Source organism: Stomoxys calcitrans, chromosome 4 (assembly GCF_963082655.1).
Source record: "Stomoxys calcitrans chromosome 4, idStoCalc2.1, whole genome shotgun sequence".
Taxonomy (NCBI): domain Eukaryota; kingdom Metazoa; phylum Arthropoda; class Insecta; order Diptera; family Muscidae; genus Stomoxys; species Stomoxys calcitrans.
Window position 1 is genome coordinate 134,621,775 of NC_081555.1, and position 72,089 is coordinate 134,693,863.

A 72,089-nucleotide genomic window follows, 5' to 3' on the forward strand; every position below is an offset into this window, starting at 1 on the left:
GCTTCCGAGAGACCAGAGCACTGCGAAAGCGCTGAAAAAAAAAAAAGAAAGTTCGGCCAAGCCCAATCATGGGAACTCATCCCTATGGATTCTCCAACATTTTCCACAAATGTACATAGTTGAAGACATATGGGTATTTTTAGCACCAAATTGGGAGCTATATCAGGTTAAGGACCAATTGGAACCATATTTACCACGGTTGTTGGAAGTCATAACAAAACATTCCATGCAAATCGTGAATCAGCCAAATCAGTTCAAGATGTCAAATTGGGGAGATAGGTTTATATGGGAGCTATATCTAAAAGACACCGCAGCGCAGAGGTTAGCATGTCCCTCTTTGACACTAAACGCCGGGGTTCTTTTCCCAGCGAGAAATTCAGAAAAACTGTTTAGCAAAGGTTATCCCCTCCTAATGCTGGCGACATTTGGGAGGTATTCTACCATTTGTTGTGGTAGCCATATAAAAACTTCTCCCCAAAAGAGGTGTCGCACTGCGGCACGCCGTATGGACTCGGCTATAAAAAGGAGGCTCCTTACCATAGAGTTTAAACTTGAATTGGACAGCACTCATTAATATGTAAGTAGTTTGCCCCTGTTCATTAATAGAATTTTCATATGCAAAGTTGCATATCCAAATATGAACCGGCATGGCCCATTTGCAATCCCAATATTTGTACAAAATTTCAAGCGCTCGTGACAGACCCTTAGACGAACGAGCGACATGCGTTCTTTTGGGGTCCCGGATTCCCAGATAAATAGTGGGTTGCCCAAAAAGTAATTGCGGATTTTTCATATAGTCGGCGTTGAAAAATTTTTTCACAGCTTATAACTCTGTAATTGCATTCTTTCTTCTCTCAGTTATCAGCTGTTACTTTTAGCTTGCTTTAGAAAAAAAGTGTAAAAAAAGTATATTAGATTAAAGTTCATTCTAAGTTTTATTAAAAATGCATTTACTTTTTTTTAAAAAATCCGCAATTACTTTTTGGGCAACCCAATATTTCTAGGTATTACAAACGGAGTTACTAGATTAGTATACCTACCATACTATGGTGGTGGGTGGTGGTTTAGAGCTGCATTTTGCTGGGCTATGTACCGACTGTGTGCCGGGAGGTTATGTTGGTTTTTCTTCCGAAAGCGGGAAAACCAAGCCATTTTCTACCCTAGAAACTCCAGCTGCTTCATGATTGACGTCGGCTTTACATTATTAAAAGCTCCTGCAATGTCAAGAAATGCTATTGTATATTCCTTGACATCGAGAGAACCCCCATTGTACCCGACTCGTAAAGGGTTGTTTCAGAGAACTTGCCCTTACTATATGAATGCTGTTGCCGAGACAGGCGATCTACAGGGATCTTTGCCCTAAGATATGTTACTATAACCTCTCAAGAGCCTTTAGGATGAAGGATGAAAGACTTTAACTTACTTTAATTGGCTATGACAGAATATTTCTTCCACTAGCCGAACATAGAATAGCGTTCCAAGCGCCTCGATCTTCTGCGCTCATTCTAAAATCTCTGACACCAAGCTTCGAGGTGTCTCCCACAACTTGATCTTTCCATCGGGCTTTTGGTCTTCCCGGTTTGCGTGTACCACCGTGTTTGCCTTCAAAAGACTTCTTTGCTGGAGCTTCTTCATCCATTCTGACAACATGACCTAGCCAGCCGTTGTATTTTGATGCATTTAACTATGCTATCGTCGTCATACAGCTCGTGGTTCATATGTCGCCTATATTCTCCATTAACGCTAACTGGTCCATATATTTAACGAAAAATTTTTTTCTCAAATACTCCAAGCACTGTCTCATCTGGTTTCACAAGTACCCATGCTTCAGAACCATATAACAGCACGGGATGAAAGACTAATGGGGTGAAAATCTTTCGCTGTCGTATTATACGGTTTTCCTGCTTTTGAAATGAAAGTGACCTGTGTGTCCCTCCATTCCACAGGTATATACGACATGCTGCTACAAGCAGAATATATCTCCATAAACTAAGGAGCCAGTCTGTCGGACACAGCTTGTAATTCAATCGGTAATTCATCATCAGGGCCTGGCGACTTATATTTTCTTAGTTCAGCCTTCTGGATGTCCCAATTGTGTGGTGCTTTTGTGGCTTTCGCTCTGTTGAAGAGTTTTCTGCAGCCCTTTAGACCAACCAGTTCTGGGGTCCACTATGACGGTCGCTGTTTACCCCTTGGCTTCGCACAACGACATGGTGACACAAGCGGGTCAATAAGGGCCTTCTTGATCCGCATAACCATAATGTCTATATTGTCTGCAGTTTCCACTTCCTTTTCCGGTCTGGAAGGGATTTTCGTGCAGAATGTGTGCCGAAATTTATCCCAATCCGCTTTTCTTTTGTTAAATCTAGGGTCCACTTCTGTAGTATTTTTCCCAAGGCTAAAACTAAATCACCTACTGCTTGTTCCTGGTAATAAAGGTCGGTTTATTCACTTTATTACAAATCGTTAGATTGCAACTTATAATATATTCAATGGGCAGCTCACTCCTTTCGTTGACATCCGAACTTCCCAATATCTGGTGATGTGCATTAGCATCGCTTCCAATGAGTCACTTTTTCCCTGCAGAAGTGGCTTCAACCAGCAACTTAAGGCTTGGAGACGGCATAGCTCCTCTAACTTAGGCTGTTCTTCTATTCTCCGGGGGGAATGGTGTTACCGCGTGGCGCTTTGCTAATTGCGGCGCGACTGATTATCTACTAGGGGAGTTCTTCCTTGTTGATGGCTTGGTGCCATCTCGCCCTTCCCAGGAGCCTCTGTATTGACGGATGGGTCTAAATTGGATGAGAGCACCGGCGCAAGAGTCCTTATTGAATTCCTTTTGAACTTTTGGGCGCAGCGACTTTCAGGCGGCAGTCTTCGCGATATTCAAGACAAATGATAACATGTTGAGGCGCGAGCGGCGGCCCGATCAGACCGACATGATAGATTTGGGTGGTTTTTGGGGTTGGGGCGGTCCCCCCGACCCTTGATTTCTAATTGTTATATGAATTTCGTGCTCTACTCTCTACATTTCATTTGATACCGATATTGACGAAATCCGTAAATATATCTGTTTGGGTGGGCGTCCGCCACGGTTATTTGATAAAGTTTTATGCTAATTTTGTGTTTTTTGGGTTACCAAAAGGTGGCATAGAACATTTCACTTAAATCGATGCACTTATCTCCGAGACAAAGCGTTTTTGAAGATTGTGGTTAGGGGGTGGGTCCGCTTCCCCCGCGGATATCACAAAAAGAGAACCCTTTTTTCGTAGGGGGGCTGATCTCTACAATCTGTGAAAATTTCATGAAAATCGATCCAGCCGTTTTTAAATCCATTCGGAACAAACAAAGCACAACACTTTAATTTTTATACCCTCCACCATAGGATGGGGGGTATACTAATTTCGTCATTCTGATTGTAACTACTCGAAATATTCGTCTTAGACCCCATAAAGTATATATATTCTTGATCGTCGTGAAATTTTATGTCGATCTAGCCATGTCCGTCCGTCTGTCCGTCCGTCCGTCTGTCTGTCGAAAGCACGCTAACTTCCGAAGGAGTAAAGCTAGCCGCTTGAAATTTTGCACAAATACTTCTTATTAGTGTAGGTCGGTTGGTATTGTAAATGGGCCATATCGGTCCATGTTTTGATATAGCTGCCATATAAACCGATCTTGGGTCTTGACTTCTTGAGCCTCTAGAGTGTGCAATTATTATCCGATTGGAATGAAATTTTGCACGACGTGTTTTATTATGATATCCAACAACTATGTTAAGTATGGTTCAAATCGGTCCATAAACTTATATAGCTGTCATATAAACCGATCTGGGGTCTTGACTTCTTGAGCCTCTAGAGTGCGCAATTCTTATCCGATTGGAATGAAATTTTGCACGACGTGTTTCGTTATTATATCTAACAACTGTGCCAAGTATGGTTGAAATCGGTCCATAACCTGATATAGCTGTCATATAAACAGATCTGGGGATTGATTTCTTGAGCTTCTAGAGGTCGCAATTATTATCCGATTGGAATGAAATTTTGCACGACGTGTTTCGTTATTATATCTAACAACTGTGCCAAGTATGGTTGAAATCGGTCCATAACCTGATATAGCTGTCATATAAACAGATCTAGGGATTGACTTCTTGAGCTTCTAGAGGTCGCAATTATTATCCGATTTGCCTGAAATTTTGTACGACGGATTCTCTCATGACTATTAACATACGTGTTTATTATGGTCTGAATCGGTCTATAGCCCGATACAGCTCCCATATAAATCGATCTCTCTATTTTACTTCTTGAGCCCACTTGAACGCAATTCTTATTCGAATTGGCTGACATTTTACACAGGTCTCCAACATAAATATAATTTAATTGTGGTCCAAACCGGACCATATCTTAATATCGCTCTAATAGCAGAGCAAATCTTTTCTTATATCCTTTTTTTTGCCTAAGAAGAGATGCCGGGAAAAGAACTCTACAAATGCGATGTATGGTGGAGGGTATATAAGATTTGGCCCGGCCGAACTTAGCACGCTTTTACTTGTTATGTACTAGAAAGATATTAAAGTTTCACGTCTAGGGGGAAATTTTTTTGTCAAAATTTCCTTTCTTTGTAAAATTTGTCAATATTTTTTTTCTGTGGGAAATTTTGTCAAAATTCCTTTCTATGAAAAATTTGGTTAATATTGCATTTCTATGGAAAGTTTTATCGAAATTATTTTTTTTTATGATGAATAATTTTTATTGAAATGTTAATAGAATGTTAAATTTTGGCTCATATATGTTCAATTATATGGCAACTTACCTGCTGTAGGGTACTTTTTACAGAAAAAAAAAACCAATGCCCCAACACTTATAAAGACAACAAGGCCAAAAAAGGAACATCCCATTCTTTGTGACTATGCAAAGGGCTCTTCTGATTACAAAATGAATCATCCCCCCCTTTTTTTTTTGTCATGCACTAAGCACAATGGCTCCTTTGGTGGGAGAAAATAAATGCCGGCAAACGGATTAATTTTTCATGAACAAAGAAAATTACTTTCATTAACTAATTAGTTTGGACGGCTGTTTGGTTTTTCTCTTCTGTTCACTCTCTTGTTGTTTTCGAATTTTTCATGGGATCTTTAGTCCATTTTGAATTTGACAATTAACCCTTAAACGAACAGCAGACAACGTTAGCAGAATGTCTAATGGGGGAAAAGGGACGAGAGCGAGAACACAACACAGACATGAAGTGATTAATAATTACAAATCCTTGGGTGCTGTAATTTTTCTCAGAATTGGAAAGCCAAATATGAAAGTCCACCAAATGTAAATTCCGCAATTTGAAATTTTGGGGGAATTTAAGAAAATGTTTATAAACATATATAAAGCTAAAAGTTTTTTTTTTTTTTGGATCATTACACATTTTTATAAAGGCTTAACGCACCATTACAGGATATGGGGAATATTCATTTAGTCATTCCGTTTGCAACACATCGAAAGATCCATTTCCGACCCTACAAAGTATATATATATCCTGGGTCGTTGTGAATTTCTAAGACGATTTAATGTTCGGTTTGCCAGAACCGCCTTCTTTATGGGTCGGTGTCGTTGAGGTTTAGACGGTGCATGGATCTTGATCCGATCCGATCTTGCTCTGGCCTTACGTCACTACGGGAGTATAGTCACACTGAAGATGTTGCAAGGTGCTGTGCGAACATAGACATCAGTGGGTCACAAGCGTCGTCATCGTCGCCTCCGACTTCCTCGACTATGTAACCCCCCCAACCTCTCTCGTGTAGCAATATACGCAACAGCAGCATCCCAGGAGGCCACCGTGGCCCAGATGTTAGCATGTCCGCCTCTGACGTCGAACGGTTAGGTTCAAATCCCGCGCGTGCACATCAACAACTTTTTCAGCGGTGGTTATCCCCTTACTAATGCTGCCTACATTCGTAAGGTGTCCTGCCTTGTTAAAACTTCTCTCAGTCAATGGTGTCGCTATGCGGCACGCCGTTCGGACTCGACATAAAAAAAGGGGGCCTTTATCATTGAGCTTAAATTTTAATCGGGCTGCACTCAATGACATGAGAGAAGTATCCTCTATTCCTTAATGGAATGTTAATGGGAAATTTAGTATTTAGTTTAGCATCCCAGGCCCAATATTGACAGGCCAGTGCGGAGAAGTGCATATTTTTTGCAATTGAATTGCAATAGTCTGGGAGGCAAGATCGACGAGATAGTAGATTTTATGAGACGGAAGAACATCTTGGTTGCGGCGATACAGGAGACAAAGTTGACCAACACCTGCTTGTACAGTTGTCACGGATACAATGTGCTACGTAAGAATCTCTTAAGGAATGGAGGTGGGGGATTGGCTTATGGACCCATCTCGCCTGTGCCTAGCGCTAGTGACCCCAACATGAAGTGCATGGGGATAGCTGTCAGGTCTGGTACTGCCGAGATGGAACTAAACAACGTGTACATACCGCCGGTTGGTGGTTGCGACCCAGTTAATGGCCAAGCTTACAAGCCCGACAAAAATGGGCTACAGTCTAGCCACAATGATCTGATTCTAGGAGACTTTGATGCGCATCACGTTTCATGCTATTCTCCCCTAGGTAACGACCAGCAGGGCATAGCTTTGGCAGAGCAGATTGAAAGCTCCTGGCAAGTCATCATTTCCACCATCAGACCAACTCCCTATAATTCTCACCATCGACCAACCACCCGACTTCATAGCCTCTGAGCGCTGAACGTTTATCAATTAAAGGAAGGCCGATTGGGTCGGCTTTAGAGAGTACATCAATCGCCGCTTCAGTCAATTGACACACCATATAATCCCATGGCAGCCGGTTGTACGTACTGGAATGACCCGATTGTGTCCTACATCGGCAAGGGCTGCCGGCTCAGTGTACAACACACACTGCTACAACAACAACAACTGACACTCCCTCGAATGTGCAAGTTGTCCAGAGGAAATTCCGAGACATCATTGACGCAGTAGCCGGTCGAATACCCCAAGTGCAGTCCATTTTTCCGGCGCACGCAGTGGTACTCGCAGACGAGCGTAATAGGATTCGTTGTACGGAACCCTCTAACCCCAGAATCAGCTGGCTGAATCTGGAAATTAACAGGGTAGTCAACGACCACCAGCGAAATTTGTGGCTGGAACACTTGGAGCAATGTTATTTAGCTACCGGATAAGGCAAGCTGTGGTCTATTGCTAAGTCACTCTCGTTCCCCGATAGATGCGATGACATGACCTCAGTCACATCTGCCGACATAACTGTGACCAATCCGAAGAGATGTTCAACCGTTGTTCAACCGTTAATTTATTGTGCATCCCGAAAGTGAAAGGGCTAGGAGGAGAGCCACTCGACATATCCATGGTCTTCGTGCCAATGGACAGCCATTACAATTTCGCGTGGATTAAGTGACTAATGTCATCAGTGGCGCCAAATCATCCAAGGCGTAGGGCCCCAACGGAATCTCTACATTGATACTGAAGAATCTAAATCTACCTGGAGTTGAGTACCTTACAAATGTCCTCAACCGGTCTTTGAACACACCTATAGTTCCCGATGTCTGGCAGAAGGGCAGAATGATCCCGCTACTGAAGCCTGGAAATTACCCGAGTAAGGGGGAGTTGTACAAACCGATCTCCCTTCTCTTAACAGTAGCCACGAAGCTTGAGGGACTACTCCTCTCGATCCTCGTTGCAGAATTTCCGTTCGCCAGGCATCAGCATGGATTTCAAAGACTGCACAGCACAACTACAGCTTTGCAAGCCATCACCGCACACATTTGCCGTGGCTTCAATCAAACCAGGCCATGTTCAACCGTTGGTCCTCGTGGCACTAAACCTATCAAAGGCATTCGACACGGTCAGCCATGCCAAACTATTTGAAGACATCGCCAATATGTCCCTCCAGCCAGGTCTGGGTCGCGAATTATCTATGTGGTCGCCAGTCATTTGTGCAATTTGGGGATAAAAAGTCGAAGCAGAGTAGTGTGAAACAGGGAGTTCTCCAAGGCGGGGTGATATCTCCGGGACCTTTAAACCTCTACCTATCCTCCGTTCCTCCGCCTCCAGACGGCATAGAGATCGAATCATATGCGGACGATTGTACGATCATGGCATTGGGTCCCCAACCCATTGATGACAACTGCGATAGGTTAAACGTCTACCTTGACTAACTTGCCGCTTTTTTCGCTGCAAGGTACCTGCCACCAAATCTTCAGTCACATTGTTCACTACATAAACGCATGAGTGTCGCAGGGAACTGAAAGTGATGATCGACGGAGTGACAATTTCGACCATCAAGTGTCCCAAAATACTTGACATCACTTTTGACAGCTCTTACACATTCTCCCCGTATTCCACAGCAATTTGCGATAAAGTCAAAAGTAGAAATAAGGCCCTCAAGTCACTTGCCGGCAGCACTTGGGGTGCTCACAAAAAAAACCTTGTTGACCATGTACAAAGCAATTGGCCGGTCTGTGGTAAGTTATGCAGCGCCAGTGTGGTTTCGTCAGCTATGTGACACGCAGTGGAATAATATTCAGAATACTGCTCTTTCAGAATGCTGCTCTTTCAACTGCGACGGTTGTCATGTGGACCATGACAGTTGTCATGTGGACCACCACCATCAGGAGACAAAGATCCTACCAGTGCGCAGACATAACTACATGCTGTCTAAACAATACCTTTGGGCTGTTACGCAGAGATCATCCAATTCATCATCTTGTGGATAGGTATCCACCGCCCAGAAGCCTTATGGTATATCTACATGATCTAGAACGTGAGGTTTAGCGCTACAACAGAGAACCTCTAGATCAAGCGGCTTTTCAAGCGGGGTTGGACAACATTCATACAGACACGGTAGCAGATGCGGTAAATAGCTAATAGTAGTCCTTGGACAATGATCGCCTCCCATTGCACCTGAAGAAATTTACCTCTGCCGGCAAACCAGAGTAGTTCTGATACAATTACCTTGCGGCAGTTGCAGCCACCTCAATTCCTACAGGGCAAGGATTGATGTCGACGTGCAGGATGTATGTTCCGATTGTGACCAGGCACCGCACGACACACATCACCTGTGTAACTGCCCAGCCAGACCCACTCGACTCAGATCCAGATCTCTCTGGACGCACCCCATCCTATTCCTAGATATTAAACAGAATAAAGCTGACGAAAGATAGAACACAACAGACTGTTACAACAACAACAACGATTTTATCCGTTGTGTCCGTCCATCATCTGTCACAGATGGTGCATAATGACACCGTGGTGAAAATAGGGTACTAAATTTTTCGATATTTGAAGAGGGGGGCGGACCCTCCCCCTTACACTAATTTTCAGAAACGCTAGATCTGGAGAAGGGTGGTGCGATTTAAGGGAAATTTTGTGTGCTCTCATATATTACCCTAAAAATAAAAGTTTGGTGTCCAAATTTTGGATGGGGTACCTAGGGGGGCTGCCCCACCCTAAAACCTACCAAGCATATAATTAGACCAATCACGACAATATGGGACTCAAATGAATGGTATTTACGAAAGGAAAACATATCTGATATCCAATTGTCGGGCTAAGTGCTAGGGGGACCACCCCAAGCCCCAAAACACCTCTAAATCGGACTTATTTACCGACCATGGCAATATGGGATTCAAATGAAAGGTAAAGGGTGATTTTTTTGAGGTTAGGATTTTCATGCATTAGTATTTGACAGATCACGTGGGATTTCAGACATGGTGTCAAAGAGAAAGATGCTCAGTATGCTTTGACATTTCATCATGAATAGACTTACTAACGAGCAACGCTTGCAAATCATTGAATTTTATTACCAAAATCAGTGTTCGGTTCGAAATGTGTTCATTCACCGTAACGTTGCGTCCAACAGCATCTTTGAAAAAATACGGTCCAATGATTCCACCAGCGTACAAACCACACCAAACAGTGCATTTCTCGGGATGCATGGGCAGTTCTTGAACGGCTTCTGGTTGCTCTTCACTCCAAATGCGGCAATTTTGCTTATTTACGTAGCCATTCAACCAGAAATGAGCCTCATCGCTGAACAAAATTTGTCGATAAAAAAGCGGATTTTCTGCCAACTTTTCTAGGGCCCATTCACTGAAAATGATTTGCAAGCGTTGCTCGTTAGTAAGTCTATTCATGATGAAATGTCAAAGCATACTGAGCATCTTTCTCTTTGACACCATGTCTGAAATCCCACGTGATCTGTCAAATACTAATGCATGAAAATCCTAACCTCAAAAAAATCACCCTTTATTTGCGAGTAGAATACGAATCGGATATCCAAATGAGGGACCACGTTTTTGGGGGTCCACCCCTTTCCCAAAACACCCCCCAAACTGGACTTATTTACTGACTATGGGAATATGGGGCTTAAATAAAAGGTATTTGAATGTAGAATGCGAATCTGATATCCAAATATGAGACCAAGTGATTGGGGGGCCGCCTCTCACTAAAAACCATAGCAATATGGGGGCTCAAATGAAAGGTCTTTGGGAGTACAGCACGGACTTGATATCAATATTGGGGAAAAGTGACTGTGGGGCCACCCCACCCCCATAACACCACCCAAAGTAAGTATTTTCTGACTATGGCAATATGAGGCTCAAATAAGAGGGTTTTTAAAATGGAACACGAATCCGATATATATTTTCAAGGCCAACTCACTGGGTGGCCATATGATTTTTAAATAAATGATATTTAGATATATGAGAATAGAGCACGTTGCACGTTTTCCCGGCTTAGTGTTTGGGGGACCACCCCAATCCCCAAAACACCCCTAAATTGGGCATATTTACCGACCATGTCAATGTGGAGCTTAAATGAAAGGCATTGGGGGATAGAGCAAGAATTGATACCCATTTTCGGGACCAATTTTCTGGGGGTCTACCCCTTTCTCAAAATACCCCACAAACAGCAATTTTTTACTGACTTATATTGTTAAACTGTTTGTCAAGTATGCATAGTATTTCACAATAGTATCTAATTGTCGAAAATAAATATTCCAAATATTTCATATTTACATATAGATGCCATGTAGACCGATCTGCCGATTTAAGGTCTTAAGGCCATAAAAGCCGCTTTTACTGTCCGATTTTGCTGAAATTTTAAAAAGTGAGCCTGCGTTCATTCGACCAGAATATGGTCCAGATCGGACTATATTTAGATATGGCTGCCTTATATACCCTTCCTCCAATTTAGGGTCTTTGAGTTGTTTAAAGCCTATAAATCCATGACCGAACTTAACTCGTTCTTATTTTTTTTTTTTTTTTTTCAGTTCATCAACTTGGAGCAATTTGAAAACAGGTATGTTCAATATCTCTTATGCTTATTACAAGAATAAATTATTTAATAATAAACTATTTCTTTAAATACTATGCGCAAATGAGTGAACAATTTTTATTGTACGAGTGTAACAAATTTCTAATTCTTGTGTGAATTTCTTGTGTGAACTTCTTGGTCGGCTAGAGGGTGCAATTCTTATCCGATTTGGCTGAAATTTTGCATGAGGTGTTTTGTTTTCGGCCCATTACCTGATATAGCTGCCATATAAACCGATCTTGGATCTTGACTTCTTGAGCCACTAGAGGGCGCAATTCTTATCCAATTTGGCTGAAATTTTGCATGAGGTGTTTTGTTATGATTTCCTACGACTGTTCATAGTATGGTTGAAATAGGTTAATAACCTGATATAGCTGTCATCTAAGCCTATCTGGGGTCTTGACTTCTTGAACCTCTAGACGGGGCAATTCTTATCCAATTTGGCTGAAATTTTGCATGAGGTGTTTTGTTTTGACTTCCAACAACTTTGTCAAATATGGTCTGAATCGGTCCACCATCTGATATAGCTGCCATATAATCCAATCTTGGATCTTGACTTTTTGAGCCACTAGAGGGCGCAATTCTTATTCAATTTGGCTGGAATTTTGCGTGAGGTGTTTTGTTATGATTTCCAACAACTTTGTCATATATGGTCTGAATCGGTCCATAATCGGATATAGCTGCCATTCAAACCGATCTTGGGTCTTGACTTCTTGAGGCACTAGAGGGCGCAATTCTTATCCAATTTGGCTGAAATTTAGCATGAAGTGTTTCGTTTTGACTTCCAACAACTTTTTCAAATATGATCTGAATCGGTCCATAATCTGATATAGCTGCCATATAAACCGATCTTGGATCTTGACTTCTTGAGCCACTAGAGGGCGCAATTCTTATCCGATTTGGCTGAAATTAAGCACGACATGTTTTGTTATGACTTTCAATAAATGTGCCAAGAATGGTTCAAATCGGTTTATAACCTGATATAGCTGCCATATAAACCGATATGGGGTCTTGACTTCTCGAGCCTCTAGAGGGCGCAATTCCTATCCGATTTGGCTGGAATTTGGCATAAGGTATTTTGTAACGACTTCCAATAACAGTGCTAAGTATGGTTCAAATCGGTCCATAACCTGATATAGCTGTCATATAAACCGATCTTGGATCTTGACTTCGTGAGCCTATAGAGGGCGCAATTACTATCCGATTTGGCTGAAAGTTTGTACGACGGCTTCTCCCATGACCTTCAACTTACGTGTCGAATATGGTCTTAATCGGTCTATAGCCTGATACAGCTCCCATATAAACCGATCCCTCTTTTTTACTTCTTGAAGCCCTAAGGGGGCGCAATTCTTATTCGAACTTTACACAATGACTTCTACTATGGTCTCAAACATTCAATTCAATTATGGTCCGAATCGGAACATAATTTGATATATCTCCAATAGCATAGCAATTCTTTTCGTTTATCCTTTGTCTGCCTTAAAGGAGATACCGGGAAAAGAACTCGACAAATCCGATCCAAGGTGGAGGGTACATATGATTCGGCCCGGTCGAACTTAGCACGCTTGTTATATTTTGTCAAAATTGAGTTGCTCTGGGAAATTTTTGTTTCTGGACAAATTTTGGTTTAAATTTTCTTTAATTGGAAAATTTTGTAAAAATGTTTTCTATTCGTATGTTTATCACCACTTCCAAATCTTTTGACCTGCAATTTGCCTCAAAGGCTAAAATGTCCATAGATATTTAGATTGTTTACTGTTTAACAGCGAATGTGACCCATGCATGCTGGAATGATGTGGTCGGTCCTAAATTATGCCCGGTAATTATTTTATGGGAATTATTTCATTTGAAGTCATATTTACTCACCATTTTGTATGTTATGCTCTTTTCAAGCCTCAACGGTTATTTGGTTGAGTCCTTTTTCCTTTGGCCATTGCCTCCGTTTTGCTCTGTGTTTGTTCATTGTTAAAAATTGACTTTGATTAGATTCCGTACAAACATTTTTACCCACAATCTGATAACATTTTTTTTTTCGTTTTCCGCTCTATATTTTGGCAAAAGGAGCGTTTTAAATTTCCTACATTGGTTTTTCTTTCGGGTTTTTTCTGGTTGTTTGTGCTTCATTTGTTATTTCGGGTCACAAATTCATTAAATTTTCTCGGCATGAAAAATGTGTTACGAACGTTGTTCTTTTTTTTTTTTTTTGGGAGGGTTTTTTTCATTTCATCAGATTTGAGGCATTCTGTTTTGTTGGTTGATTTCGGAGCTTGTCTTTCGTTTTCCATTCCTTTTTTCTCAGTCGGCATACTTTTTGAAAGAATTTTTACCTCATCGCTTGGAAAAAGGGTAAATGTTGTTAATTAGCAACATGCGTTCCAGATAAGAGCAGAGACAAAGGCTCCTCCAAAGGCAAGAATGGTAGCTAAGGCCACCAAAACAGAATTGCAAAGCATAAATGTACCAAAAGAAATGTTTTATGTGGTAAAAAATGAATTTAGCATAAAAGGAAACTGTAGCAGGTTTTCGTTGCTACATGGCGAGGAAATAGCTTGAAAGAGAAAACATTTGTAAAGAATATTCCATTGCCTGCTTGCGCTATTGTGGCATATTTTTCTTCATATCTAAAATGCTTTTAAATGTATACAATTTGATGGTGAGGGGAATATTTCTGTTTTGTTTGTGGTTGCCGAAATCAGTTTCATGTTGCTTTGTAAGCAATTTTCCAAAAATTTTCTTATTACAATTTGTGTTTGGACTTGTACTTTGAAAATATTGGCACTCAAACAATGAAGGATCTTGATAGGCTTTATCACTTACCAAATATTGTAGAAAGAGAGAGGGAAGCAGTGAGATTGGAATTTTGAGATAACTAGGAGGGGATAACCACCACTGAAACATTTTCTGATGTTCCTGTCATGATTCAAACCCAGGCGTTCAGCGTCCTCAGTTCTAGTTATTGCTGCAATGACCCTCTTTGATCTCCTCCTCCTGTCTCCTTGGGAGAAGAGAATGTAACATTCACTAAAAGCCCAAAATACCTGGTATATTGCTGAACAGGAAATTGGCCTTCAAATTAAGCAGGAAGGCAAATCTTGCCCTATACTGCAGTTGTGAGACCCATAATGCTATATGGTGTTGTGGTTTGGTGGATGGCGCTTCAAAAGTCCATCTACTGTTCAATACTCAGCCACTTTCAAAGATGTCTTCTTTGTGCCGAACACAGTCGAACTAAGGATGACACCATATAATGCACTGAATTTATTGCTACACCCACTATCTCTGGACATTGGGGCTGGACAAATTGCTGCCATCACTGCTTCGAGGGTAAGGGAGTTTTTTTTTTGGTCATGCAGCGGGTACGGACGCTGTGTTATCCTTGATACAATGCCCGTTGTTCCCAGGAGAGTAAATCACCCATTGCCTGAGCCGTTTTTGTAGAAAGAACTGTCCCCACTATTGCTGACAGAACCGATTAGAACTGTAATATTCCTGGTAATAGAAGTAACATAGACTTCTAATCGAATGATTAGAAACTAGACGACCAGGTGGGATTTTGGAAGTACTCTGAACAAGTGGGACTGGTCATCTCGAGAAGATTACCAATGACCAATGAAGTGTATATCGGGCGGAGATCCTTGCAAATAAAGGCACGATGCAATGGCTCAGACAGCCAGGCAGCCAACAAACCTCTATTGAATATCTGAATACAAAAACCCCTCTCGATTGCCTCAGATTTCTCAACCACATGACTGAATAGTTTAAAATTCACCTCTTATGGGTACTGCGTCACAAAGGGAATCCCAGGGAATTCTAAAACAGACAAACTTGTGGGACTAGGAACTCCCTAACACATTCCAGGGGAACTTGAACATGTGGATATGCCTCTAGAGCAGTGTTGGGAACATGTGCTAGTGTGCGTAAAATTTCCAAGCCCATGGGCTTATGTTCTTGTTCGCGTAAATCATTGCTCCAGAGACATGTAAGCTAAGCCTTTCGGACCAGGCCTGAAGGGATTGCCTCAGATTTCTCAACAATATGGCGGAAAAGTTTAAAATTCACCTCTTATGGCTACTGCGTCACAAATATATCCCAGGGAATTTTAAAACAGACAAGCTTGTGGGACTAGGAACTCCCTAACACATTCGTGGAACTCGAATATGTGGATATGCCTCTAGAGGAGGGTTGGGAACATGTGCTAGTGTGCGTAAAGTTTCCAAGCCCATGGGCTTATGTTCTTGTTCGCGTACATCATTGCTCTAGAGACATGTAAGCTAAGCCTTTCGGACCAGGCCTGAAGGGCAACGAATGAGAGATGATCACAAAACGGAGATTATGAACACTCCAATATTATGTGGTTTAATCTACCGCTTTGCTGTCGCTGGCAAGAACAGAAAGGTCACTGTCTGATCGCAAAACATGTTGGCAGACTAAAGATAGCAAGAAACGACGTGGAAGAAGAGACTAGAACATCTGCGGTATGTGTGGGTGTGCTGCACTAGCAGACAGAAGGTTTGGATGGTTTCAACTCCCAAAACGCCTTGTACAACCGAGCAGATAAAGAAAATAGAGAAAGTTGGGAACCACAACTTTGAGACGGTCAGTAACTTTATCTACCTCGGCACCGCCGTTAACCGAAACGAATAACACCAGTTTTGAGATAAAGCGAAGAATAATACTGGCAAACAGATGCTACTTTGGGCTAAGTAAACAGTGTAGAAACAAGACCACCTTTCGACATACAAAGATGTATACTACCCGTGGTGTTATATGGTTCTGAGGCATGGGTTCTTGAAAGTGATGAGGCAGTACTTGGAGTATTCGAGCGAAAGATTCTTCGTATAATATATGGAGCAATTTGCGTTAATGGAGAATATAGGCGTTGTATGAACCACGAGCTCTATGAGCTATATGACGACGATCGCATAGTTAAACGCATCAAAATACAACGGCTGCGTTGGCTAGGTCATGTTGTTAGAATGGATGAAGAAGCTCCACCTCAAAATACAACGGCCGCATCAAAATACAACGGCTGCGTTGGCTAGGTCACGTTGTCAGAATGGATGAAGAAGCTCCAGCAAGGAAGTCTTTTGAAGGCAAACACGGTGGTACACGCAAACCGGGAAGACCAAAAGACCGATGGAAAGACCAAGTGGTGGGAGACACCTCGAGATTTGGTGTTCGAGATTTTAGAATGACCGCAGAAGATCGAGGCTCTTGGAACGCTATTCTACGTTCGGCTAGTGGAAGAAATATTCTGTCATATCCAATTAAAGTAAGGAAGTATATAGATATGGATCATAGTCGGTTCGTATATCCGTGGGACTAATGAAACTAGCTGTTCTAAATTTCAGCAAAATCGAACAATAAATGCGGCTGCTATATGTTTAAGCCCTTAAATAAATGAATATACCCCTTATCCTATGGTGATGGGTATAACAAGTGCAATTAAGCTGAAAATTTGCATAGCTTGGCCCATTTAGTTGGCTTCGATTAGGTTCAAAAGAGGGTGCAGATGTTAATTCACCCCGTAGCACTATGCACACACATCTTAGCCAATAATCAGCTTGTGGTGCGTTCCAAAAATTAAAAAAACCAACCTCGAAAAAGAAACTCTGAGTCAGGATATCCGAGCTACTTACATGTGGTTATGTGTCCCCTCTTAAGTGCTGGTGTCTGTTAGCCGCGAAAACCGGGCAATGACATAGGAAATGCTAAAACCCCTAACATTTTCCTCACATGGCCCTCAACACATGTTATTACTTGCCGTACCTTTATGTTAGCATATTTGAGCTCGTCAGTGTTATCAGTATTAACCTCGTTTTTCATGATCCCGATTTTCCGATAGGATTTTCGTCTATCTACCGAACGTTTGGTTGTTCCACAATGTTACGTGCGTGTTCGTAGTCCTATGTTTCCCTTTAGAATACCGAAAGCTACACTGACCTCCTTCTTACTTCCTTTCAGTAATAGCCGCGCCTTCTCGAGATCCAGATCTATCCATAGGATTTTCGTCGTCCTGCCGACCGTAGCGGTGTTCCATTGTGTAAACTGGTCGTTCGTAGCCCACGCCATCAACTCGGACTGCGTCGACCCGCCAGCGTTCTGGTTAATCAAGTTTATTGATGGCGGTTCTCTGTGACAAATCGTCTGCTTTTTCATTTCCAGTCACTCCGCTATGGCCCTGCTTCCAAACTATGCGGATCGTTAGGCGTTAATCCCTTTCTTACACTGCAGGACTGTTCGTGACTCTATGGTCCTGGTTGTTATTGCACTGGTGGCCAGTTCACTGTCCGTAAAGATGTTCACACTCGATGTCCTCGCATCAGCACCGCACTACTTCACGCCTCCCGTGATCGCCCGGATCTGTGCCTGCAGGATCGTTTTATGGTCAGGCAGTCTAAAACAGATCTCAGTCCCTGGTTTCTCAATGTAGACCCCCAGGTCCACTAGCTTTGATTCATCCGTGCAACATGATCTTCCAGATAGCAATACTAGGGTTCCTTCAGTCCAAGACTGTGCCGCTATCAGAAGTGCCTCGCACTCGACCTCAATTGTCGTCTCAGGTATCCGATCGGAAACATTTTCCCTTCCTTCCAGGTTTTCAATCGTCACCTCGATTATAGAGCGATGGTATAATCGGCCTTAAGTCTCATAGCCGCAATGTTTGCCTCACTCTTAATCTGTATCTCTATGGGTCGGATATCTAGAATAGTCTCCAGTGTCCTAGTTGGCGCTGTCCTCATTGCTCTGCCAATGCCAAGACAACATGTTTTCTGAACCTGTTGTAAGGTTCTAATGTTGCACTGTTTCTCCAAAGCAGTCCACCAAACGACTGAGGCGTATGTTAGTATTGGTCTAATCACGCTCCTGTAGAGCCAGTTGTCTATCCTCAGATTCAGGGCCCATTTCGAGCCTATGGCACGCCTACATAGTGCCCAACATCTGTGAGCCTTCTCGGTACGCTCCTGAATATGACACTTCCAATTCAGTATCCTGTCCAAGATCACCTAAGTATTGGCTTGCCCAAAAAGTAATTGCGGATTTTTTAAAAGAAAGTAAATGCATTTTTAATAAAACTTGGAATGAACTTTAATGAAATATACTTTTTTTACACTTTTTTTCTAAAGCAAGCTAAAAGTAACAGCTGATAACTGACAGAAGAAAGAATGCAATTACAGAGTCACAAGCTGTGAACAAATTTGTCAACGCCGACTATATGAAAAATCCGCAATTACTTTTTGGGCAACCCAATATTTGACATTGTCAGATATCGAAATCTTTCTATTGCGGAAACGTGATGCGTTAAATTGGCCCACAAGCAGATTTCGGTCTTTTCTGGGTTAACATTGAGATACGAATGGTTCCAAACTAGACTACCAGACAGCCAACAAATCTCTGCGTAACATATTTTTGAATTCAAGAACCGCCCTCGACTGTCACAGATTTCTCAACGAGATGGCCAGATCCGACTTTAGTTGAATATAGCTGCCATATAACCCGATCTCTTGATTGTAAAAAAGTGCTAAGTTCGGCCGGGCCGAATCTTGGGAAAGCACTGCCACGGTTACGTAGACTGATCAGGAATCGGGGATAGGTGCTATATCAGGTTATACACCGATTTAGACAATACCTACCTTGTATTGTGAAGTCTTTTATGATGACAGTCTTAGTTTGTGCATACATTTCAAACACTTTCTCATTGAACACGCAAAAAATTTCAGTTGTTTTTTATATCCTTCACCACTACTATGCATATGGGTCCTTTATGCATATTCAATAAAAAAAACCGATGAAGGTCATAAAAATTTTTGAAATCTACAATATATTATGATCAAATATGAACTACGATTTTTTCGCAACAACAGCGGATACATTACTTTCAAATTGTAGTGTTGCGATTCAAATACTACTTTTGTGTGAAACTTAATTTAAATATTGCTTTCCAAGTGCCCATTGAATTAAAACCAAATTCAATTCAATGAATTATTCAACAACATGGCCACTGAATAAATTGATTTTGTTAATTGTAAGCCCGTATTCATAGACAAGGATGCAACCCCTCCAACGGAAAGGTTATTCGGCTTCTGGGATTCTCGCAACATAATAAGAATCATTTTTTGCTCCGGCACAGTAAGTTCGTACCACTTGCATTCGTAAACATTGTCACACATATCCTCGTTCTGAAAGAGCACACAAAAAATATATGTTTCAAAAAAATCATTCCTTATAAATAATACTCAACTGATAGTTCCACCAAATTGCCCAGTGAACAATAACAAAACAAAATTACAAACGATGACAACAAATATAGTGGAGCCACCGGCCATCCACCAAGAAACATGCAAACCATATTGGAAATAATGCCCATGACCGAGGAGGCCACTTGAATAAAAATCATCCAAAAGAAATTGCTGGTATTTTTCTCTGTAAAGCTGCAATAAACAATAAAAAAATAAAAACCAACAAGAAAAGGTAAAAGTTGGGTCGATCTTTGGATACACACCACCTCGAATACATATATTGGTTTGCCCAAAAAGTAATTGCGGATTTTTTAAAAGAAGGTAAATGCATTTTTAATAAAACTTAGAATGAACTTTAGTCAAATATACTTTTTTACACTTTTGTTCTAAAGCAAGCTAAAAGTCACAGCTGATAACCGACAGAAGAAAGAATGCAATTACAGAGTCACAAGCTGTGAAAAAATTTGTCAACGCCGACTGTTTGAAAAATCCGCAATTACTTTTTGGGCAACCCAATATTTCGATATAGCTTCTATGGAATGCATTTTGCACCGGATTTTGACGAAAGGAGGTTTACATATATACCCGATATCCAAAGTTCAGCCCGGCCGAACTTAACGCCTTTTTACTGGTTCAAAATCAATAGTGTTCGGACCTTGGACCAAAAAAGTGACTTGTTCAAGTTTTAGACAATCGGACAACAAATGATACCTATACCTTGGTTACAAGAATACATACACAGACAATCGCATTAGGAAGTGATGCTAAGCCGATCGGTGTACATATCAATGGGTCTATCTTATTTCTGTCTTAGCGTTGCAAACAATTGCACAAAGTTATAATGTCCTATACCATAGTGATGGAGTCATTCCTTTTCCAACGTTTGACTTCTTGAGCCCTTAGGAGCTTAAATTTTCAACTGATTTGGCTCAAATTTTGCCCAAAAAACCTATCTTACAATATCAGTGCCAAGTTTCATCCAAATCGGTGATATAGCCCCCCCCCCCCACTATGTACAGATATCCCGATATGACTTCTTGAGACCAAAATAATTCAAATACAAACTCAGTTAATAAGGGTACATTTTTAACGAAATCCATGGTGGTGGGTACCCAAGATTCAGCCCGGCCGAACTTGGCACCCTTTTGTTTGTTTTAACAAAATTATTGAAAAGAAATATTCATAGATATATCGTTTCACAAACTCTCGCTGTTGTTCGATACTTACATAATATATCTTTGATGCCATTGAATGATATCCTTTACTAAAGGCTCTGTCCTGCTCCTATCTTTTGGATGTTTTCGCAAGACCTCATCCAGATCAATAAGTTTACATTTGATTATATCCTTCATTAGGGGTGTGTGGGCAACCAGCATAAAGCAGGCGGTATCGGCAGCGAAATTTCCAAAACCAGAAAATGTGGTACAAGCAGCATTGAACGTTTGAATGATAATGAAACCGACCGTTGTATCGACATCCACCCCCGGTATAAACACATTGAGAATAAACAGCCTTTCGTTCGTGATCATTTGGATAATCATGGGCGAAATGAGTATTGCAATGGTCAGAATTCCATAGATTTTTAAAATGGTAAAAATTATACGTTTCAACAATTTCAAAGACGTATTTAGAACATCAACATAGTGCTGTTCTTCAGTCTCAAAAGTACGATACATAAATTCAATTTCGGAACATGTAAAACGAGTTAAGTCTTGATAAACGATGGCATTTATTAGTTTGGAAAAGCCCTGATGATAAAAAAGAAAAAGTATATAAAAAATGGGTTAACAAATAGGATAACAAATTCCCTATATACATATATATGGCATATCGCAACAAATTGGAAAAAAAGTTGTATTTTCTTTGAGTTTTATACCAACCAACTAATATAAGAAAATGTGAAAATTTAATTTCTATTGGAATTTCATTTCAATAGGAAATGTTGTCGAAATTTCATTTCTACAGGAAACCAGCTGAACGGTGCCTGTTCCGCAGCGCCTTCTTTTACTTTAGGTGTAGCAAAATTATCCTTTGAATATTTATTTTCTACAATTAAAGAGCTTTTAGTGAAATACCATGCTACATGCCGTGTAGCAATATATTGGGTTGCACAAAAAATAATTGCGGATTTTTTAAAAGAAAGTAAATGCATTTTTAATAAAACTTAAAATGAACTTTAATCAAATATACTTTTTTTACACTTTTTTTCTAAAGCAAGCTAAAAGTAACAGCTGATAACTGACAGAAGAAAGAATGCAATTACAGAGTCAAAAGCTGTGAAAAAATTTTTCAACGCCGACTATATGAAAAATCCGCAATTACTTTTTGGGCAACCCAAAAAGTGCTTTTATCTGAACCCCATATGATCTTTTTTGGACTACGAACTCGCTCGGAGGGTTTCATGTCATTTAAGTTGGGGTGTTAGATGTACTCCACCCTAAAGTCTTTATATATGTCCGATATTCTCATGAGGTTCGAAGAGCATTGTGCTCTTTCCTCAAATACCATTTACTTAAACTCCATATTGCCTTTGGTTTCAGAGGAGTTTATGGGATAAAATGTCCCCCAAACACATGGCCCTAAAATAGGTTATCAAATTTGTTTTCTTATTTCAAAAACCGTCAATATCGTGATAATAAGACCCAAATTGTTATGGTGAGCAAATACGTGATAATTCGGGGCTGTTATCGGGGTGGGACATCCCCTGGACAGTTGGTCGCGAACATCAGTTGAACTCTATATTTCCATGGTCGGACAAATATCCGGTTTCGGTGGTGTTTTGAGAATGAAGCGGCCACTCAGTGACTTGGCTCTTCGCGTTCTTCTCTACTATTCCTCTTATTTGAGCCCCATATTGCAATGGTCAGCAAATAGGTCCTATTTGGGTGATACTTTGAGGGTGTAGTGACCTCATAGACACTTTTCTCGAATATTGATAGCATATTCGTGTTTCCAAATACCTTTCATTTAAGCCTCATATTGCTATGGCCGTAAAGTTTTTGGGGAGGGGCGGCCCCCAACACTTGGTCTCACATTTGAATATCAAACTCGTATTATACACTTAAATATCTCTTATTTGAGCCCCATATTGCTGAAATAAAAAAAAATAAATCCTTTTTGGGGCGGACCCAAAGTGAGTATTTTAGGGAAGGATGTGGACCCCCAGCAACTGTTGGTGCCACATTTGGATATCAGATTTGTATTCTACTCGCAAATACCTTTTAATTGAGTTCCATACTGCCATGGTCGATAAATATGTCCGATTTGTAATCTACTCCCAAATACCTTTCATTTGAGTCCCATATTGTCGTGATTAGTCTGTAGTAAATTTGGTGGGTTTTGGGGGGTGGGGCGGCCCCCTATGGAATTTGGATACCGGATTTTTGGTTTTAGGTTACCAAAAGAGAGCACTCACAATTTCGCATAAATCGCACCACCCATCTCCGAGATCTGGCGTTTCTGAAAATTTGGGTAAGCGGGAGGGCCGCCCCCTTCAAATATCAAAAAATGTAGTCCCCTATTTTCACCATGGGATCATTATGCACCATCTGTGCAAAATTTCAAGCAATTCGGTTCAGCCGTTTTTATTCCCTCCACCATAGGATGGGGGTATACTAATTTCGTCATTCTGTTTGTAACATCTCGAAATATGCCTCTAAGACCCCATAAAGTGTATATATTCTTGATCGTCATGACATTTTAAGTCGATCTAGCCATGTCCGTCCGTCTGTCTGTCTGTCTGTGAAGCAGTAAAGCTAGATGCTTGAAATTTTGCATAAATACTTTTTATTAGTGTAGGTTTGATGGGATTGTAATTGGGCCAAATGGGTTCATGTTTTGATATAGCTGCTCTATAAACCGATCTTGGGTCTTGACTTCTTGAGCCTCTGCAAATGCAAATTTTGCCCATGAACATTTCACTAAGGAACAGCGGCAAACTTCTCACATATCAATGAGTGCAGTGCGAATCAAGTTTAGGCCCAATGTTAAGGGGCCTTCTTTTAATGGACGAGTCCGAACGGCGTGCCTCAGGGCGACACCTCTTTGGAGTGATGTTTTACATGGCATAGTACCTCATAAATGTTGCCAGCATTAGGAGGGGAAAATCACCGCTGAAAATTTTCTTCTGATGGTCTCGCTAGGATTCGAACCAAGGCGTTTAGCGTCATAGGCGGACACGCTAACCTCTGCGCTACGGTGGCCCAATGTTAAGGGACCTTCTTTTAATGGACGAGTCTGAACGGTGTGCCTCAGGGCGACACCTCTTTGGAGAGATGTTTTACATGACATAGTACCTCACAAATGTTGCCAGCATTAGGAGGGGAAAATCACCGCTGAAAATTTCTTCTGATGGTCTCGCTAGGATTCGAACCAAGGCGTTTAGCGTCATAGGCGGACACGCTAACCTCTGCGCTACGGTGGCCCAATGTTAAGGGGCCTTCTTTTAATGGACGAGTCCGAACGGCATGCCTTAGTGCGACACCTCTTTGAAGAGACGTTTTACATGGCATAGTACCAGACAAATGTTGCCATCATTAGGAGGGGAAAATCACCGCTGAAAATTTTCTTCTGATGGTCTCGCTAGGATTCGAACCAAGGCGTTTAGCGTCATAGGCGGACATGCTAACCTCTGCGCTACGGTGGCCCAATGTTAAGGGGCCTCCTCTTAATAGACGAGTCCGAACGGTGTGCCTCAGTGCGACACCTCTTTGGAGAGAGGTTTTACATGGCATAGTACCTCACAAATGTTGCCAGCATTAGGAGGGGAAAATCACCGCTGAAAATTTTCTTCTGATGGTCTCGCTAGGATTCGAACCAAGGCGTTTAGCGTCATAGGCGGATATGTTAACCTCTGCGCTACGGTGGTCTGCTTGAGCTTCTGTAAGGCGCAATTTTCGTCCAATTTAACTGAAATTTTGCAGGTGGTGTTTTGATATCAGTTCGGTTCTTAACGTGATATAGCTGCCATATAAACCGATCTGGGATCTTGACTTCTTGAGCCACTGGAGGGCGCAGTTCTTTTACGATTTGGCTGTTTTGGTTTCGCTTTCAACAACTGTGCTAAGTATGGTTTAAATCGTTTCATTACCTTATACCGCTGCCACCGATCTCCCGATTAGACTTCTTGAGCCTCTAGAGGGCGCAATTCTTATCCGTGGGTGGGTGAAATTTTGCATGCAGTATTTTGTTATGACTTTCAACATCTGTGCTGAGTATGGCGCATATAAAGCGATCTGGGTTCTTTACTTCTTGAGCCTCTAGGAATAAATTTTGTACAACGGCTTCTCCCCTGACCTTCAACATACGCGTACAATATGGTCTGAATCAATCTTTAGCTTGATACAGCTCCCATATAAACCGAGCTCCCCTACAAGGCGCCATTCTTATCGAATGGACTGAAATATTACACAATGACTTCTACAATGCATTCAGCATTCAATTCATTTGTGGATTGTTGGTAAAAAAAAACTTCGTTTATAAAGAAAATTTTAATTTCTAGCAACATTTTTGTCAATATTTTATATTTTTTCAAAATGTTCACTTGTCCACATAGTTGCGAAATAACCTTAAAATTTAGATCAACGTACCTGTATAGCAGTGCCCACAACACAAAGATTCTGCAACACAATGTGGTAATTGTCCTTTGCCACACTTACATATATGGTGTAGAAGTTAAAAAGCATGAAGCAGTTGACCAGGATCGTTATCAAACAAGTCAGTGCATTTATGCGATAATCCTCTGCAAAAATATTGGCTCCACACGTTTTGGCAAACAGTTTAATGACATCCAAAAATTTCTTAAAACGCTGCGAAGGTGATTTTATGATCGTAGGTCTAGCCATGGCTACTTGTACCTCAGAAGTGAATTGCGTTTAATGCCAAATGTTTGCCTTGGTGATGATACATGCCTGGTATTTGGTAGTTTGTCTATTCCCATATTTAGTTGTGATTGCTTTTAATTGCTCAATAGCAATTTGCTATAATTGAACAATAATGGCAAGGCCTAAACGGGAAGTAATAGCTTGAATTTTCAAAAAAAAAAAAAAAAAAACGCACACATTGCCTTCGTCTTAAAAAAGCGAAGTAGAGTTTTGTTCGAAATGAGTATGCCCCTCACTATGTGATTTCCACACTAATCATATATCTTTTAATCAGGAGATTTGACCAATTGGGGCCATATGAAAATGTGACTTCTCAGTAGCTTAAATAGACGAAATGAGATGCATCTCAGGAGATGCCGATAAATAAATAAACACCAATGGAAACTAACTTGGCCTGCATTACTTGAGATTTTCTGCAGCATTTGATCTTCAAAGCAAGCCTGTGTATCCAAGTCATAGTTATTTCAAGTGCTTTTGGTTTATTCAGGGTTTTGTTCTATAGGCTTGCACTGGCATACTGTCCACATAAATTCCGAGTTTTGAGGGTCTCCGTTTGAGGCAAACGTAAGCCAATCTTAATGATATACCGCTACAACGTGCTGCATCGTAGTAGACAGACCCCCAAACCAGGTTCCTGACTTAATTTTGCAGTCATCCGGGCAAAACATAAGGCGTTAGATCCATAAACAGTAGAACGGTCTATATGGCATCTATATATTGGGTTGCCCAAAAAGTAATTGCGGATTTTTTTAAAAGAAAGTAAATGCATTTTTAATAAAACTTAGAATGAACTTTAATCAAATATACTTTTTTTACACTTTTTATACCCTCCACCATAAGATGGGGGGTATACTAATTTCGTCATTCTGATTGTAACTACTCGAAATATTCGTCTGAGACCCCATAAAGTATATATATTCTTGATCGTCGTGAAATTTTATGTCGATCTAGCCATGTCCGTCCGTCCGTCCGTCCGTCTGTCTGTCGAAAGCACGCTAACTTCCGAAGGAGTAAAGCTACCCGCTTGAAATTTTGCACAAATACTTCTTATTAGTGTAGGTCGGTTGGTATTGTAAATGGGCCATATCGGACCATGTTTTGATATAGCTGCCATATAAACCGATCTTGGGTCTTGACTTCTTGAGCCTCTAGAGTGCGCAATTCTTATCCGATTGGGATGAAATTTTGCACGACGTGTTTTGTTATGATATCCAACAACTGTGCCAAATATCGTCCAAATCGGTTTATAACCTCATATGGCTGCCATATAAACCGATCTTGGGTCTTGACTTCTTGCGCCTCTAGAGTGCGCAATTCTTATCCGATTGGAATGAATTTTTGTACGAAGTATTTTGTTATGATATCCAACAACTGTGCCAAGTATGGTCCAAATCGGTCCATAACCTGATATAGCTGCCATATAAACCGATCTGGGGTCTTGACTTCTTGAGCCTCTGGAGTGCGGAATTCTTATCCGATTGGTATGAAATTTTGCACGACGTGTTTTGTTACGATATCCAACTGTGCCAAGTATGGTTCAAATCGGTCCATAACCTTATATAGCTGTCATATAAACCGATCTTGGGTCTTGACTTCTTGAGCCTCTAGCGTGCGCAATTCTTATCCAATTTAAATGAATTTTGGAACGTAGTATTTTGTTATGATATCCAACAACTGTGCCAAATATGGTTCAAATCGGTTCATAACCTGATATAGCTGTCATATAAACAGATCTGGGGACTTGACTTCTTGAGCTTCTAGAGGGCGCAATTTCTCTCCGATTTGGCTGAAATTTCGCAAGACGTTTTTTATTGTTACTTTCAACAACTATGTCAAATAAAGTACAAGTCGGTTCATAACCTGATATAGCTGCCATATAAACCGATCTGGGATCTTGACTTCTTGAGCCTCTAGAGGTCGCAATTATTATCCGATTTGCCTGAAATTTTGTACGACGTATTCTCTCATGACCATTAACATACCTGTTTATTATGGTCTGAATCGGTCTTTAGCCCGATACAGCTCCCATATAAATCGATCTCTCTATTTTACTTCTTGAGCGCACAAAGGGCGCAATTCTTATCCGAATTGGCTGACATTTTACACAGGTCTCGAACATATAATTTAATTGTGGTCCAAACTGGACCATATCTTGATATCGCTCTAATAGCAGAGCAAGTCTTTTCTAATATCCTTTTTTTTGCGTAAAAAGAGATGCCGGGAAAAGAACTCGACTAATGCGATCCATGGTGGAGGGTATATAAGATTCAGCCCGGCCGAACTTAGCACGCTTTTACTTGTTTTTTTTTTTAAAGCAAGCTAAAAGTAACATCTGTTAACTGACAGAAGAAAGAATCTTATTACAGAGTCACAAGCTGTGAAAAAATTTGTCAACGCCGACTATCCGCAATTACTCTTTGGGCAACCCAATATAAATAAATTCCGATATTAACCATATTCGGCTCGAATATCGGGAGGCCTAGTACAACTCAGTATTCCAAATTTCAGCGAAATCGGGTAATTAAGGTGACTTTCATGGGCTTAAGACTCTAAATCAGCAGATTGGTCTATATGGCTGCTATATCTTAATATAGCTCGATATTGGTCATATTCTGGTCGAATATAGGGAAACCAAGTGCAACTCTGTTGCTGTTTCACATTTAAGCGAACGCGGGCGTTAAATGGGGCTTCAATGGACTTAAGATCCTAAATCGGCAGATAAGTCCATATGTCAGCTAAATAAAGTCCAACATGTACCATATTTGGTTCGGATATCGGGATGTTATACAGGGCACCTTGATATCCGAACCCCGATATGTTGCAAATTCAGCAAAATTTACATGTAAATGCTTTTGGCTAAAAACCTCAATCGACACATTTGCTGTTATATCGAAATATTAGGTTGGCCAAAAAGTAATTGCGGATTTTTCATATAGTCGGCGTTGACAAATTTTTTCCCTGCTTGTGACTCTGTAATTGCATTCTTTCTTCAGTTATCAGCTGTTAATTTTAGTTTGCTTTAGAAAAAAAGTGTAAAAAAGTATATTTGATTAAGGTTTATTCTAAGTTTTATTAAAAATGCATTTACTTTCTTTTAAAAAATCCGCAATTACTTTTTGGGCAACCCAATAATTGGAGGCCACTGTGGCGCAAGGGATAGCATGTCTGCCAATGCATCGGTCTATATGGCATCTATATATTGGGTTGCCCAAAAAGTAATTGCGGATTTTTTTAAAAGAAAGTAAATGCATTTTTAATAAAACTTAGAATGAACTTTAATCAAATATACTTTTTTTACACTTTTTATACCCTCCACCATAAGATGGGGGGTATACTAATTTCGTCATTCTGATTGTAACTACTCGAAATATTCGTCTGAGACCCCATAAAGTATATATATTCTTGATCGTCGTGAAATTTTATGTCGATCTAGCCATGTCCGTCCGTCCGTCTGTCTGTCGAAAGCACGCTAACTTCCGAAGGAGTAAAGCTACCCGCTTGAAATTTTGCACAAATACTTCTTATTAGTGTAGGTCGGTTGGTATTGTAAATGGGCCATATCGGACCATGTTTTGATATAGCTGCCATATAAACCGGCGCAAGGGATAGCATGTCTGCCAATGATGCCAAACGCCAGAAAAATTTTCTGCGGTGGTTATCCCCTTACTAATGCTGGCCAAATTTCTCTACCACGCCGTTCGGACTCGGCATAAAAATGGGAGGCCCCTTATCAATGAGCTTAAACTTTAATCGGACTGCACTCATTGATATGAGAGAAGTATCCCCTGTTTCTAAGTGGAATATTCATGGGAACCCTAGGAGTATAGCGAAATAAAGACCAGCTGCGTATGGAAAAAATTTGGAAATTTTAAAGATTCGGAAGTCTTTCCCAATATGAGGGCAAAAAGTGTACCCTACCACCAAAGACCTTTTATTGTCCCGGCACGGGATAGCCATGAGCACCACACAGCCTGAAAAGGTCCGATCTGTGTGGTGTTCATTGCTGTCAAGAGAAGCTTAGCAAAGAGCTACCGCACGCGTCCACAGGTTGGGGATAGTGGAATGCTCCATAAGGAGTAGCTGCAATAGCAGTCGCGGACAATAGGCGGTATCGAGCGGAGAGTCTCAGTGAAAGGCCTGGCGGCACCGGCTCTTGCATAAATACTGAGTGCCTATGATGGTCGATATGGCAAGGCGGGTTATTGGCGCCTTTAAATAACCAATGGCCAAGCTGTTCCTGCGGCGATCGGTCCTGTGGACCGGAACGAGCTTGTTTACCTGCAGACGATTGACGATGATCGCTATCTCCATATGAAAATGTGGCTACAACAACATCAACAACCTTTTATTGCTGTCCTATTCAATCCTGATCGGCCTTCATATATTATTTTTAATTGCTTTTTGTTTTGGATAGTATGGGGGAGGGGTATTGCCCTCAGACACTACCTTCCATTTGTGTACAATATGTTCTCATTCGTCCTAAATCAAAGTTTGGTGTTGTTTATATTGGGAGTAAAGGGGCGGTCTCCCCGACGCTGAGACCCTAAATGCCATTTATTTTAGTCCTTTATTGTCGCGATCTACATGTGCTGCTCAACGGCAGGACGTAACCCGGATACTTGAATCAGAATCTTACTCTACGTTTTAGTACCTTTCATTTGATATCCCATTTTGTAGTAATTGGAAAAAATGTTCAGCTGTGAAATACATTTAATTTCACTCTAGTTTGAAATACCTTTCATTTGATACTCATATTGCCCAAGGTGGTGAAAGTGTCCTCATGGACGGTTTTTGGAGGGTTTTTTGGAGGTGGAGGATCGCCCCGAACACTAAGGGTGAAATTTGTTTACAACTTACGTACTCTACTTTTAAATACCTTTCGTTTGATACCCATTTTGTTCCAATCGGTAAACATGTCCGTTCGAGTGGGTTTTGGGATGGGGCATCCCCCCCAGGCTATTTTACCCCAGAATATTAAACCAATTTCGTGTTTTTGGGGTACCATAAGATGACTCCTCTCCGAGATCTCGGTTTTTTGAAAATTGCGGTAAGGGAGGAGGTAGGAAAGTCCAGGATGCTGGAAGGGATAGAACTGACATTCCAAGCACTTCTACGGAAGCTGGGAAGAGAATCAGATATCCCGAAGAGCATAACACTGCTAAAATGCTAAAGCAGAAAAAGAGCTCCCCGCTTTCAAGTACTCTGGGAAAGCCAAGCCAGCCATCCCGCAATCAATGCATGTCCAGACAGTGTCCTTTGGAGGTAGACAAAGTCGGAACAGGAGCGAAGGGAGCGCGCATGGCCCCTAAGTCTTCATGGAGGACTGTGATTTCCAAAAGAAGGCCACAACCATCACGAAAGGGGAAGATGGTCGGTGAGAATGGTAGCCATCAATGTCGGCAGTGCATCCGTTTGATTCCACCAGATCATTGGTCCCAAGTGGAGGATCTGGTTAACTAGCGGATTTTCGAACATGTGTGGAATTCTGTAGGGGGTCCACCCATATAACTGATGAGTTGCGAGTATAGAGGGGACATATTTACGTTTTACGTCGTCGGAATGTACTGATACCATCAATTAGCTCGTCAGAGGCATCCACGCTCCCTGGGAGGGCGCAAAGCTCGAACTGGTGAAAAAGATGGACATCCCCCAGCTCACAATGGCGACGGTCTTCATCAAGGGATCGTGCAGTAAATTTTCGACATAACCCATGTTGGGTTGTTGGGCAAGCAAAAGGTTTGGTCGCAGAGATGTAGGTGGTCTTCCACAGGGAGGAGAAGAAGGAAGGAACTCTCCTTGTTGTTGGCATCGATTAAATATCCGTGGCGAGTTTCACTAAGACTAAAGGCATGGAGCATTACGGGAGCAAAGCTGTCTCTTTCAAGATTAGAAAGATTACGATAGGCCGAAATCCCTTTATTGAGACATCAAGTCGTGCAGTGGTAGGCGACTCAATACCGCCCAACGAACAGGGGGTTGAGACGAGACAATCACCGCCTCTCTCAATATTTGAAAGACTAGAATAAGCTAAGATAGTAATACTAAAATATCAGACAGCGCAGTGGCGAGATACCCAACACAGGGTATATACAACAGATACCTAAAGAAGAGGGACCCATCGACGGACCCATGACCGATTTCAAGATGCTGTAGATCCTAGTCTTCAGCAAAGATCCTAATATTGAAACATTAGGCAGAGCAGCGACAGGAGTCTCAATGCAGCCCAACAAACAGGGAGCCGGCCATGGTACCATCACCTACTCTGAGGATGGCAAAATCCCCATCGTTTAGTTGCCGGGTCATAACGGAGTAATGGGGAATGAAAGTGCAGACGATTTGGCGGTGAAAGCCAGAGGACTGCCGTCAATAAACTTTGTTAACCCGAAGCCTTTCGGGTCGACGCAGTCCAAGTTAAGGGCGTGGACAATAAATGCGCATATAAGGCTGTGGAACAGCGAAACGGTCGCTAGGATGGCGAAAATTCTATGGGGGGGTTCCAGATCGTGAGAAGACTAGGCTAATTCTGAAAGGAAGTAAAAATGAGGTCAGTATATCTATTGGTGTCATAACGGGACACATAGGACTATGAGCTCACTTATGTAAAATCGGTGCGGCAAGTGATAGCATGTGCAGGGCTTGCGGAGAAGATGATTAGACTTTGGAGCATTTTCTTTCTCATTGCCCGGCTTTCGCGTCTAACAGATACCGGCATTTAGTTGAGGACACTATACCAGACTTGAAAGAACTTAGGGGAGTGGTATGAAAAACAATAAGGGATTTTTTAGGTAGCACGGAATTCCTAATTTAGATTTTCTTTTTCGAGGTTACTTTTTAGTTTTTAGAGCGCACAACAAGCCGATTAATGGCTTAGGTGTATGTCCATAGTGGCATGGGGGCGGATTAATATCCGCACCCTCTTTTCAACCTAACCTAACCTAAGGGGGTTGGGTTAAGTTTCTATATATTCCGAGGACAGACAACTTTTCGAAACAATAGTGAAAAGCAAATTATCAACTTTGAACACTCTCTGTTGCAGCTCTCGCGCTCTATTTCCTTGTTCGGGTTGGCTTGCTTTTCAAATAATTAATATCCCCCAATAGATGGCGCTGAATTTGTTTGTTGTTGATGCTCGCTGTTGATTCCCATCACATCGTAATCATTTTGTCTATTTATGAATGCAAACGATTTTCCACTTTTGTCGGAGTATCTAATGCCACTGTTTCCCGGCTTACTCATAGCATAAATATCAGAAACAATGTTCATTACTGGATATTCCTTCAATCATAGTTGCGACAACTGTGAATAATTATCCATTTAAGACTTCAGTACAAAAACGTATGGCCTAGACCACTAAATTCTATTTTTCTTTTTATACCCTCCTGCCCGTAAGAACCTATTACAGATGCTGACTGAGGAGGGATTTGAACCCATCTGCTATGCAGGCGAAGTTATAATACTTCTTAGGGGTAAGGATCCGAACCAGCTATGCAAAAGGGCCGAAAGGGTTTTGTATATGGCATATGACTGGAATAGATCCAGTCTTCGTTTTCGCCAAGAGAAGACAGAAATATGAGATATCAAAAGATTATATAGCTTACTGGCCGAAGCTAGCTCCGCTGCGCCTTCTTTAACTCTCTAATATCTTTTTAGGGTGGAGGCACTTAGCCCTGAATGCGGATATCGAATTCGTGCCATTGTAGCCTATGACGCTGAATACGTTCGAATCCCGGCGAGAACATCGGGCAAAGCGGTGTTTATTCCCACTTAATGTTGGCGACATTTGCGAGATACAATGCCATGCATGGTCATTTAAAAAATTTTCTTCAAAGAAGTATCGCTCTGCGGGACTCCGTTCGGGCTTGGCTACAAAAAAAAGTTCCCTTATCATTGAGTTTAAACTTGAATCGGAAAGCACTCATTGATTTGTGAGAATTTGCCCCTTCTCGGTTCCTGGTGGTTATGTTCTTTCTAAGGGATGGCACCTCAAACATTCCGACTCAAATATGGATATCAAATTCGTGCTGCATTTCCAAATTTCTTTAGTTTGAGCCCCATATTACCATGGCCGGTAAATATGAACCGTCTGAAGGGTGTTTTGGGGCTGGTTGCGCCACTGGCACTTTGCACTGAAAATAGATTTCAAATTTGTTCTTTATTCCCAACGGAAATGAAGTCCCGTTTAGGGGGTGCTTTAGGCCGTACCCCAAAACACTTGGCTTCAAAATTGGATACTCAAATACCTTTCATTTGAGACCCATATTGTCATAATGGGTCAAATAAAGAATTTGACGTATCTTTAGGAGGAAAAGCGCCATCTAGTCTTAAACTCAAAATTTAATGTTATATTCGTATTCTACTCTTTAACGCCTTCCATTTAGCCATGGTCGGCTAATATGCCCAATTGGGGGTATTTGAGGGTGGGCGACCTCCCATTACTTGGACCTATGGTTTTATGCCATATTTGTAATCTACTGCCTGATACTTTTGATTTGAGTCCCATATTAACATGAACTTCGCCGCTTGGTACTTGGATCAAAAATGTAATACCATATTCGTTTTCTGGTCTCCAACACCTTTCATTTCATACCCTTACTGTGCCCATCGGACCACCTTCGGATATGGGTGGCGTTTTTGAGGTAAGGGGGAGGATCAGCCTCCACCCGATATCTAAAAATTATATAGCCTATATTTTCTTCCAGACCATCCTACACAATATGCGAAAATTTCCAGAAAATCGGTTCTGCCGTTTTTCAGTTTATACGGAACAAACATACCTTGTCCCATATATCAGCCATTGGATAATGCGCCTATTTTGGGCGTTTTTGTGGGGGTGGGGTGACCCCCTATACTTCGACATGAATTTGTATGCCAGATTCGTAATTTACTCATGCATACTTTTTAGTTTTGATACCCGTTTGTTATGATATCCAACAACTGTGCCAAGTATGGTTTAAATCGATCCATAACCTGATATAGCTGCCATATAAACCGATCTTGGGTCTTGACTTCTTGAGCCTCTAGAGTGTGCAATTCTTATCCGATTGGAATGAAATTTTGCACGACGTGTTTCGTTATTATATCCAACAACTGTGCCAAGTATGGTTCAAATCGGTCTATAACCTGATATTGCTGCCATATAAACCGATCTGGGGTCTTGACTTCTTGAGCCTCTATAGTGCGCAATTCTTATCCGATTGGAATGAAATTTTGCACGACGTGTTTTGTTACGATATCTAACAACTGTGCCAAGTATGGTTCAAATCGGTCCATAACCTTATATAGCTGTCATATAAACCGATCTTGGGTCTAGACTTCTTGAGCCTCTAGAGGGCGCAATTCCTATCCGATTTGAATGAATTTTGGGACGTAGTATTTTGTTATGATATCCAACAACTGTGCCAAATACGGTTCAAATCGGTTCATAACCTGATATAGCTGTCATATAAACAGATCTGGGGACTTGACTTCTTGAGCTTCTAGAGGGCGCAATTCCTATCCGATTTGGCAGAAATTTCGCAAGACATTTTTTTATTGTTACTTTCAACAACTATGTCAATTAAAGTACAAGTCGGTTCATAACCTGATATAGCTGCCATACAAACCGATCTGGGATCTTGACTTCTTGAGCCTCTAGAGGGCACAATTCTTATCCGATTTGCCTGAAATTTTGTACGACGGATTCTTTCATGACCATCAACATACGTGTTTATTATGATCTGAATCGATCCATAGCCCGATACAGCTCCCATATAAATCGATCTCTCTATTTTACTTTTTGAGCTTACAAAGAGCGCAATTCTTATTCGAATCGGCTGACATTTTACACAGGTCTCCAACATATAATTTAATTGTGGTCCAAACCGGACCATATCTTGATATCGCTCTAATAGCAGAGCAAATCTTTTCTTATATCCTGTTTTGCCTAAGAAGAGATGCCGGGAAGAGAACTCGACAAATGCGATCCATGGTGGAGGGTATATAAGATTCGGCCCAGCCGAACTTAGCACGCTTTTACTTTTTTTTATATATATATAGATGTACATTCCAAAGTGTCCGCTGCAAGGTCAAATTCCCCAAATGGTCATGCATTGCCATTGTGTATGTCACAGACTGTATGACGAAGTTAGTATATTGCCCATTCTATAGTGGACAGTATAACAGCTTTTGCAATAGGAAATTAAACATAAGGTTTCCTGTATTTCCTTTATTGAGCATCGTTTTTAGTTTAAGAGCAATAGCAACAACGTTGAAAAAATTATTGATGAGTTATGTTGTTTCGTGTGATATTGGCATATGCATATGACATGCTAATTGGAACCAAGGTCTTGTAGTCATATTCATAACCTTTTGCACCTGCCTTTAATTGTTCTTCCAACGTTGCCCATGTTAAATCACTAACGACATGATGATTAAGTTTGTGCGCAGTTATAAATTGGAAAAGAGTAGAAAGAAGTACAAATGCTCAAATTTAGAATAATATTGGGTTGCCCAAAAAGTAATTGCGGATTTTTTAAAAGAAAGTAAATGCATTTTTAATTTTTTACACTTTTTTTCTAAAGCAAGCTAAAAGTAGCAGCTGATAACTGACATAAGAAATAACGTAATTACAGAGTCACAAGCTGTGAAAAAATTTGTCAACGCCGACTATATGAAAAATCCGCAATTATTTTTTGGGCAACCGAATAACTTAAAGACACTATGTTAAAACATTTAACACACACTCCTACTGTGGTAGAGGGTTTCATAACTTTACACATGCATCTAGGGTGACTTGGAGATGTTGGACACCAAGCATCGGTTCTGACTGGTTTTAACTTGACAATATCCAGGCTTATCTTGGTCTTCCTTTGTCTCAAATGTGGACCCAAACCTCCCCGCGATATCACCTGGGAAGGTATCTTAAAAGGTAATGACTGCACAGTTTTTGGAAGTCGTTACAGAACACCGCATGCAAAATTGCAGTCAAATCGGTCAAAATGTACGGCTTTTAAGGGTTCAAGAAGTCAAATCGGTTTATATGGAAACTATGTAAGGTTATAGAGCGATTTAGACCGTACTTGGCACAAATGTTGAAAGTCATAACAAAACACTACGTGCAAAATTTCATGCAAATCGGACAAAAAATTGCGACTTTTAAGGGCTCAAGAAGTAAAATCGGGAGTTCGGTTTATATGGGTGCTATATCAGGTTCTCAACAGATTAGGAAGGTACTTCGCACATTTGTTTTAAATCATAACAGAATGCTATGTGCGAAATTTCAGCCACATCGGACAATTGCGGCTTCCAGGGGCTCAAATAGTCAAATCGGTACATCGGTTTATATGAAAGCTATATCTAAATCTGAACCGATTTGGCCCATTTGGCCCTACATCACTATTAAGTATCTGAGCAAAATTTCAGGTGGCTAGCTTTACGCGTTCGACCACTACCGTGAATATAAAGGGTGATTTTTTTGAGGTTAGGATTTTCATGCATTAGTATTTGACAGATCACGTGGGATTTCAGACATGGTGTCAAAGAGAAAGATGCTCAGTATGCTTTGACATTTCATCATGAATAGACTTACTAACGAGCAACGCTTGCAAATCATTGAATTTTATTTCCAAAATCAGTGTTCGGTTCGAAATGTGTTCATTCACCGTAACGTTGCGTCCAACAGCATCTTTGAAAAAATACGGTCCAATGATTCCACCAGCGTACAAACCACACCAAACAGTGCATTTTTCGGGATGCATGGGCAGTTCTTGAACGGCTTCTGGTTGCTCTTCACTCCAAATGCGGCAATTTTGCTTATTTACGTAGCCATTCAACCAGAAATGAGCCTCATCGCTGAACAAAATTTGTCAAAATTTGAACACATTTCGAACCGAACACTGATTTTGGTAATAAAATTCAATGATTTGCAAGCGTTGCTCGTTAGTAAGTCTATTCATGATGAAATGTCAAAGCATACTGAGCATCTTTCTCTTTGACACCATGTCTGAAATCCCACGTGATCTGTCAAATACTAATGCATGAAAATCCTAACCTCAAAAAAATCACCCTTTATATACTTTATGGGGTCTTAGACGAATATTTCTAAGTGCTACAAACGGAATGACTAGATTAGTATGCCCCCACCCTATGGTGGTGGGTATAACAAGATAGGTTGGGGCGTCGGATTAGCAGTCCATCACGCTGAAAACATAAAGAAATTTCTTTGAAAACCCGAAGACGACCCCCGCAAAAGTTTTATGGATCACGACTTGCTTATCTAAACGTAGAATGTCCCAACTCTTTTTAGAGAGGGTGCAGTATACGCACTGGCGGATGTAATCGAGAAGTACAGAGCAGACATTATCTCCAAACAGGATGTACGTTGGCTCGAGAAAGGCGTGACAACAACACTTATATCATAGCTGCCACGAATCGAGGCATAATTTTGTGGTAAGTCGGTGACTGAGTGGCTAACCACTTATTCAGGATTGGATAGCCACAATTCGCATGAAGGCCAAACTCTTTAACATTTGCCTTATTTGCATCCAGGCCCCGAAGGAAGACAAGGGCCAACATATCAAGGTTTTTTTCTATGAGCGCCTAGAAAGAAAAAAAAAGGAAAAAATCGAAGACGATTAAAAACGGATTCTCCCTATGTTGACAACCGCCGCAAACGTTTTAAGGATCACGATTTGCGTAACTGCACCTGGAATGTCCGCACTATTTATAGAGAGGCTGCATTGTACGCCACCGTAGCGCAGAGGTTAGCATGTCCGCCTATGACGATGAACGCCTGGGTTCGAATACTGGCGAGACCATCAGAAAAAATTTTCAGCGGTGGTTTTTCCCCTCCTAATGCTGGCAACATTTGTGAGGTACTATGCCATGTAAAACTTCTCTCCAAAGAGGTGTCGCACTGCGGCACGCCGTTCGGACTCGGCTATAAAAAGGAGGCCCCTTATCATTGAGCTTAAACTTGAATCGGACTGCACTCATTGATATGTGAGAAGTTTGCCCCTGTTCCTTAGCGGAATGTTCATGGGCAAAATTTGCGCTTGTTTTTGCAGTGTATGCACGGGCGAATTTATTGGAGAAGTATAGTGCAGGTATTACTTCCATACAGGGAGTCCGATGGCTCGGAAAGGGCTCCACAACAACACCGAGTGGTGGTGGATTTGAGGATAGTCGGAGACTGAAACACCATGTCTCCAGGTTTATTCCGGTGGATAAGAAGCTAGCCACAATTCGCATAAAGGCCAAATTCTTCAACATCAGCTTTACTTGCTCCCATACCCCGATGGAAGATAAGGACGAACAGATCAAGGCTATCTTCTAGAAGCGCGTAGAAAGAGAATATAAACGCTCTGCCGCCCATGATATGAAGATCAAAATATTTAGCTTACCGGAAAAACATCTTTCAATGGATTAGGGCCAATTTACTTCGCTGCGGTAGTTAGCACCACATTCCAACTTCGAAGGATTCGCCCAGCCGCATAACTGGAAACCGATGAAAACACGAGAAACCAAATATTTAGATCATGTTGTGATGAATGGAAGACTTGCAACCAGCGTGTTGGATGTACGATCGGTTCGAGAAGCGAACATGAATTCCCATGATAACCTACTTTTAGAAAAGGTTTGCATCCGTCTTGTGTGGCGAAAAATATATAATCTGACACTGCACGGAAGCTGCACGTTGGAAAGCCGCGAATACAACAGCTGGCAAGGGCACACTCCTCTCAGCAGTCCCAGAAGCTTGAAGTAAGCATTTCCTGTCCCGATAGTATAGCAGCGCAATGACAGACCATTGCCCACTCCATAGAAAGCGCCGCAACATTCGTACTTGCGTACCTAAAGCATCTCCTAAGGAACCCAAGGTACGACCAGCAGTGTCAAAAAGCCATTGAAGCAATGAATGCTGCATACAGGCCAACTTTAAAGTCAGTAGCAACGCGCATGGCGAAGGAGAATTTTTGGGAGAAAAAGAAAGTGGTGGAAACGACTGTTCCGCAAGAATAAGAAGGAATCATGTGAGTGTGAACGAATTGAGATAATCAGGAACCAGAATGAAGTCCGAAAATTCTACCAAAGATTTAAGCATCAAACCTATGGCATTGGTTTGGGCATATTCTTCTGCAGAGACAATGAGGGAAATCTGATGACAGATACAGATTGAATGCTGCGTATATAGCCAAATTGCAAATTTTGCCCATAAACATGAACATTCCACTTTATGGAGTTTGTTTTTAAGCAGCCACCTGCCATGTTGGCTTAATCCTGCAGAGTTCTTAACCACGGGTGGATTCGATGTGTCGACCAACGCCCCCAAACATAGCCGAAGCTAGCATGAGTACCACGTTGTTTGGACGTTTTGTCCCCCTTGGTTAGGAGCAGAGCACTATCCAAAGTCTTGCCGTTCAATGGGTCACGGCAACCGGTCGAGTACATGCAACTCCACACAGAGCATCGAAACGCCCTTCCTGTATTTTTTCCGATAATCCACAGCCACCACGTTGTTCCGAACTGTGGGCTCACCATTAGTCAGGCTGGAACTGAAGTTCCAGCGACTCTTTACTCCCATGGTATAAGATTGAGGGTTCTGGCCAGACCACGTAGCTGTCCTCCTATACTTGCTGTTGAACTCCAAACAGTTCCGGACTGGCCGCCTATGGGATGACCTTGCAAGCTTAATCGCATTTCTACCCATATAAATAAAGCAAAAATGCAGTACAACCAAAAATTCTGCGCCACCCAAGTAATTAGGAGTTCTACCATATATAACCAACACGACATACGTTCCATTATTCACAAGGAATAGCGAAACAATGTCGTGTGAAATCTTTAAAAGCGAACTTATAAACATTCAATCCAACGCTCAAGAGAAAAAACTCCTCAGAAGTTCACTCATAGAGTAAACTACCCAACAGCTCCGAAGATCCATGGTACAACAATTATCAGCGGCCCACCCTCATCAGTGTAGTCAACTGTACACTCCTCATACAATCAAATCTTCTTCGCAACAAGACTTCAACAATGGTACAGCAGTCATCCGCGACCCGCCCTCACTGGTGTAGTCAACAGTATACTTCTCATTCATTCCTCCGTCTTCCACTCCACTCCACTTCACTCCATAAAACTTCATTCCACTCCACTTTAAGTCCTCTTCTCGTACATCAACTACCCTGTTTTCACCAATTTTACCATTTTATCACCACATGTCGTACCCAGATTATAATTTGCAAATAAACATTCCTATACAATAAGAATAGTATCCGGGAAGGCTTTAATATTCCACTTCGGACTGCGGTGAAGAGATATTATATACTTTTCACACCACGGGGGACCCGTGGGGAATAAACACTCCCTAAAGAACGGGGCACAGGGGCAAGTGCAGTCCGATTCATGATTAAGCTCAATGATAAGTGGCCTCTTTTTTATAGCCGAGTCCGAACGGTATGCCTTAGTGCGACACCTCTTTCGAGAGAAGTTTTTACATGGCATAATACCTCACAGCACAAGATAGCATTAGGAGGGCGTTCAGCATCAAAGCCGGACATGCTTACCTTGCGCTACGGTGTCCTCCGAGTATGGAAGGAACAATTTTCCCATTATATACTTTTCACACCACGGGGGACCCGTGGGGAATAAACACTCCCTAAAGAACGGGGCACAGAGTCAAGTGCATTCCAATTCTTGATTAAGCTCAATGATAAGTGACCTCTTTTTTATAGCTGAGTCCGAACGGTATGACTCAGTGCGACACCTCTATTGAGACCAGTTTTTACATGGCATAATGTCTCACAAATGTAGATAGCATTAGGAGGGCGTTCAGCATCAAAGCCGGACATGCTTACCTTGCGCTACGGTGTCCTCCGAGTATGGAAGGAACTCTTTTCCCAGCTGATGTGGTATCCAGTGGTAGTGGCCGTGAGTATACTAGAGAAACAATCCCTAATGATGGTATAGAATATGTACCATATCATCAGAGCGGGACAATCTCATCAGAGGTCCAAGTAGTAGTGACCCGACTGAAGAGCAACAAGGCAGCAGGAGCTTATGGGTTTCCCCTTGAATTATTTAAAATCGGTGGCGACAAGTTGATAACGCGTATGCAATAGCTTGTCTTCACAATCTGCCTAAAAGAATGCATACCCGATGACTTCAAACTCAACATACTGTGTCCCATAAAGAAGATAGGGAGCAAGACAACCAACTACAGAGGAATAAGTCTCCTCCCCACCGCATAGAAGATACTATCGAGTGTACTGTGTGAAAGATTAAAGTCTAAAGTTAACGAAATAATTGGGTCCTTCTAGTGCTGCTTTGGACCTAGTAAATCCACCATAGACCAGATATTTACAATGCGCCAAATCTTGGAAAAGACCCGAGAATGAGTAATCAACACCTACCATCTTTTCGTTTACTAAAAAGCCATTCTGAGTTTGGTATCCCCGCAAAACTTATTTTACTTTGCAGATGACGCCTGTTGGTACAATCTCAAATTTTGCACGAAAACTTTCGGTTAGTGTAGGTCAGTTGGGACTCTAAATGGGCTGTATCGGTCCATGTATTGATATAGCTCCCATATAAACCGATGCAAGATCTTGATTCCTTGAGCTTCTAGAGAGCGCAATTTGTCTGAAATATTGTTTTATTTTAACTACCAACAACTGTACCAACTATGGCCCAAATCGATTCAAAACCTGATACAGCTCCCATATAAACCGATCTTGTTCTTGAGCCGAGAGGGCGCAGTAATTCTACAATTTGGCTGACATTTTGCATGAAGAGTTTCGGTTTGACCATCAATAACTGTGTCAAGTTCAAATCGATTCATTACCTCATACAGCTCCCATATAATCTGATCTCAAACCTTGACTTCTTGAGCCTCTAGAGGGCTCAATTATTATCCTAGTTGGCTAAAATTTTGCATGAAGTGTTTTGTTGTAACTTTTATCAACTCTTCCATGTATGGTTCAAATTGGTTTATAACCTGATACAGCTCCCATATAAACCGATTCCGGATCTTGACTTCTTGAACCGCTAGAGAGCGTAATTATTAACTGATTTATCTGAAAATTTGCATGAGATGTTCTGTTTTAAGTTCCATCAGCTGTGCCAAGTATAGTCCAAATCAGTTCCATATAAACCTATTTCGGATCTTGTATTCTTGAGCCGCTAGAGGGCGTAATTATTATCCGACTTATCTGAGATTTTGCATGAGGTGTTTTGTTTTAACTTTCAAGTATGGTTCAAATCGGTTGAAATCCTGATATAGCTTCCGCATAAACCCGTCTCGGATCTTGACTTCTTGGGCCGCCAGGGGGCGCCATTATTATCCTATATAGCTGAAATTTAGCATGAAGTGTTTTGTTGTGCCTTTTACCAACTTTTCCATTTCTGGTTCAAATCGGTTCATTACCTGATAATAGCTCCCATATAAACCGATTTCGGATCTTGACTTCTTGAGCCACTAGAGGGCGTAATTATTATCCGACTTATCTGAGATTTTGTATGAGGTGTTTTGTTTTTACTTTGAAGTATGGTTAAAATCGGTTCAAATCCTGATATAGCTTCCGTATAGACCCATATCGGATCTTGACTTCTTGGGCCGCCAGAGGGCGCTATTATTATCCTATATAGCTGAAATTTAGCATGAATTAAATTGGTTCATAACCTGATACAGCTCCCATATATACCGATCTCAGCTATTGACTTCTTGAGCCGCTAGAGGGCGTAATTATTATCCTAGTTAGCTGAAATTTGGTATGAAGTGTTTTTTGTTGTGCCTTTTACCAACTGTTCCATGTATGATTCAAATCGGTTCATTATTTGATATAGCTCCCATATAAACCGATCTCGGCTATTGACTTCTTGAGCCGCTAGAGGGCGCAATTATTACCCAATATGACTGCAATTTTGCATGAAGTGTTTTTTGGTAACTTCATAACCTGATACCAATCTCCCAATTATACTTATTCTTGAGCCGCTAGAGGGCGCAATTATTATCCAATATGACTGAAATTTTACATGAAGTGTTTTTTTGTAACTTCATAACCTGATACCAATCTCCCAATTATACTTGTTGACCCTATAGAGGGCGCCATTGTTATCCAATTTAGCTGAAATTTGAGTCCAAACCATGTGCACAAGAATGGGGGGTTTCCTAGCTAGACGGAGCGGGGGTGATTGAGATCACTTGGGGATTTGTGGTGCTAGCGATGAAATGATGAGAGGCGATGTGACGTCACTGTAGGAATTCCCTGTGTGGCTGTGGATGTTAAGTGGACTGTAAGTGCGGGAGTTTTTTAACTTATTATTCCTCGTACACAGAGGAATAATGAGTTAAATAGGAAAATGAAGTATCCAAAACGAAAAGAAAAAAAATAAGAAGACGGTAAGTGTCGGGTTATGAGAGGTACAACGTTGGGTTTTATTGGGAAAAACAGAGAGGGGAAAAGAGATGTGGATGCTCACCTGGCTGCGGTTGTGGAAGAAGTGAAATTGTATACATTTGAAAAAAGGCAAGTGAGCTGCAGTACTAAAAGGCTTATAGCTAACAATTCACAATAGTCTTACACTCTATTCCAGATTAGTACGGATGGCAAAAAAGGGGGATATCTTATACGCTATACAATTCATAATAATAATTCACAATTCAATTAAAATTCATGGCACTTATTCTACCTTATATTCTTAAATTTAAAGGGACAAATTCAAATTTGTCCATGGCGCCGGCCTTGCGTTCACGCAAAGTTTGAGGGAGTTGCACACAAGACGGTTGCCAGCGACTTGATCGCTTCAGACAAAATCAAATAATTAGGTTGGAGAGTTGGTGGTTGGTTTGTTGGTTGGTGTTGTGGTTTCTTGGTGGGTTTTCGCTGGGGTTTGCGCTTTGGCTTTCGGTTGATTCTTTGTTGAGTGTTGCGTTGGTTTGCCTGTTTGTTGTTTCGGTGGTTCTGGGGCCCGTTGTGTCTTTTGGGGTGTGGCTGTTGTTGGCGGGCGGCAGCTGTATTTTGACGTCGGCCTAGTCGTGATTTGGCTGGTTGGTCTCGTTGGGCCTGAGCGGATGTGGATTGGCCATTGTTGGTTTTTTTTGGCTCTTGTCGCCGAGGCTGTGCCATGGGCGTTCTGGTGGCTGCCTTGGAGCTTTTCGGCTTTGGTGCTAGTTTCCGTGGGTGCAGCATGGTGTGGTGCTGGAACCCACATTTCCTACACGTCTCCGTCGACTGGCAATCTTCCACGGTGTGGCTTTTGGCAAGGCAATTTCGACAATACTTGTGTTGTCTAACTGCCGTCCTTCTATCTTCGCCAGTCATCAAAATAAAAGATGGGCAGTACCTGAGGGCGTGGCGGTTTTGGCACACCATGCACTTGTAGACGTCTTGGACACGCATTGTAGATCTGAAAGTTAACAGAGGTTAATAATTTGGCAATGCAAGCAACAAGTGACACAGATCATATGAGAACGAGATACAATGAGATGAGTGATAAAAGGGGTTAGTATGCCCCTATGCAAAATGATGTATCGATATAGTATTAGGCTAGGATTTTCATTGGGGTTGATTGAGCAAAGGTAAGTGGCATAATTTAACAATTGGTCGAGTAATGACTCCTGATGCAATTCTTACATCCGCAATTCTAGTCCTCTTATCGGAACCGCTGTGAGTCTTAGTCACTCTTCCTAGTCGCCAGTCGCTAGGTGGTAGTAGATCGTCCATTACGACTACTAGATCACCAACTTCTATATCTGGAGATGTGGTCTTCCACTTGTATCGTTTCTGCAGTGCTTTCAGATATTCCTCTTTCCATCTAATAGCAAACTGGTGATGGATTGCCTTCAATTTCAGCCACCTGTTTACCAAGGAGATATCTTCAGCTAAGGGCTCTGGAAATGACATTATCGGAGCGCCTTTTAAAAAGTGTCCTGGAGTTAACGCCGTGAGGTCATTTGGATCCTCAGAGACGGCAGAGATAGGGCGAGAGTTTAGAACTCCTTCAATCCGAGCAAGTAATGTCGCAAATTGTTCGAATGTAAATAAATGAGCGCCAGCCACTCTCCTGAAATGGTGTTTGAAACATTTTACGGCTGATTCCCAAAGCCCACCCATATGTGGAGCATGAGGGGGTATAAACTGCCACTCAAAGCCCTGTGTGGAGTACCTCTCAGCAATGTCGCTTGCCGCAGTCTGAATAAAACTCCTAAATTCCCTCAGCATCTTTCGACTAGCACCTACGAAATTTCTGCCATTGTCAGATACTACCTTCCGAGGTAGGCCTCGCCTCCCAACGAATCGACAAAATGCGGCCTCAAATGCCGCCGTGGAAAGCTCGGAACATGGCTCCAAATGTACGGCCTTGGTGGCGAAGCACACGAAGATGCTCACATAGCCTTTTAAGAGAGGGGATCGGCGCAGGGATGAACTCCTAATTTCAAAGGGTCCTGCAAAATCTATACCGGTCACGTGAAATGGTGGTGTTATAGTGCATCTGTCCGGAGGGAGCGGAGCCATTATTTGGACGCAAGGTTTCTTCCTAAAAATGATGCAAGTTTTGCACTTATGAATGACGTTCTTCACTCTCGGCTTGAGACGTGAGATGTAAAATTCTGTCTGAATCATGCGACACATTAGGATGCACTCACCGTGGGCGAGAAATTCATGCAAATGGAGCAAATAGAGGTGGCAAAGCCGAGAGTTCCCAGGAAGTATGATGGGAAACCTTTCGTTGTAGGGTAAAGAACTAGCTGCGAGTCGACCATTAACACGTAGGACCTTGTCCCGATCTAGGAAGGGGTTCAAACATTGCAGTGAGGTTTTGTTGGACAATTCTTCAGACCTACTAACTTGCTTGTATTCATCTGGGTACCATTTCATCTGGGCTAACATTATTAGGCGGAATTTCGTGTGTATAACCTCATCCTGGGTAAGAATTGGAGAGGAGTTTCTCGTGGTACCTCTAGATTTAGCAAGGCAATTATAATAGAATCTGAACACGTAGGAGACCACCCTCAATGCTCGGGGGTACGAAGAGAATCTGAGCAAGATGTCTGAATCCTCTACTGTCTCGTGCATAACCTGGATATCTAGGCGCTTTCCTATCTCCGGGGAGACCAAAGGGTTCCTGTTGGGCCATTCTGACGGTGGGTTCGTCAGCCAATTTGGGCCATGAAACCACAATGAGTTACAGGTGAGGTCCTGCGGCCTACAACCTCTTGTGCCGAGGTCGGCTGGATTGTCATGAGTAGGGACGTGTCGCCATGTCCCCCCTGGAAGAAAGTCATGAATCTTGGACGTTCGATTTGCCACGTATGTTTCCCATGTCCATGGTGGTTTTGTTAACCAGCCAAGGACAATGGATGAGTCCGTCCAAAGAGTTATGCCACTAATGTCTAGATCGACAGTGCATAGTACAAAATTGACAAGCTTTGCGAGAAGGTAGGCTCCGTTGAGCTCTAGACGTGGCAGGCATACAGGCTTCAGTGGGGCTACTTTACTCTTTGCGACGAGCAAATTTGAGAAGACAACCGATTTGGAAGTTTGACACCGAATGTACACACATGCGCACATTGCTGCCTGAGACGCGTCAGAGAACCCGTGAATCTCTACTGTATCAGAGGGATGATACTGTAGCCATCTGGGTATGGAAATTTCTCCTATGTGATTCAAGTCAGTCACTAGAGCATTCCACTTCAGCATGGTCTCTGGGCCGAGTTCGTCATCCCAATCCAGTCCTTCCAGCCAAAGTTGCTGCATCAGTATCTTTGATCTTATCACTACAGGGGTCACCCATCCCGCAGGATCAAATAATTGCGCGACGGCAGAGAGGACTCTGCGTTTGCTCATGGGCTGGTCTGTTGATATAGAGCCGAGGGTATAACTGAACGAATCAGTTAGTGCGTTCCACTTGATACCCAGTGTCCTAGTAGTGCTTGACTCATCGAAGCGTAGGAAATCAGAGTCATACAGACTCTCCTGTGGGAGATGTGCAAGCAAATGTGGGTCGTTCGCAGTCAACTTGACGAGAGGAAAGCCCGCCTGCTTAAGGACTGATATCAAGTCCTCTTGCGCTCGAATGGTGTCCTCTATAGAGAAGCCGCCGGACAAAATGTCATCGACATATGTCTCTTTCCTTAATGCTTTCGCGACATTGGGAAATTCGTTCTCAGAGTCAGATGCAAGTTGCAAGAGTGTGCGAATAGCCAAAAACGGTGCGCAATTCAGACCAAAGGTAACCGTTTTTAGCTCAAAATCCTTTACCGGTCCCTTTGGATCCGGCCTGAAAAGAATGCGCTGATATGCTCTGTCGATCGGATGTAGCCATATTATCTTTTGAATGTCGCCACAGAACACATATCGGTATCTGCGCCAATTGAGGATCACAGATGTCAAATCGGTTTGCAGTGTAGGTCCAGTGTGGAGCACATCATTAAGCGAATAACCAGATTTGCTCTTACGAGATGCGTTGAACACAACTCTCACCTTTGTGGACTTGTGTTCTGGACGGACGACTGCGTGGTGTGGGAGATAAAAGGAATTGTATCGTCCATCGCAGTGGATTTCCTGAGACGAGGTCTCCTGAGCATGATCAAGAGAAATGTACTCGTTTAAAACCGAGTTGTACTCGGTTTTTAGCTCGGGATCATTAGAGAGCTTTGTCTCCATCCGATTATACTGAGCTAGAGCCAGAAAGCGAGACGAGCCAAGAGAAAGGGAGTCGGAGAATTCTGCTTTGAAAGGCAGTCTCACGACGTATTTACCGTCCGGGGATCTGGAGGTAGTTTTAGAGTAAAACTCTTCGCAAAACTGATCCTCTTCACAAAGAGGGGGAGCCATGGGTACCTCTTCTTGCTCCCAGAATTTCCTCAGAAGTTTGCTGATCCTTACATCTTCGGATTCAACCACGTTCATGGAGAATGAGGAAATTCTTTCAGCTTGCATTGGACCGCTCAATACCCAGCCAAAAACTGTATTGTATGCTGAGGTATCGCCACATATATTTTTTCTGATTCCTTCAATGTTTATGAATCGTTCCGAATCATTGCCTAGAATCAGGTCAATTTGAGCGGATTTGTTGAAATTTGGATCGGCCAGATCTAGCTCCTCCAACTCTGAGGGATTTGAGATTTCGAACGAGACGGAAGGAAGCCATTTTGTCATTTTAGGCAATACTATTGCTGAGACTGAAAAGCGGACATCGTATTTCTCCGCAACAATGACTAGTTGGCATTCTTTATTCGATGTTTGAGTCTGTTCGCCAATTCCAGAAATCTCAAAGTGCGCTTTAGAGGTGGGAATTTGCAAGCGCCTCTGAATTCTTTGTGTTATAAAGGTTCGTTGAGAACCGGGATCAATAAGAGCTCTTTGCGTAAACAACTCCCCTTGATGTTCAACACGAACTAGAGCTGTTCGTAACAAAATCATGTCGTTGTTGGCCGAAAAATTTGCCTGAACATGCGAGGATCGCCTTGCGGCTGAAGTTGAGGGAGTCTCATTGTGAGATGTGCTTTTGAATTCATGCCAGAGGACTTAATTTGACCCTTGTCATCCTCGTGACCAGAATGGGTTACATGATCTTCAGTTTTCTCTTCTGGCTTACTTCTTAGATGAAGCAGAGTGTGGTGTGGCTTATGACAAATAATACAAGTGTTTACACTCTTGCAATTTGTCTTGAGATGAGATGAGGAGAGACAATTTATGCACAATTTGTGCTTGTATGCAAAATCTATGCGTTGTTGTGCAGTGTATTTCCGAAACTGTCCACAACTCCTTATTGTGTGGTCGGAACTGCAAAGGGGGCAAGAAGAGCTTAGCATTTCTTGCGAGTGATAAGTTTGGATCTTACCACTGCTTTGAGACGGGAGCGAACTTCTGGTCTTTGTGGCCTTTATGCTCGAGAGCCGTTCCACAATTTCGTACCTGTTGATGAGAAATTCATCGAGCTGGTTCCAGGTAGGAAGATCGCGATGAGATCTGAGGGATTGTTCCCACAGAGCCAGCGTTTCATCTGGCAATTTGGTCGAAACCAAATATAACAATATGGGGTCCCAGCTTTCTACATTGACGTCCAGAGTCTTGAGAGTGCACAGACAATCATTCACGGTGGCTTGAATTTTGTGAATTGCCTCACTGTTCTCCACAGAAGCTGACGGAATGTTGAAGAGAATCTTCAATTGGTTGTCCACTAAGACTCGCTTGTTCTCATAGCGAGCCTTTAGAGCACTCCAAGCGAGCTCAAAGTTCTCATCGCAAAGCGTGTATCTTTTGACTATGGCGCCGGCCGCACCCCTAGTCTTGTTCCGCAGATGATACAATTTCTGAGCTCTTGTTAATTTCGGATGGTTGACGTAGACCGCCGTGAACATGTCACGGAAAGACGGCCATTCTTCGTAACCTCCTTTAAAAATTTCCGTATCACACGGAGGGACCTTGATGTAACTGTCAGCTACATCTTGAGACGAGTGGTTAACCGAAGGCTGGGGAAGGTAAGCCGGAATAAGGCTGTGCCTCGCGTTTTGGCGAGCATTTCCGCCTGATATTCTTAGAATATCTAGGATTTGGGACCTTGCCGTGTAATAGGCTTCAGAGCTGGCGTTGAAATTAATTCTAGCGTTCTCCCTAAAGTCCTTGGTGTTGACATTTCTTGGAGCTAGCATGAGACCTTCATAGGTAGCTTGAAGTCGTTGCCACCGATTCTCGAGGTCTTCCAATTTCACCTCCAAAACAGAATCAGTCTGATCCTGAATGTCGCTCTGTTCAAATTGAGTACAAAAGTTGATCAAGTGGTCGCAGTCAAATAGAAACTTGTCATGATTCAAAGACCTCTTAATTGCGGAAGCGGGATCTGATAAAGGATTGGATCCTGAAGACTGGGAAGCCATGTCTGCGGTCGCGTTCTCTAAGCTCATTTTGTACTGAATCCGTAAAATAAAGTGAACAATGAGAAATAGAGTAGGTAAGCGAAGTGGAAAGAGCTTTCAACTCCTGTCTGAGAAAGTAATGCAGAAGAATTATTTGGTAGAATGTCGTAAGAAAATCTGTTTGCCTTTGGAAACCCAGGGAGATCGAGACAATTTTGATTTGCGATTGAATTGAGTGCAAGCGTAAAGCTCCGATGAATAACCAAATTGTTCCGCCGGTAAGAGGTGATAAGATTCTGAATAATTAAAGAAGCGGTTCCCGCATTAAATGCCAAATATAGATTAAAAATCAGAATCTTAGCGGGCGTCTAAAGAGTAGTCTTAGACTTAAAGCGAGAGTACCAAAGGCAAGATCTTAGAGTTAACCCAAATAATTCATACTACTAAAGGTGAGGGACTGAAATTCTTGAGATGGGCATAATAGTAAGGACAAGTGGTGTCCGCAAATTCAAGTCAGAGGAATTGTACCAAATTCATGAAATGTAGTTCAATAGAGAGATAAACCTCTACTCGAATCGCACTCTAATTAAAAAGGAACAACCTCTACTGTAGAGGAGGAGCGCATAAAGAGAATTTCTTGAACTTTACTGTGAGCAATTAGGGTATTTAGTAATTCACAAGATAGTCAAATGACATTTGTTGAAATTTTTTGGAGTTGATTTCTTGACCATATGTGAAAATGAATGTTGTAAAACCGCAAAAAACACATACGTCTTTGTTACTCCAGAAATTTCTTCAAATATCTCTGATTAATTCATAAAAATCTTCAACTTGTTAAACAAGTTCACATAAAGGCGAACCGATGACACACAACTAAGTATGTTAGACAATGCAGACGGGGATTACCTTAATCGATGGTACTCTCAGTGAACGGCTTCGATGGACCATGCACAAGAATGGGGGGTTTCCTAGCTAGACGGAGCGGGGGTGATTGAGATCACTTGGGGATTTGTGGTGCTAGCGATGAAATGATGAGAGGCGATGTGACGTCACTGTAGGAATTCCCTGTGTGGCTGTGGATGTTAAGTGGACTGTAAGTGCGGGAGTTTTTTAACTTATTATTCCTCGTACACAGAGGAATAATGAGTTAAATAGGAAAATGAAGTATCCAAAACGAAAAGAAAAAAAATAAGAAGACGGTAAGTGTCGGGTTATGAGAGGTACAACGTTGGGTTTTATTGGGAAAAACAGAGAGGGGAAAAGAGATGTGGATGCTCACCTGGCTGCGGTTGTGGAAGAAGTGAAATTGTATACATTTGAAAAAAGGCAAGTGAGCTGCAGTACTAAAAGGCTTATAGCTAACAATTCACAATAGTCTTACACTCTATTCCAGATTAGTACGGATGGCAAAAAAGGGGGATATCTTATACGCTATACAATTCATAATAATAATTCACAATTCAATTAAAATTCATGGCACTTATTCTACCTTATATTCTTAAATTTAAAGGGACAAATTCAAATTTGTCCACCATGTATGGCTCGAATCGGTCCATAACCTGATATAGCATGGCAATTTTTATCTATTATGCCTATAAAGAGATATGGAGCAAAGAACTTGACAAATGAGATCCATGGTGGAGGGAATATAAGATTCGGTCCGGCCGAACTTAGCACGTTTTTACTTGTTTTGCTTTAATTCATTACTTTTTGTTCCCAAGAGTGGTTGGACGCTAGTGGTTGAATCGTAGCGCGCTAACGCTGCTTGCGCCGACTAGGCCATATAACTACATAACACTCAGCACAACTCCTTTAGCACATTGATCTTAATAGTGTACGATGGTCGCTTGTCATGCAGAAAATTTTCATTCACCCCGTTTTCTCAAGACACAAAATTAGTTGTGGACCGCGGGTGACAGGTGATCGCTCTACTCTAAACTAGTCATAACTATAAAACGTCGAATATTGGAACAATGTAGCAAGATCAACTGCCATACCTATCCGCCATCTGGGGAAGCACCCGTTAGAAGACTGACAACTCCATTGAGATCCATAAAAGGCGTGGAGTCTCGTGGAAATTTTATTTTGTCACTATTTATTTCAGCAACATAAAATTTCCTTTGAGCATTTTTTTCCAAGTTTCATCAAAAAGTAGCATTTAAATTTTTTTTTTTTGTAGAAAGTCGTCCATTGCAAAATTTAAATTTCATTAAATACCTTCTTTTTGATTTATTACCTTACGGATTGATTGTCACAAAGCATCGCATCATTTCCGCGTATCCTTCATCTGTGAGAGAGCCTTTTGAACATTTCAGCAACTTTGTTTTGTAATTTTACCATCAACAAAGAGATGTTCAACATGCTATGCATAAATGTTGCTGCAAATAAGCACATTGTGTTTGCTCATCTCGGAAACGTCGATGGCAAAGACAATGCATTACAAACGAATGAAAGGGCTCAAACAAGCACTAAATATCAACAAAAAGGAACACAAGCTCATAAATAGGCCTTTGATAGTCATCATGGGGGAGGGGAATACAAAACAAAAGCGCTCTTTATAGTCGTAGAAGGGTTGAGCAGCCAAGAATTGCAAACATAGGGACACCCACGCCAAGGCCAATAAAATTTTTCAACATTTTGCCATGCCATAACTTGCAATAACCTGCACTCTGATGTCTTACCCAACGGCAGAGTTGCGTTTTTCATATAAAGAGACAATCCTCAAAGAGGCACAAAACTATGCAGCGTCAACGGTTAAACTGCCTGAAATAAACGAAATGCAGCAATTTTGAAAAAAAAAACTGACAACGACAACAGTGGAGAATGAAGAAACAAGGAGTGCAATGGGTGTGCTTTTTCGAGCAAGAGAAAAAAAAACAAATAGACGAAAATATATTAAAAGGTGATACACCCTATACAAGATAATATATATGGTAACAACTTTGCCATTCTGTTTGTTAATCCTAGGTGGCCCATGCGGACTAAAAATTAAAGCGGCCCACTTCTACCCTAAACGCCTCGCTTGGGCCTGAATTTACTTGGACCAAAGCTCAGGGAAAACAGCAAACGAACTGGCGGTCCCCAGAATATTTACTTTACTTTAATTGGCTATGATAGAACATTTGTGCCATTAGCCGAACATAGCATAGCGTTCCAAGTGCCTCGACCTTCTGCTCTCATTCTAAAATCCCTAACACCAGGTGTTTCGAGGTGTCTCCCACCACTTGATCCACCGTGATTGCTTGGAGCCTCTTCATCCATTCTGGCAACACGACCTAGCCAACGCAGCCGTTGTATTTTGATATGTTTAACTATGCTATCGTCATCGAAGAATCTTTCTCTCAAACACTCCAAGCACTGCCTCGTCTGCTTTCGCATGTACCCATGCCTCGGAACCATATAACACCAGTATTATTATTGTTTTTTCGGATTATTCTTCGCTTTATTTCAAAACTGGAGACATCCGTTTCGCTTACGGCGGTGCCGAGTTGGATAAAGTTACTGACTATCTCAAAGTTGTGGTTCCCAACTTTCTCCATATTCTTTATCTGATCGGTTGTACAAGGCGTTGTGGGAGTTGATACCATCCATTTTGTCTTATCTCTATTTACCCATTTTCATTGTTTCTCTTTCGATTGTTTCAAAGGCTGAAGTTGCCAGTTCCGGTGACCGACCTATGATTTCGATGTCGTCGGCATAGACGTAGAAACATTTGTTGGCTTGTGAGTAGTGTGACGTTTACATCTGCATTTCGTTTAATCTTCTCCAGCAGGATATTAAAGAGAAACTTTGTCTGACATTGACGTTTGGTATTGAATGGTACGGAAAGGTTTTTTCCTATTCTTACTGAGCAGCGTGTTTCAGCCAGTATCATCCTGCAGAGTCTTATTATTTTTGCACGGATACCATACTTAGACATGGTTTGAAATACCTTTGAACAAATAGGGCTTTTGAAAGCGGCTTTGTAGACATAAAGTGATGGTGTCGATTTGTCCTCCTCGGGTCTTTTCCAGAATATGGTGTGAATATCTGGTCCCATTATTCTCATTGATTTGAGGTTTTAATCTTTTATACAGTACTCTCGAGAGTAAATTGCAAATTTTGCCCATGAACATTCCACTAAGGAACAGGGGCAAACTTCTCACATAACAATGAGTGCAGTCCAACTCAAGTTTAAGGGGCCTCCTTTTTATAGCCCAGACCGAACGGCGTGCCGCAGTGCGACACCTCTTTGGAGAGAACTTTTACATGACATAGTACTTCACAAATGTTGCCAGCATTAGGAGGGGAAAACCACCGAAGAAAAATTTTTCTGATGATCTCGTCGTATCGGAAACAAATGACAACAGTTTTGAAACAAAACGAAGAATAATATTACTTAACAGATTCTACGTTAGATTGAGCAAGCAGCTGAGGAGCAAAGCCATCTCTCGACAGACGAAAATTACACTATACAAGACTCTGATACTACCCGGCACCGAAGCATGAGTACTTGCATAAACAGATGAGGCAGTCCTTGGAATGTTTGAGAGAAAAATCTTGCGTAAATTGTTTGAACCACGAGCTGTTTGGGCTGTATGCCGACGATAACATAGTTGAACGCATCAAAATGCAACGTAATAAAGAGTATGCAATTCATTACAGATATAGGAATTTAACTTCAGCAGCATAACTGAAGTTAAGTTACAATCCATAATCGACCCACAAGTTATGTATGTTAAAATGTGTTTCTTTCTCTAACTTAAGCTTGCCTCATACAGCTTTCTTTAATATGAAAAAATTTTCCCATAGTAAATTGTTTCTTACCGAGTTGCATTTTTGGTAATGCTTAAAATCTTTTCTTGAAATTCTTTATTTGGCATAACTCCTATGGCAATGCAACAAGCGATTAATTTCAACGAATTTGAACTCTACCAACTACATAAATCTGCTATATTATGGTGTTATATGCAATTTCGGCAAATCTCATAAGTCAAAAGTTGTAAATAAGACATTCATATCCAAAGGCAATTTCTAAATTCTTGCCTGCTTCTTCTTCACCTTCGACTTTGCAGAGCTCAGGTGAACACACAACACCCTCTTGAACTAAATCAACAAACTACTCACATAGAGAATTGGATGAACACATCTCTCAAAGGATAAGAAAATGAAACGTAATGCTTGTTTGCCGTCTTATGCAAAGGGCCCTGTAGTTGAGAAGACGGAAGAGTAGTGTTGCCTTTTTTATGATCCCCCACCATAGAATGGGGGTCACTGTGATATTAACATTCCATATTGATTTTAACATTTGTATGGATGCAGGGTAAATTTGAAGATAGATTATTTGTAAAGGGTGATTTTTTTGAGGTTAGGATTTTCATGCATTAGTATTTGACAGATCACGTGGGATTTCAGACATGGTGTCAAAGAGAAAGATGCTCAGTATGCTTTGAAATTTCATCATGAATAGACTTACTAACGAGCAACGCTTGCAAATCATTGAATTTTATTACCAAAATCAGTGTTCGGTTCGAAATTCGTAAATCCCATTTCATCACAATCCGGTGAAAATTGGATAACTTAAGCACCCAAATTCGGCAAAGACATTGAGTGGTCTAATATATATGTCACTAATCAATTTTGCAGAGCAAAATATTGGTCTCTTTGGCAGATATATGCAATTATAAACCGATATGAACCATATTAAGGTCGGATATTGTGAGGCTCAGAAAAACTCATTGTTTCAAATTTCAGCGAAATCTGGTAATAAATAAAGCTTTTATTGGCTTCAGACCGCTTATCAGCAGATCGGTCTATATGGCAGCTATAGCTAAATATAGTCCGATCAGAACCATATTGAGGTCGGGTATCAGGAGGCTAAAAATAATTCACTGTTTCAAATTTCAGCGAAATCGGTTAAAAACTAAAGCTTTTATGGGCTTCAGACCCTTTATCGGTAGATCGGTCTATATGACAGCTTTATTTAAATATAGCCCGATCTGTACCATATTTGGGTTGGATGTTGAGAGGCTTAAAACTGCGCACTATTCCAAATTTTTGCGAAATCGGATAAAAAATAAAGCCTTTATGGCCTTCAGACCTTCTATCGGGAGATCGGCCTATATGGCAGCTATATCTAAATATAGTCCGATCTGAACCATATCTACATCAGATGTCGGGACGCTTAAAGTAACCCACTGTTTTAAATTTCAGCGAAATCGGCTAATTAATAAAGCTTTAATGGCCTTCAGACCCTTTATCGGTAGATCGGTCTATATGGCAGCCATATCTAAATATAGTCCGATCAGAACCATATTTAAGTTCGAAGTTGGGAGGCCTGGAACTACTCACTGTTTCAAATTTCAGCGAAATCGGATAATAAATAAAGCTTTTAAGGGCTTCAGACTCTTTATCGGGTGATCGGTCTATATGGCAACTATATCTAAATATAGACCGATCCAATTGATATTTGGGTCAGATGTCGGGACGCTTTAAATAACCCACCGTTGCAAATTTCAGCGAAATCGGGTAAAAAATAAAGCCTTTATGGCCTTCAGACCTTCTACCGGGAGATCGGTCTATATGGCAGCTATATCTAAATATAGTCCGATCAGAACCATATTTAGGTTCGAAGTTGGGAGGCCTGGAACTACTCACTGTTTCAAATTTCTGCGAAATCGGATAATAAATAAAGCTTTTAAGGGCTTCAGACCCTTTATCGGATGATCGGTCTATATGGCAGCTATATCTAAATATAGACCGATCTAATTGATATTTAGGTCAGATATCGGGAGGCTTAAAACAACCCACTGTTTTAAATTTAAGCGAAATCGGGTAATAAATAAAGCTTATATGGCCTTCAGACCCTTTATCGGTAGATCGGTGTATATGACAGCTATATCTAAATATAGTTCAATCTGAACCATATCTACGTCAGATGTCGGGACGCTTAAAATAACCCACTGTTTTAAATTTCAGCGAAATCGGATAAAAAATAAATCCTTTATGGCCTTCAGACCCTTTAACGAGATATCGGTCTATATGGCAGCTATATCTAAATATAGTCCGATATGTACCATATTTGGGTCGGATATTGGGAGACTTAAAATAACCCACTAAAATAAAGTTTTTATGGGCAATTGACCCTTTATCGGCAGATCGCGCTATATGGCAGCTTTATCTAGAAATAGATAAATCTTTTTTGGCCTTCAGACCCTTTATCAGGAGATCGGTCTATATGGCAGCTATATCGAAATATAGTCCGATCTGAACCATATCTACGTCAGATATCGGGAAGCTTAAAATAGCTCATTGTTTCAAATTTCAGCAAAATCAGATAAAAAATAAAATTTTTATTGGCATTAGACCCTTTGTCGGAAAATCGGTCTATATAGCAGCTATATCCAAATATGGTCCGATTTGGCCTGTTCGAGAACTTCACCGGCGTGCATAAAATGACGTATCTGTGCCAAATTTCAGCTCAATATCTCAATTTTTGAAGCCTGTAAAGTGATTACAACAGATGGACGGACAGACGGATAGACGGACAGACACATGGACATCGTTAAATCGTCTTAAAATTTTACGACGATTCGAAATATATACACTTTGTAGGGTCGGAAATTGATATTTCGATGTGTTGCAAATGGAATGACTAAAGGAAAATACCCCCTATCCTGCGGTGGTGGGTATAAAAATAATGAGACCAATAAATTAAGTACTTTTGTTTTTATTTACCTGAGTTTCTCTGGCCTATGTTAAATTTTTATTAAAATCCGCACAAAACTCTACAATTTCTGGTCTTGAATTTATTTAAAAATATTGTCCATAGTTTTATACAGACAAATATTTTTTTTTTTTTTTCATTCCTTATTTAAGCCAAATTTTCTTTTTGTAGCAGTCCCAATTGGAATGGCCACTGCAATCCCCTTACGCTGTTTACTTTTATAGATGATACCAAAAATTAATGTCACATAGTATTTTTGTTAGCTTTTTTTGTACATTTTTGTCAATTAACTTATATGTTGTCAATCCCAATGTCTAGCATGCATATATGTTGTCATAAGACCCCCCAGAGATTAAAAATTAAAACATTCGAGTTTTGCTCTACCAAAAAACCATTAAATATATGAATGCATGTGCAGAGTGAGTGCTAACTAAATTATGGCAATTTATTGTGCAAAATTTTTTAAAATTTTTGACACCGTTAAACCACGGCGTCATTTCTATCTTCTCTCCTTTTTTGTAGTCACCATCGTGGTCTCTTGGCACAAAGGCGAATTGGTGGGTTTTTCATTTGGCCCCCTGCCTTGGCTGCTGTAAACAAACAGCGAGTAAGTGAAACAGCGAGCAGTAGTGCAATAGTTTGTATTGCCAATTTTGTTGACAGGATAGTAGATCGGATGGCAACCGGAATGTGGTACACATTCACACATAACTATTATAATTTCATTTCCATTTTCGGTGGTTCTTTTTTCTTGTTGGTGACCAACGTGCCTGAGAGCGATAACGAATGAGTGAATGGCTTTTTGGCTTTTGAATGGTATGCAGGGGTTTCTATACACTCAACCATAGGGAAAGTGGTATGTTTACCTCGTTCTTCGGTTTGTAACAGGCTAAAATATGGCTATATGAAATAAATATGAAGTTTTTTTTTGCAATTTTCCAAAAAACAGAAATTTTTTTTGAATTTTTCAGAAAAAAAAAAATTTTTTATGAAGTATGAAAAAACAAAGTTTTTGTGACATCTTTTCTAAAGAAAAAATTTTGATGAAACTTGATGAACATTTTTACAAAATTTTCTCTAAATACAAAATTTTGATGAAAACATTTTCAAGAAATTTCCTTTAAAAAAATACACAGGAAATTTTTGCATAAAGCAAAATATTTTTGTTTGTTTCCTTTTCGAGATGAGCTCAATGATCGGAGATGCGAATGGAAAAGGGAAGCCAAAGATAGCAACACACACCAACCACAATGGGACGCGTTTCGCCTTTGGTTGGAAGACTTTTCAACCATATTAGGCGTGATGGCTTCAAGGGCCGTGCGAGGGTATGTTGTATTTGAATCATATTAATAGCGAAAACGCATCTATGATACAATTACCACATTAACCAAGCTCGACAACCCTGCTGTACTTTTCCCAATGCACGTATTTTTGTTTAATGACAGACATTCTATCTGTGACAAATTACACTTCTTCCGTACTACACATGATTTTGTTCATCTGTTGGAAGTTGCATAGATGGCTTCGAACGCTAAGACAACGGCAATGGCTTTCGCTGTTGCTCCGGGTGCCAAGGTTCGAATCCTGGCCGGGCTCTGCTGAATTTTTAACTTTTCTAACTTTCTATAAAATCTTTTTTCAAAAACAAAAATGGTATAAAATATTCCTCAAAGAAAAAATTTTATAGACATTTCGTTTTATTTGTCTGCACAAAGACCAATTTTTAACATCAGCCTTATTTTAGACTCTGTTCCGACGGAAGACAAGGACGAATAGACCAAAGATACTTTCAACGATATTCTACTTTCGGTGGCCACCGTAGCGCAGAGGCTAGCATGTCCGCCTATGACGCTGAACGCCTGGGTTCAAACCACGGCGTGAAGATCAGAAACATTTTCAGCGGTGGTTATATATGAGGTACTATGACATGTATAAACTTGTCTCCAAAGGGGTGTCGCACTGCGGCACGCCGTTCGTACTCGGCTACAAAAAGGAGGCCCCTTATTATTGAGCTTAAAATTAAATCGGGCAGCACTTATTGATATGTGAGAAGTTCGCCCCTGTTTCTTAGTGGAATGTTGCATTTGCATTCTATATTCTATTTGTAGAAATAGAATATACACTCTGTCTCATCCAAAATATTAAAATCGTTCCGAGAGATTTTAAACCGAAAATTGGTAAGGAAAATGTTTTTGACCCAATAGTCGGAAAAATTTGCCTACACGAAGAAGCTTCCGATAATGCAAATAACATGGTTGTTAGCAGTACCAATTTCCAAAATCGAAGAATACCGACTGTCACCCGATCACAAAAGTAAAGGAAAGGTCACGAAAGGTCACGAAAGTTCAATAAAATTGAAGGTCAGTAAAGGTTTTAATTCTTTTTTTTTATTTGAGAACACAACATCCCAAATTTTTGTTCATTCAGTCTTAAAAATGGCATCAGATAAATAGCGCCCTCATTCCGCATACACTGATTAAGTCGATTTTTGAATTTCTTGCCCGCTCTCTGCAGCATGTCAATCGGTATGTTGGCAATGCTGCCGTGAATTTTGTTCTTATCGGCTTAGAATCACTTCCTGATTCGGTTTAGCCATGTCCGTCTGTCTGTCTGTCTGTCTGTCTGTCCATGTAGTCTTGTAATCAAGGTAGAGGTCGCATTTGTTGTCCGATTTTCACAAAATTTTGCATAAGTGTCTTTTTTGGTCAAATGAAGAACGCATTCGATTTTGAAAAAATCTGTCCAGATTTAGATATAGCTCCCATATATATCTTTCATCCGATATGCCCTTTTAAAGCTGTAGGAACCGCAATTTTGGTGCGATCTGTACCAAATTTAGCATGAAATGTTTCGTGTGACTTTGCAATATGTGTGCAAAATTTCATCATAATCGGATCAGATTTATATATAGCTTCTATATATATCTTTCATCCGATATACCCTTTTAAAGCTGTAGTATCCACAATTTTGGTCCGATCTTTAAAAAATTTGGCACGGGCCGTTTTATTCAACGTCCTCATGTGTGTGCAAAGATGAAACTCCCATATATATCTTTTATGCATTTCGACTTTTAAGGCTGTAGAAGCCCCAATTTTCGTACCATGGTAAGAAAATCGTATAAGGTTCTGTTCGATATTTCAATAGGTATACAAAATTAAGGTCTGACTAAATTTGGATATAAGTGCTATCTATTAAAAGTATTACGTATACTCGGTTGTGTAGGGTATTATATAGTCGGCTCCGCCCGACTTTTGCCTTTCCTTATTGGTTTGATAATCAAAAAAACGATTTTTTGAATTTTTTGTCTAACGGATACACGGACATATAACTATTTCGCGATGTCCGTTTATCTGTTCGTCTGTGTCCGCTGAACGCGTCATAGGCGAGAACATCGGACAAAGCGGTGTTTATCCCCTCTAAAGGTTAGCGACATTTGCGAGGTACAATGCTATGCATGGTCATTTTTAATATTTTCCCCAAAGAGGTATCGCACTGCGGGATGGCGTTTGAAACTCAGCCATGAAAAAGGTCTCTTATCATTGAGTTTAAACTTGATTTGGAAAGCACTCATTGATGTGTGAGAATTTGCCCCTTCTTAGTTCCTGGTGGAAATGTTCTTCCCTAGGGTAATGTTCTCATTAAGGGAGGGAAGGCACCTCAGACATTTCGACTCAAATATGGATATCAAATTCGTGCTGCACTTCCAAATCCCTTTAATTTGAGCCCCATATTGCCAGGGCCGGTAAGTATGAACCGTTTTGATGGTATTTTGGGTCTGGGGCTGCCACCGGCACTTTGTACTGAAAATATATATCAAATTTGTTCTTTATTCCCAATGAAAATGAAGTTTAGTTTAGGGTGTGCTTTAGGACGTACCCCAAAACACTTGGCTCCAAAATTGGATATCAAATTCGTTTTGTACTCTTAAATAATTTTCATTTGAGTTCCATATTCTCATAATGGTTCAAATAACCCATTTGCCACCTAGACTTGAAAGCAAATTTTATTGTCATATTCGTAATCTACACGCTAATACCTTTCATTTGAGTCCCATATAGCCATGCTCGGCTAATATGCCCATTTGGGAGTATTTGAGGGTGGGCAACCTCCCATTACTTGGGCCGAATGTTTTATGCCATATTTGTAATCTACTGCCTTATACTTTTCATTTGAGTCCCATGTTGACATGAACTTTGAATATATCTGCTTAGAGGAGTTTTGGGGTTGGGGGGCCCGCTGGGTACTTGGACCCAAATTTTGATACCATATTCGTTTTCTGGTCTCCAATACCTTTCATTTGATACCCTTATTGTGCCCATCGGATCACTTTCGGATATGGGTGGGGTTTTTGGGGTAAAGTGGAGAGTACGCCTCCACCCGCTATCATTCAGACAAACATTCACAATCATGAAAATTTTAAGAAAATCGGTTCAGCCAAGTATCATATAGTCATAATGGGTCTATTGGCGTTTTTGAGGGGTGACATGACCCCCTATACTTCGATCGGATTTTGTATGCCAGATTCGAAATCTACTCCCGAATACCTTTCATTTGAGCCCCATATTGAAATGAACGTCCAATATGTCTGTTTGGGGCAGTTTTGGGGTTGGGGCAGCCCGATGGGTACTAAAATTTTTAAACCATATTCGTATTCTACTCTCCAATACCTTTCATTTGATACTTATATTGTCCCGATCGATCCCCCTTCCGATACCGAAAAATTATATAGCCTATGTTTCCTTCCAGACCATCCTACACAATATGTGAAAATTTCGAGAAAATCGGCTCTACCGTTTTTCAGTCTACACGGAATAAACAAACCGAGTCGCATATATCCGTGATTGGCTAATGTGCCCATTTTGGGCGTTTTTGTGGAGGTGAGGTGATCCCCTAAAATTCGACATGAATTTGTATGCCAGATTCGTTATCTACTCCCGCATATTTTTCATTTGATACGTATATTGTCCTTATCGGTCCACTTTTGATTTTGAGTGGTGTTTTTGGGGTAATGGTGAAACCTCCACCGTTATCAACAAATTATAACGGCTATTCCTACTTGGTGACCATTTTGATAATCTACCCCCAATACCTTTCATTTGAGTCCCATATTGTCATGATCGTCAAATAAACCTATTTTAAGGGGTTTTGGGGCTGTGGCGGCCCCCCAGGTACTTGGACCCAATTTTTTTTTTGTGAAATTCGTACTCTACTCTTGAATACCTTTCATCGGAATCCCTTATTGTCCCGATCGGTCCACTTTTATTTTTGGGTAGTACTTTTGGGGTAAGGGGAGGGTCCGCTCCCCTCCCGATTGGTATCATAACGAGACACATATAACTACGAGCTCACTTATGTAAAATCGGTGCGGCATGTGTAGGGCATGCGGGGAAGATGATTCGACGTTGGAGCATTTCATTTGTCATTGCCCGGCTTTCGCGTCCAACAGATACCGATACTTAGGTGGAGACACAATACCAGACATGAACCAACTTAGGGGAGTGGTATTGAAAACAATTAAGGATTTTGTAAGTAGCACGGAATTCCTAATTTAAAATTTTCTTTTTTAGACATTATTTTAAATTACTGATTACCAAATACTGGCTTAGGTGTATGTCCATAGTGGCATAGGGCGGATTAATATCTGCACCCTCTTTTCAACCTAACCTAACCCAACCCTAGATCCATATGCCTACATATGGTCTTAGGCTGGTAAAATACGCATTTATTATCCGATTTCGCTGAAATTCTTAAGAGTGGGTTGTATTAAGACTACCGACATCCGACTCAAATATCGTCCAGAACGGATTATATTTACATATAGCTGCCATATAGACCGATCTGCCGATTTAGGGTTCTTAAGCCCATAAAAGCAGGTATTGTAACCCAATACGAATACAACAATTTTTGCCCATGAGCATTCCACTAAGGAACAGGGGCAAACTTCTCACATATCAATGAGTGCAGTCCGATTCAAGTTTTAAGCTCAATGATAAGGGGCCTCCTTTTTATAGCCGAGTCCGAACGGCGTGCCATGTAAAACTTCTTTAGGGAGAAGTTTTACATGGCATAGTACCTCACAAATGTTGCCAGCATAAGGAGGGGAAAAACCAACGCTGAACATTTTTTCTGATGGTCTCGCCAGGATTCCAACCCAGGCGTTCAGCGTCATAGGTGGACATGCAAACCTTTGCGGTACGATGGCCTCCAATTTCGTTGGAATTTCTCCCGTCATCTGAGTATTCAGTGTATTATTCCCATACAAAGGGGATTTATTGTCCGATTACACTGAAACTGTGACTTGTTTAAGAGTTCTCGGCACCTGAATCAAAATTTATACAAACCAACCCAGATTAAGACATAATTATGGATATGGTAGTAAAGCCATCATAAAATAGAATGATGAATATATCCGTGATGGTGGGTAACAAAAGTTCGGCACGGCAGAGCCTAACACGAAGATGACTTCCACGCATTGCCTTTTCTGTGTTTGTGAGAGTTTCTTTTTTGTTATTTGTTTCTCATTTAAATTCATTTCGATTTATTTGAGGAAATGGCATGTTAGCGGGAATGAAGTGTGCGAGACAAAATTTATTGTACCCTTGTGTTTTCACCTTGGTGTTAATATGGGGCAAAAAAATCTTTTTTTTTCAACTTTATTTGCTTCGGTTAATTTTTTTTTTTTTTTGTCCAACCTTTGGTCGTTACAAAAACTGTGCGTGTGTACACAAACATTTAAATGTTGGAAACATCTCGCAAAAAAAAAAAATAAGAAAATTAATTAAAGACACTCTTGAAAAACAGGTAATGGAGCGGCCATTAGAAAAGTTTCTTAATTTCCACATAAAATAAAATAAATAGCCTCGCCGTTTTTTCATGCGAAAGTTAAAACTTCCTTCTAAAATTATCTTGAAAATATGTTTTGCAAGTGAGGTAGAGATGGAGGATTTTTAGGTTCTTTTTTTAAGAAAAATTGATTTTAAATCCAGGCAATTAAGGAGCAAATTATTTCTCTGAATAAATTTTGCTTCAAGGGACAAATGTAATGATGAGATGAGAAAATTAAGAAAAAAAAAACAAGCAAAAGCGTGCTATGTTTGGCCGGGCCGAATCGGATGGACAGACGGACGGACATGGCTTAATCGACTTTGAATGCCAAGTATATATTTTGTGGGATCTCAGATCAATATTTCCATGTGTTACAAACGGAATGGCGGATTTAGTATACACCTTTCCTATGGAGGGTATAAACAATAGACTAAGTGAAAAATATGATGTTGAAATACCCTGTCCCATCCATTACAGAACGGCGCGAGTTGTTGATGTTGTAGCTACATTTTCACATGTAGAGGTTGAGTTCCTCGTCAAGCTCTGTAGGTGAGCAAGCTTGTCCAAATGACCGATAACCGTAGTAACGTTATGGCCAATAGATATTTAAAGGCGCCAATAACTCGTATTGTCGTGTCAAGAATCGCAGACACTCCGTATTTAAGCAATAGACTGTGCAGGCCAGCCGCTTGCTGAGACTCTCCACTCGATACCGCTGATTGCCTGCGACTGTAGTTGCAGCTACTCCCTGTACGGATGACTAGTCGCAACCTGTGGGCTGACGGGGAGGATCCTCCGCCTTCTCGATTCCCAAAACATCGATGTTTCCGGGAACCCAGTCCACACAATATCATGAGCCAGTAGTCTGTTTAGAACCCCCAAACACTCCGCCACGCACTTCGACCTCATCGTCCTCGACTTCAAGGCCACAAGGGCCGCCATACAGTCCACATATATCTTGGGTTTCATAGTTCTCGTGATAACGAAGAACACCACACAAATCGGAGCTCAAAGTTTCAGCCTGTGTGGTGCTCATAGTTATCCGATGGCGGCACCATGTGAATGCTTCGCCGGAGTGTCGCCCCATGATCATCAGGGGGATCACTCCTAAAGTGCCAAGCATTGGAACTCCGAGAATGGAAATCCTGAGCCTATGATGACCTGAGTAGGTATTCGATCGTCTCCTCCGCCTCCTCATCAAGACAGCGTCTGCATCCGTGCGGCCATTTTGCCCATCGTACTGTGCCCGGTGGAGGCACCTTTAATCGGAGAAAAACAGCTTACCTGGAATAGAAAGCCTGAGTTCCTGTAGGAGGTGAACATGAGCAGTGTAGGTGTTCCTCCTCATCCTCATCCAAAAAGCGTCTGTAGTAGTCGTTGTGCGGAACCTCCAAGCGCGTGGCCATTTGCCCTATCGCACAGTGTCCAGCCCTCAGCAAAGGCTAGCAATTCCTATGTTCTTTTCTGGTCAACAGCTGGCCATAGTGTCCTGGCAATCTGATATCCTTCCAAAAACTCAAATTTCGCCACCGCCTTTGCACTGGCTATCTCTTCAACTATGTTCAGTAGTTCGACAAACGGCAAGTAAGCAAGATCGGCCACAGCTCGGCCTGATGGGGAGGATCCTACGCCTTCTCGAATCCCAAAACACCGATGTTTCCGGGAACTTAGGTGAACAAAATGTCATGAGCAAGGAGTCGGTTCAGGGCCCCCAAACACTCCGCCACGTCTGAGTCTGACCTCATGGTACTCAAATTCAGGGCCTTCGGGGCCGCCATACAGTCCACACATATCCCGGGTTTCGAAGATTGTAGATTCATCTTCCGAATCCCCTTGCAGCCCATTTATTGACACTGACCTCTGCGACTCGAGTGTCTCTGTCCCGAACTCCATGGTGCAGCCGTCAGTGAAGCCGAAGTCTCAAGCAACTCAAACACAGCACATACAGTCTAGGCGGCAGGTACTCTGAGTACCTCCTATTCATGGCATACAGAATAGAGCAGCGGATGTGTCCGCCTTCTCTCAACATGCCAAGTTCCCTCAGCCTAGGCGCCACCTTAGCGACGCACATCGCCTTTTGGCACATTTTCTCCGTATTCCTTTTCCAGGACAGTTTCAAATCAAACACCAGGCCTAGGTATTTCGCCTCCTCTGAAAACTGCAGAGGGGTCCCGTTCAAAGACGAGAGTCTGAAATCCGGTAATCATACCATTTCTCGCAGCGCATCCTATAGCCTCCATAGTGACCTTTCCGTAATCTCGCTGATCGTCGACAGTAATCTGACTAGAATAAATAGAAAGACGTCATCCGCATATGCGATCAGTCTCGCTCCTTCTCCGATGAGATCCAATGGCATTTTGTTTATCACTGAATCCCAGAGAATCGGCAAGAACACCTCTCCTTGGGATCGAATACGAAAAAATATGGCAATCGGTTAACGATTACCAACTTCAATGAATGGGCAGACGATTTGGCGGTGAAGGCCTGAGAACTGCCGTCAACAAACTTGGTTAACCCGACCAAACCATGTCACGGAATGCGTGAGATGGTGTGGTGCTAACGTGAGTACTTCGAGTGTGATCTCATAATGGACAGTAATATGGCTATCAGAGCAATAACAATCAGGACGGTAAGATCACGAACAATCTTGGAATGTAAGATGGAGATTAACGCCATCTCTGAGGAAGTTGCAATCCGCATCGTTTGGGTGCAGGGCCATTACGGAGTAAGGGGGAATGAAAGGGCAGACGATTTGGCAGTGAAGGCCAGAGTCCGAGTTAAGGGCGTGGGAGATGAACGTAAAACAGTCGGTAGAACGGCGCAAATTCTATGGGGTGTTCCGAATCGTGAGAGGAAGGGGTTTTTAAAGGAAAGAACTAAAAAGGAGGTCATTATAGCTATTGGTATCATAACGGGACACATAGGACTACGAGCTCACTTATGCAAAATCGATGCGGCAAGTGATAACATGTGTAAGTCATGTGGGGAAGATGATGGACATTACCTATATCATTGCCGGGCTTTCGCAGGTAAAATATAGAGGTACTTAGGTGGATACAAAATACAAGACATGAACCAACTTAGGGGCGTGGCATGGAAAACAATTAAGGATTTTGTAAGTGGCATCGAATTCCTTACTTAGATTTCCTTTTTATACCCAGCACCGAAGGATGGGGGTATATTCAGTTTGTCATTCCGTTTGCAACGCATCGAAATATCCATTTCCGACCCTATAAAGTATATATATTCTTGATCAGCTTAAAAATCTAAGACGATCTAGACATGTCCGTCCGTCTGTCCATCTGTCTGTTGAAATCACGCTACAGTCTTTAAAAATTGAGATAGTGAGCTGAAACTTTGCACAGATTCTTTTTTGGTCCATAAGAAGGTTAAGTTCGAAGATGGGCTATATCAGACAATATCTTGATATAGCCCCCATATAGACCGATCCGCCGATTTAGGGTCTCAGTAGAATAAAAGCCACATTTATTATCCGATTTTGTTGAAATTTGGGACAGTGAGTTGCGTTAGGGCCTTCGATATCCTTCGTCAATTTGGCCCAGATCGGTCGAGATTTGGATATAGCTGCCATATAGACCGAATTATCGATTTAAGGTTTTGGGCCCATAAAAGGCGTATTTATAGTCAGATGCCGCCAAAATTTGTGGCAATGAGTTGTGTTAGGCCCTTCGACGTCCTTTTTCAATTTGGCCCGGATCGGTCCTGATTTGGATATAGCTGCTATATAGATAGATTTTGCTGAAATTTGGGACAGTGAGTTGCCTAAGGCCCTTCGACATCTTTCTTTAATTTGGCCCAGATCGGTTTAGATTAGGATATAGCTGCCATATAGAACGTTCTCTCGGTTTTAGGTTTTGAGGCGATAAAAGGCGTATTTGTTGTCCGATGTCGCTGAAATTTGTGGCAGTGAGTTTAGTTAGGCTCTAGTTAGGCTTAGGGTCCAGATTTGGATTTAGCTGCCATATAGACCGAACGCTCCATTTAAGGTGCATGAAAGGCGCATTTATTGTTCGATTTCGCCGAAATTTGGGACAGTGCTTTGTGTTAGGCTATTCGATATTTTTCTGCAAATCGGTTCAGATTTGGATATATCTGCCATGTAGACCGATATCTCGATTTAAGGTTTTGGCCCTATAGAAAGCGCATTTATAAACCGATTTCACTGAAATTTGACACAGTGACTTATGTTTGGCTTTTCGACATCCGTATATGGTTCAGATCGGTTTATTTTTAGATCTTGCTACTTTACTTATTATTAGTTGGTCCAAATCGGAACATATTTCGATATAAATGCTATGGAACATTAGGTATGCAACTTTCATCGGATTTTGATGAAATATGGTTTACATGTATACCCGAGGTGGTGGTTCGGCCCGGCCGAACTTAACACCTTTTTATACCCTCCACCATAAGATGGGGGGTATACTAATTTCGTCATTCTGATTGTAACTACTCGTAATATTCGTCTGAGACCCCATAAAGTATATATATTCTTGATCGTCGCGAAATTTTATGTCGATCTAGCCATGTCCGTCCGTCCGTCCGTCTGTCTGTCGAAAGCACGCTAACTTCCGAAGGAATAAAGCTAGCCGCTTGAAATTTTGCACAAATACTTTTTATTAGTGTAGGTCGGTTGGTATTGTAAATGGGCCATATCGGTCCATGTTTTGATATAGCTGCCATATAAACCGATCTTGGGTCTTGACTTCTTGAGCCTCTAGAGTGCGCAATTCTTATCCGATTGGGATGAAATTTTGCACGACGTGTTTTGTTATGACATCCAACAACTGTGCCAAGTATGGTTCAAATCGGTCCATAACCTCATATAGCTGCCATATACACCGATCTGGGGTCTTGACTTCTTGAGCCTCTAGAGTGCGCAATTCTTATCCGATTGGAATGAAATTTTTCACGACGTGTTTTGTTATGACATCCAACAACTGTGCCAAGTATGGTTCAAATCGGTCCATAACCTGATATAGCTGCCATATAAACCGATCTTGGGTCTTGACTTCTTGAGCCTCTAGAGTGCGCAATTCTTATCCGATTGGAATGAAATTTTGCACGACGTGTTTTGTTACGATATCCAACAACTGTGCCAAGTATGGTTCAAATCGGTTCATAACCTTATATAGCTGTCATATAAACCGATCTTGGGTCTTGACTTCTTGAGCCTCTAGAGGGCGCAATTCTTATCCGATTTGAACGAATTTTGGCAGGTAGTATTTTGTTATAATATCCAACAACTGTGTCAAGTATGGTTAAAATCGGTCCATAACCTGATATAGCTGTCATATAAACCGATCTTGGATCTTGACTTCTTGAGCCTCTAGAGTGTGCAATTCTTGTCCGATTGGAATGAAATTTTGCACGACGTGTTTTGTCATGATATCCAACAACTGTGCCAAGTATGGTTCAAATCGGTTCATAACCTGATATAGCAGTCATATAAACCGATCTGGGATCTTGACTTCTTGAGCCTCTAGAGGTCGCAACTATTATCCGATTTGCCTGAAATTTTGTACGACGGATTCTCTCATGACCATCAACATACGTGTTTATTATGGTCTGAATCGGTCTATAGGCCGATACAGATCCCATATAAATCGATCTCTCTATTTTACTTCTTGAGCCCCCAAAGGGCTCAATTCGAATAAGCTGACATTTCACACAGGCCTCCAACATATAATTTAATTGTGGTCCAAACCGGACCATATCTTGATATCGCTCTAATAGCAGAGGAAATCTTTTCTTATATCCTTTTTTCCCAAAGAAGAGATGCCCTGAAAAGAACTCGACAAATGCGATCCATGGTGGAGGGTATATAAGATTCGGCCCGGCCGAACTTAGCACGCTTTTACTTGTTTTTTTTTTTTTAATTTTTTTAGAAATTTTGTTGGATGAGATGATTATAATTTGTGGAATATTACTGTAGCATAGAAATCGGTTAAAATTTAGATATAGCTCCCATAAATATATTTCGCCGATTTTACTTCTAGGGCCACTGCAAACTCAATTATTGACCAATCTTTCCAAAATTGAATTGAATTTGGCTGGAAGGATTTTCCCATGGCTTTTAATACTACTGGTGAATTTCATAGAAATCCGTTTAGATTTGGATATAGCTGCTATATATGTAATTCGCCTGATTTTCACTTCTAGAGCCAATCTTGCCAAAATTTTGCAAGTGTATCTCCCATATGTATACTCGTCAGATTTTGTCCATTTGCAATGATATTGTCATATATCAACCGTAGTTATTACTCGAATTTTAATATGGATTGGTTACCCATCTGAAAACGTCCGCTGAGGTCCAAAATTGGTTCAGAATTGGATATAGCACCCTTGTTGCACTTATAGGGTAGATGTTGGGTATTATACCGTCCGCCCGACTTATGCCTTGGTATGAAGAGTTAGGAATTGTGAGTAGTCACCATTAGGTTCATCGAAAATCCGCCACCAAATTCACCGTATACAAAAGTTTTTTCTGGCCAAACTTCGCGCCGTTTTTACTTGTTTCTTCAAACATTTTTAGCACCATGGGAGTGTCAAACCATGCAGTGAAATATACTCAAATCAAGGCATTTCATTGCTCGCAAAGGTAAAATGAAATTCAATGTGGTCAAACAATATTTAATTTTATACATTTTCCACCCAAACTGAAGAATATTGAAATTTTGAATTTTTATTAGTCAATAATATAAATATGTTTACAATGGCCGCATTCTTACCTCAATCCTTATGCTGGACCCAAAAAAGGAAATTGTTATACTACCTGGGCCTATTTTGTTTCGCAATGTGTAAACAAATAAACAGCGAACAATCTAATGGAAAATCTTTAAAGCTTCGCTTTTATGGTGTTTGTGTGTAGGTGTGTGTTTTTTGTTCTATTTGGTAATAAAATTTTAATGCCCTGGCACTTAATTAAGTTAAAATAACTAATAACACTAAATCCTAACTACTTCTAATAACCTTTGTTTAGTTATGAAATGTAAATGACGTCAAAGGCGGAAAAGCCGCCTTCATTACGAAAGGGAAACGTGAGCCGCACAACAACGGTGATGACGATGGCAACAATGGCCGCATTGTGGCAAGGTTTGAAATGTAACGTAAAATTCAAATGGCATGGCACAAACGGCAATATCGTTATGCTCACAATGACACTTAAGTTTAATAAACAATAAGAGTTCGTTGCCACGGCCGCTGTTGTTGGTGTGCTTGTGTGTGTGTGTGTGTGC

At 41.2% G+C, this 72,089-nt stretch overlaps 1 protein-coding gene and 1 long non-coding RNA gene across 2 annotated transcripts; both read right to left on the bottom strand.

The window, feature by feature from the left end:
* Positions 1-12,963: 12,963 nt before the first annotated feature.
* LOC106085208 (uncharacterized) lies at positions 12,964-13,490 on the bottom strand. Its single transcript, XR_001220905.2, has 2 exons — positions 13,210-13,490; positions 12,964-13,148 (listed from the first exon to the last, which is right to left on the bottom strand). It is a non-coding gene; the product is annotated as an uncharacterized LOC106085208 (long non-coding RNA).
* A 5,686-nt stretch (positions 13,491-19,176) lies between these two features.
* LOC106085207 (odorant receptor 67d-like) lies at positions 19,177-25,447 on the bottom strand. The gene is given in 4 exon segments (NM_001311230.1): positions 19,177-19,523; positions 19,586-19,775; positions 20,811-21,331; positions 25,172-25,447. Coding segments are annotated over 4 exon segments (1,176 nt in total). The 5' UTR covers positions 25,427-25,447; the 3' UTR covers positions 19,177-19,313.
* Positions 25,448-72,089: the final 46,642 nt, after the last annotated feature.